This window comes from Macrobrachium rosenbergii, chromosome 7, assembly GCF_040412425.1.
Source record: "Macrobrachium rosenbergii isolate ZJJX-2024 chromosome 7, ASM4041242v1, whole genome shotgun sequence".
In the NCBI taxonomy this organism is placed as follows: Eukaryota; Metazoa; Arthropoda; class Malacostraca; order Decapoda; family Palaemonidae; genus Macrobrachium; species Macrobrachium rosenbergii.
Window position 1 is genome coordinate 34796416 of NC_089747.1, and position 72089 is coordinate 34868504.

General features: G+C 40.9%; 1 protein-coding gene across 2 annotated transcripts; it reads right to left on the bottom strand.

The window, feature by feature from the left end:
- Positions 1-2708: 2708 nt before the first annotated feature.
- On the bottom strand, positions 2709-60361 carry TRAM (translocating chain-associated membrane protein 1). 2 transcript variants are annotated; one of them, XM_067106983.1, is made up of 9 exons: positions 60115-60361; positions 42717-42890; positions 41306-41421; positions 26005-26146; positions 25666-25745; positions 6318-6427; positions 5966-6110; positions 5499-5659; positions 2709-4325 (listed from the first exon to the last, which is right to left on the bottom strand). In XM_067106983.1, exons 1-9 carry the CDS (start codon positions 60241-60243, stop codon positions 4255-4257), a joined length of 1128 nt encoding a protein of 375 aa, XP_066963084.1. In that variant the 5' UTR covers positions 60244-60361; the 3' UTR covers positions 2709-4254. The 2 variants fall into 2 exon arrangements, with proteins under 2 accessions (XP_066963084.1, XP_066963085.1); XM_067106984.1 differs by having other exon boundaries at positions 2709-4343; positions 60115-60332.
- Positions 60362-72089: the final 11728 nt, after the last annotated feature.

Consider the following 72089-nt stretch of genomic DNA (forward strand, 5'->3'; position numbering starts at 1 on the left):
AGTTGTATGGTACTCAAAGGAGGGAGTCCAATGCTGAAGGAGGACACCTGATGATCAGAGACTAGAGTTGGCCACTTGAAGACCGGAGCTTAAAAAAAAAAAAAAGAGGTATGTTCTCAGAAGAGACAGGTGCCGAGCTAAAGAGAGACTGGCATTAGATGCATGAGAGCTGGTGCTGGAAGTTCTCTATGAAGATGAGAGCTGGCGCTTATAGGGCGCTATTGGAAACTCGGGCGCTATTGGAAGCTATGGGGCTATTAGGCGCTTGGGCGCTCACGTTCTGCTTAGCGCCAATACTGCCGTTCCACATGCCTCTGGTTGGGGCTCCACTTAACCTGCAGCGACATGGCGTTATAGCCAGGAGCGTCTGCTACTTAAGTGGCAGCTTAGCAGCGGAGTAGTAGTCTGATGGCTAGCAAAGCATAATTGGAAGTATTGCAGCGAAGGAGTTAACTGAAGGCTAGCAAAACTTCAAAAAGTACACCTCTATGGGCACCTTTCCAATGGTTGTCCATCGACACCTGTGGGCAGCAGGCTCAACCGGGGCAACTACCCGGGGGCAAACTCCTCCAGACTCCCATGGACTTTGCCTCCTCCCTGGTGCATGGGAGTCTGACAGGGACTGGGTAAAGGAGATCCGAGGGGCCAGATAGCTACCCCTTCACTACATATCCAGTAAGACCCCTTTCCAGTGGCTGTCAGTCAATACCTGGGACCAGCAACAGGCTCGACTGACAGGACGACCACAGGCAGTCACCGGTTATAGGTGGCCTCAGTTATTGGCGATCCGGTTTTACGGCGCTTGTCTAGCGATGACGCTAACTGGATTTTCGGCACAGATATGCGCCGATCTCCAGTTATTGGTGCTGACCCCCACTTATTGGCACTGATCCCCGGTTATCAGCACTGGTAACCGGATATCAATGCTGATAAAAGGGATCGGTGCTATTATCGCTGATTTTCAGTTATAGTTACGCTGTCGGGAACGGAACCAAAAAAGTCAGCCGGTAGCAAACGCAATATACGTTACTACACTATTCGGGAAAGGAAAGTTAACCTTTACCGACAATAGTTGAGGCACACAGAGTATCATCATATAGACATGTTTCAAATCCTAACAAATACTAATTGAGGCTTGCAGATAAGTAATTCATTACCGTAAATATTGGTTTGGCAATGAACGCAATGTTTACGTTCATTACGTTAACCAGTAAAGGTGGTAGCGAGATAAACTATGCTACACGAGTTAAACCATTTGATTGCGAATTCACTACTGCAGCAAAATATGATAAACTTGAATCAGATCTTAATAACAAAACAATAAAATACTGATCCTGACAGCTGTAGTCTTGAAGGCTACCTGAAATCAGTGATAATACTTCACCAAAATCTGGTTTCCAATGGGAAAATTTAAGAACAAAGCTGCCATCGAGACACTGTGTTTACTCGAGCATGGCAGAAACAGAGTGAGGTTGTCTGCTAAGTCCCTCCTGGTATTCCCATAGTGGGTGGGACCAGTTACCTGCACTAAACTTAGAAGCATTATGCACAAATTTTTGTGCAAGAGGAAACTATAACTATGTAATTACTTGGCAAGTTACTTAAATAAAAATAGGTTTTTCCTACGTTAAAACCTGTTCTAGAGTACTAAACATATGTTACACATTCAGAAAAGGGGAAATAAAGCAGTCAAGAACCTTTTGTATGCATGCAGACCTATATTTAACTCCAACCTTACTCTAAGTCTAGGTCTACTCATACGCAATCTTTTATTTTTACTGCTTTGCTTTCCCTTATGCTATTGTGCAACTTACAGGAAGTGTTTAATTACAATCATAAAAAGGCTATGTAGTCTTTTGGAACTAGCCAAGATCTTAAAGGTTAATTATTCAAGGAGGAAGTAGATCATGACTTACATTCTGGAACTTCAGAACATTCATAGAAGGCTACACCATACTTAGAAGCATAGGTAATATGACTGGTAGGGGGTTTGTTCTTCCAAGCAAGAACTGCCAGGCCTGCAGCATGAAGGGAGGAAAGGAATCCTTGCCAATCTAATAATAAAGACTGCAGCAGGACAAATACTACTGCCAGAAGAGCTCACCAAGAGATTGCCTAAAGGATGCATTACTCATTGAGTGGTCTTGTAAGTATCTGCTATCCTCTGGGAAGGCTATGAAATATCACTCTTTGAGCTCCCTCTAAACTGTTACCATCTTCATTAAGTCTTAGGTACACAGACCTGGCTTTGCAAGACTGGTAGTATTTGATGAGAAAAACTCCAGCTGAATAAAGAAGGAAGAGATAAAGTAGTGTTGAAGGTAATTCATTAGAATACAAGGCTTGATACTAATATTTGGCCTTTTCCTCTTCAACAAGCTCATCTAAAATAAAGGATACCACTAATTGTAAAAGCAGCCGTAATAAGACAATGACAAGGGCACTCAACTTGATAACTTAAAATTCAGAGGGCAGACTTACACCAGTCTACTTGGCAGCTGCTGGATACTTACCTAAATTTACCCTTGCAAACACCAAAATTGGTTTGTGATGAACTATTCTCTGCAATATGCACTGAAATTGCCCATACAGATTTTTCAAGCTCTTACCAGTATTTCTTCCTTTGGTGTTTATGAATAAGGTAATTTATACTGTATATAAACACACATCAAGGCATGAGTTATGATATTGAAAATGAAAAATATGACTGTGTTTACCACATACTTTAATATCTGAACCTCCTGACACATACATTAATAAGAAATTATGAGGTACTTCAGTGTTGTGGTAAAAAATGGCAGGATAGTTTTAAAAATTCTAGTAATGATCAATTTACACAATACAGTACATGAAATTTAAATAAAGTCATCTTTGTGCCTCAGGACTCACCGTGTCATAATGCAGAAAATGCAAGATACAAAGCAAGAGAATACAGAGGGTTCTCTGAGAAAAGAAGAGTGGTGTGTGTAGTGAGTTAACCCAACTATACTGCATGTAACAAATAACAGTAACTAACAATGTCTTGGCCCTACACACCACAACCATTTATCTGCACTGGAGTATTTAAACTAACAAACTCACAACTAATGCACTATGAATGCTTAATCTGAAGGAATGATGTACTTTGTATCATTGATACAAACATTTAAATTTTAACTTTTATTGACAACAACTCCCAAAATATTTTTCCTTTAGTGCAAACACTCAACACCATAACCATAAACAACTTGAAATAAATGAGCCACTAGAAGTAATCCTGCACCATGATCAACCAAGCTTAAAAACTTAGCTAAGCTTTAAAATGTCTGAAGTAACAAACAGTCTCTCCTTACTTTTGCAGTTTTGTGACTGAACTTGTCTTGCAAATATTTGTATAACATGCTGCTGCACTATTCATTTATAAATGTTGGATTTATCATATACTTTTTTGCAGGAGGAACAAATAATTGGAAGCTATTTTAAATCACTTGGTGACAATTCATAAGGTTCAAAGTTGTTAATATCTGTTTAAAAGTAAATGTATCGCAACTAAACCTACTGTGAAACCTTTACCAGAATCATGGGGATCTACATTGTGCACAAAGTGTAAAAATACAGTATACCTAATTTCTCTTTACCCTATTTCTAAGTCATTTGCTTGCAAAAAAAATCTCATAAATTACATGGCCCATTTTATCACATAATAAGGACCCAAAATATAAGCCATTATATAAATGTCAAGTTACTAAACATCATACATAAGAGTATACTGTTTATAAAAGATCTATCATATGCTATTTACAGTATGAAAAATAACCTAAAAGTGTACCCAAGACGGTCAACTGCATATATTTACAGAATAAGACATTTTATGCTCAATAATATTGAAGCTTGTACAAAAAGCTTATGAAAATTGCACAAATACATCTGAACAGCTTTCATATTGAAGAAATGTACAATCCTACAAAAGAATATTTTACCTCCATGATCTCAACAATTAATCATAAACAGCATTGTAGTAAATTACAAAAGACTTCAAAATCTTTGCCTTCAGATAGGCAACAGCATTTCTTACAACCGTCACTTGTAATCATTTATCGCCTACTGTAAAACTAATAAATATTCAGATTAAAAGAATTATTGTAAAGGTATATGCTTAACAATCATCAACAGGAAACTTTAGACATTTCCTTGATACACATTACTATTCCATTACAGAAAGTGACTGTAACTGCAAATGAGATGCTTGTGCATATGGCCAAATTTCATTTCCTCCTATCGACGTCTTCTTGTCTGCTGGTCCACTTCTGGTAGCTCACTAACATCCTCCTCTGAACTGCGCTTTGCTGAAACATGGACATGTCCTGCTTGCATTAGCCATATACCTCTATTTAATATAAAAATCATTTGTCATAGGTGCACCATTAAAATATCAATGTACAGTAATAACTAAATTATATTAGTTAGACAAGAGCACAGTTAATGTAATATTCTGTAAACTACTTAATCGAGGGACCATACTGAATCATAACTAATATTTTCTAATAAATGTTAAGAGCACATGCAATTTAAACATGCTTATACAATAAACAATTTCAGTATTCTCTTAAATATAGAAATGAAAAACCAATAAAACACCAAACTTACTGTTAGAATAAATTGGATATATATCTTCTCAAGTTATCTATCAATGATAAACAAAACCACAACCTTCCATTACCTTATGAAAATACACACACTATTCAACACTATGAATTATTTTTATGATTCCAGAACCAGGTTGTTCTAATTGCAGAATTCATGAGTTGCATTCTATTTGCATTCAATGATCCAGAAAAAATATTAATTTGGGCATGTTTCAGCATCAGCATTCACTGGATTGGCTTGCTTAAAAAAGTAAATTCCTAAAAAATTATTCAAAATGAATATGCAGGTGTCTTCTTTAAATGTCAACAGACAGAGGAGGGTGTAATAATCTGGCGTACAGAGACTTTCAATAATGTTTGGTGGGAGTTCACTAATCACGAAAAGGCCATGGTAGTCTGACAATGAAGAGACATATCTCTTTCTGTGTTGGTCACCAGAGAAAAAGGAAAAGGATACTGGATAAAAAAATTACAGTACCTTTGGTGAATCTCTACTCTGATAATGGTTCCTCCCCCATTGAATACACTGGATGAAGATTAATACTATAACTTTTGTAACTGCTAGATTATTAGGCTCTTCATAGACATCAAAATGAAAAGTCTGGTGCAAGTTCCAAAACTAAACAAACCAATTAGAATATCACATACAAACACTAGACATTTCACTCTTGTACTACATCTTCCATTTCAACAATGCTGACTTACTAAGTCAGCAAAATAAGCAATAGGTGCAAAATACAAAGCATTAAGGAACAGTGGTGGGCAACTAAGCACTAAGAAAATGACTGATAAATTTAATGAAGACAGCACACACACATTTCTAGCCAGCAAGAGTCAAAATATAAAAGCAACACAAGAGCAGTATTAACTTACAATCATCCTTCTTGTTCTTGGTCTTGACTTTCTTTTCCACTGCTTTTAGTTGCAAGGCAAGAGCTTCAGCTTGACGCTCTCGTAGTTTTCTCAAGTGGAAATGAATGAAATTCCACATCATCCATGCTTGTATCAAGCACACTGCTATTAATGCATTCAACCTGAAATACAATCACCAATACCTAAGTTTCAGCTACTGAATTTTGCAAAATGTTTTGTCACGACAGTTCTAATAGTTAAACACTGTTACATACTTTGAAGCCTTGAATTGGTAAGTAATGAGTTACTTCTCAATATCTTCAATCACCAAAACTACTTTTCTCTTGAAATGTAAGCATGTACTCTTACACAGGAAAACACAACTGACAAAAAGAGACATATGACTGATATAAAATATTTCTAAATGAAAGTCTCTCAACTGTGTAAAAAAATATAGTACTGACAAAATAAAAGATGTTTATACATACCTTACAAGTGGAATATTAAAGTTTCCAGTAGCTATGTCTAAAACCTGATTTTCATTTATGGCCAACCCATAATGGAAAGTAAGAATTGCGACAATGATACTAGCTAGCCTAGACATTACAAACACAACATTCCACACACTGAAACCTGGAAAAGGTATAACATTTAACATTAAATATAAAAATATAATCCTCCTAGGACTACAAAATATCACAGTAACACAAACACTCATTTTCCTACAATAACCATTTAAATTTATAGACATCTTAGCTGTTTCAAATTATTAACTCATTTGACAGCACTATCATATATCTCTGCATAATTAATAAATTTAGATTATAAGAAAAAACCTGCCTGTGCTGGCTGCTGATGCTTTCTCAGCAAAGTAGAGCAATCTACAGATGTGCAAGATAGCTTCTTCAATAAATCTTAAACTGAGTAAAACAAGTCCAACTCGGTTGAAACTGCAAAGAAAACAAAACAATACATTTTAAATAAAATAACAGAGTGTTCTTTGTTGAGCTAATGAAATTATACTACATTACAAGTAAAATAACCTTTGAGAGAATAAATAAATTACTACCGTATTACCGTAGTTTAACTTGACAACACAGTCACTTTCTAATACTAACAAGGTTTGTGAAGGATTTACTCTTAAATTAGCCAAAAAAAAAAGTTGGAACAAAGACAAACAGCTAGGTGGGAAGAGACCAGAGGGAACAGATAAAACAGCATAAAAAAAGGTAGCTTGGGGTGGACGAAATGCTGCAGAGGGGGCCATTCATCACTAAGAATGTTCAGTCCTGCATAATGCAGAGCACAGTGTGGGCAATGTAAAAGCATGATGGTGGGAATGCAAGATAACAAAAGGAAAGTTCATCCCTCCATAAAGTTAAAATGAAAGATTAAGCACAAAATGTAAACTTCCTACTATGTTCAAAAGAAAAAAAAAACAAGTCTGACTTATATTCATGATCTTACTAGCATTACAAGAGACATGGTATCGTGTCTCAAATTAGTAGTCTTGGAGTTTTCCTCACAATTTGCCTTTACATAAAATTTCAGTTTACATTACAGTTGTGTATAAACAATTGTGCATGAACACAAAGCATACCTAAAATATAAATGGAAAAAATCTGCCACTATTTTAATGAAAAGAGAAGCAAAGAAAACAACCTTTCACCTGTAAATATATATTTAATTATATCAACCCCTGAAGCTAAATAAATTAGAGTTCACACTATGCAGTATACATTTCTGATATAAGGTACTGTACTTCTTTACTTAACACCTATCAAGAAGTGCACTCTAAATTTCACATCAACCTGTATGACAACAAAAATACCTCTTGAGATAATGATGGAATTTTCTCAGTCAAAACCAATTAGAATCATTGTCTAATTATGAAATATTCTTCATGCAACAGATTACAGCTTGAAAGTTATCATACTACAAAAAGTACGGTAAACCCCCCATATTCACAGTCTCATAATTCGCGGACTCACCTATTCGCAGATTTCTCTGTGGAACGTATATACACATTGTTTGCAAAAAATTCGCCCATTCGTGGTATTTTTCACTGAGAAATATTCACTAATTACTGTATTTTCATCATCTTCATGACTAAATGCACTTTTAGTGATAAAACTATTAAAATACTCAGGTATAAGCATTTTTGGACGGGTTTTATGCATTCACAGATGTTAGCTATTTGCAGGGGGGGGGTACGCATCCCCCGCGAATACAGGGGTTACTGTAGAGTCCAGACAAAATTTTTACTTCTCAATGGGAAAACAATCACACACTTGCTTATTACATAATTTTGACAATCAAGGTCGGCCGGCTACAATATATGGAGGTATAGGACAAAAACTGCAAAATCCTGAAAAAAATATATGCGCTTTGTATGGCAATGGAGAATGTGCCTATGAAATATTTTGCCAAAATTCCTTTTAGTTTCGTAGTTACAGGGTATTTAGTAAAAGTAACTCAGTGAGCCAAAAACATCGATCCCTACAAGAAAATGTAGTATGTCTTCTGTTATCATACATTTTTATAATGATTACATTTTATATCAAACAAATTGTGAGCAATGGCATCTCTCACAACTCCACGCATCATAACAGAGTCACAGCAGCTACCTTCCTCAGTGTGATCAGAAGAGTCATAAGGGGTGCACGTCACTTTTTCACCTCTGTCATTCGATCACTTTTACGTCTGTTTTTCTTTCTTCTGGCAAAAATTCATCATGCCAAAGAGGAAAAGACAAGCAAAACATCTTTTATCCCTACAAGAGAAGAAGATTAGCTCCAAGAAGAGTTCAAGAACCGATAATATTAGTGGAATTAGCGAAAGAGAGAGTGGAGTACTATTGCAGAGGGAGGGTCGGCTCGCTCGCCTCGGTGCCAGGCTACGCCTGACCTTGAACTCACTCCCTTCTACATCCACTGCTGGTGCTTTCACGTACAAGACTCGTATTGGTATAAGCACGTCATTGCTGGAAAGCGAAGGAAGTAGCAACAATAGCGTAAGATATTGATGAGGAAGATAATGAACTCGTTCTCATAAGTAGAAAAAGATTATAGAGAGATTTGTGCTAAAAGATTGCCTGGGTGCACATGTACAAAAAATTATATAGTGCAATATGAAAACGATGGTTTTGAAACAACAATTAAAATAAAACCTGGCCACAGTGAGTAGCTTGGGCAGCTATGACACCTCTCATAAGAGAATAATACCCTGCAGCAGAAAAAGGCAGGGGGGACCAGGAGCCTAAAGAAGCAAGATTTTTAGCAAATGGATCTTCATTTATGATTAAATTATGATAAATAACATAATTTTGGTTTATTTAATAAATCATTATAACATTCACAATTGTCATGATTTATTAACATTGTCTTTGTAGAAATACAAAGAAAAAACTTTGAACACCCGTATCTCAAAACTATACTTTTGACCTTCAAAATCTATCTCCTCCTCAGTTTTAAAGCTATAGCATTGAAATTTGGTACATAGCTTCGTAAGATGTTCTAAAACAATAAAATCAAGCCCTTTTAAAATTTTTTATCATAATTTTTTTATGTGATTGTTTGCATGATTTTTCGAGGTTTTTTTTTTTTTACCCAAACTAAAAAAATTCATATCTAGCAAAAAAATTACTTTTATAAAAACTCTTCATTTTATTGGAGGTCTACATCAGGTCTATATATGGCAGTAATCTCAGGTCTTAATATTAAGTATCCAGGAAGGAGATAGATTTTGAAAAATGGTTATTTTCGGGATAAATCATGCAGGCGTCACAAAACCAAAGGTCAGAGGCAAAAATCATATGCGGTTTGGAGATGTCCTAAGCCCCCCTATTAAGTGGTATGAATGTTAAAGTCCTGCCCTTAAAAAACGGTAGTAGCCGGCCGACCCCCTTAAAACATGTAAATAAATGTTAATTTCAAAAAGGTGGAGGGTGATGAAATCTGACATCAATAGCATGGCATGAAAACGGAATTACAAGAAATCCTTCAATTATCCAAATTAATAGAGCCCAGGGTCTGTTGGATAATGGCAAAATCCAAATAATTACACCTGTATTTAGGATGAAGGTAACGGTAATGAAACTGTTATTTTACTTACAGATTCCATTTATACTATATTATATTTATATATTATCATCATAATTTATAAAAAAAAAAAAAAAACGATTGTCCCACCATTTGTAATGTTTACGTTCTCAGAATCAGCTAATTCAGCGTACTACCGAAAGAATTTGGAAAATAAGTTTTTAGTTGCTAAAAGAGACAAATGTATTAATGGAATTATTTTTATTTTTGTACATAAATGTAAAACAGGTATACAAAGCTAAACTAAAATCCTTTATGTTAGAGTAAAATCCCTCAAAATCACAAAACAGCAGTTTCCAATTCATTTGTTTATCAATATAAACATACTGTACCTCCGTTCACCCACTCTCTCTTTCTCTCAGTACTGTACATATCCTTTAATGAAATACAAATTACTGTATCATAAGCATAAAAATATGAAACTAAAACTCCAAAAAGTTCATGACGCCATCGAATGAGTACGAGCACATATACGTACTTGTTGCAATTTTTTTTGCTTTACTTGATTTGCCATACCGTTTTTATTACAAGTTTAGTTGATTCTCTAAGTATGATTAACACAACAGCATACAAGAAAATATTTTATCACTGTTGATATTTCATCTCTAATCACTGTAAACATACTATATTTAAAATATTTATTTCATATGTAGGCAAGATGGGCTGTACTAAGTTCACCAAAGGCATGGAATGAGTGCGTGCATATGTACAATGTACCCTATGGACTTGACTGCATTTATAATTTGGTTTCTAAAACTAAAAAAATGAGAAAATGTAGTAAAATATAAACGAGAATACTATAGCATAAAATATAAACAAAACAGTTTGTTTTACTGCATTAAGCTTTAATGCAAACACACCTCAGTTTCTCTCTCTCTCTCTCGTATACCAGTACTGTACATATGCTTTAATGAAATATCAATTATGTACCATACACATAAAAACACAAACCTAAATAAACTTCTTGAAGTTCACGCCACCATCAAACGAGTGTGTGCATACATAGGTGCGTCTTGTCACATTTCTCCCTTTGTCTGATTTACTGTACAGTATTTCAATACAGGTCTAGTACAGGCCTAGTTGACTCTTAAGTATGAATATCACACATTATAATAGTACACAAGAGAATATTTTATCTCGGTTGATTTTTCATCTCTAATCACTGTAAAAATATTTAAAAAACAAATTTCATAGGTGGGCAACACAAATCAAACAGGCTGCTGCCAGTTTACCCATGCCACGGAATTAATGCGTATGTTTGTGTTGCCTTTTTCTTTCTTTTTGCTTTGCTTGATTTAATGTAACGCACATCATTACAAGTTTAGTTGGCTGTAAGTAAGATTAAGACATATTTTAACTGTACACAAGTGAATACTTTATCACTGTTGATATTTCATCTCTAAAAATATTTAAAATGCAAATTTCACACTTAGGCAAGACAAAACCAAGCAGGCCGTAGCAAGTTTACCCATGCCACGGAATTGGTTCGTATGTACATATTGTTATATTTCTTTTATTTTTTATTTTTGCTTTGCTTGACTTACTGTACCATTGTTCAAGTCTAGTTATTCTAAATATGATTATGACACATATCTTAACGGTTCACAAGAGAATATTTTATCACCATTGATATTTCCCTCTCTCTCTCTCTCTCTCTTTCTCATATCCTATGGACATGAAAAAATATAAATGAGAATACTATAGCAGAAAATATAAATAAAAAGTGAAGGAGTGTGTGTTACTCTACTTAGCCTTCATTGTGAACACCTCGGTTCTTGCTCTCTCTCTCTCTCTCTCTCTCTCTCTCTCTCTCTCTCTCTCTCTCTCTCTCTCTCTCTCTCTGTACTGTACATGTACTTTAATAAAATGTGATTACTATATCATAAACATAAAAACATGAAACCAAACAAGTCTATCAAGTCAGGTATTCCCAGCCCTCTTCATCCATCCAACACTGCATCCCCCCGACATAGAAACTACTCCCCAGCTCAATCCCACTTTCCAAAACAACACATCTGAACCTTCCCCTACCCTGCCTTACTGCCCCTCCTCTCCAACGCGCCAGGCCATCTGACCCAACCCCCCAACAATGGAAACTTGCTTGAGGCTTCCCCCACCCCCAAAAAACCTTTCCAGCCAGTCTGAGCTTCAGCGGCGTTACTAATATTTTCTTGGGGCCGCACAGCATTGACAACCATAGGAGGGCAGTTTTTTCATATATTATTAAATTCGGATATACAAGCAGTCTCCAGTTATCGGAGGGGGTTCCGATCCCGACAGTGTGACAATAACCGAAAATTGCTGACAACCGAAAATCGGTGATAATAGTGCTGATCCCTGGTTATCGGTGCTGATAACCGGGGATCAGTGCTGATAACCGGAGATCGGCACTGATAACCAGGAATCGATGTCGAAAATCTGGTTATCGTCGTCTCTAGACAAGCGCCGTAAAAACAGATCGCTGATAACCGGGGATTGCCTGTATCATATATCTGTGGGGCCTTGATCCTTGGTCCAGTGTGTCAAATAATGTAGTTTCGGATAATAGCAATTCGGTTAATTGAGGGATTACTGTATTACCGAGTTAAACAGACAATAAGAGCACAAAGAACCTTTAAAAGTTCTAAAAATCTCTTTTAAACAAAGCTAGTATTTGAATATCTGAAACCATCCACAAATAGTGGATACAAACTCAAGCAGCACATTTTGTACAGAATGCAGCAAATTTTAAAAGTACAGTAGCTTACCGAGATAACAGATTAAGGGGTCCAAGCCTACACCGCTATGAAAGAAACTCTGATATATCATTGTACAGGCAGTCCCCGGTTATCGGCGGGGGTTCCGTTCTGATGGTGTGACGATAATCGAAAATCTGCGATTTTCAGTTATTGGCGCTTCTGTTAGGTATGTATCGGTGCCGATAAGTGGAAAACGGTGATTTTCGGCAGCCAAAATTGCTGATTTTCGTCGCTAGACAAGCGGCATAAAACCGGATCGCCGATAACCGAGCCCACTGATGACCGGAGACTGCCTGTATATGTACATGAATGCATGTTTTTGCTATAAAGTACAAAGTATACCTTAGTTTAACCAGACCACTGAGCTCATTAACAGCTCTCCTAAAATATAGAAATGCAAAATAAATGAAAGAATTTATTTTGCATTTCTATATTTTAAAGATTATAAGCATGAAACACAAAGGAAAAAATTCTTTCAAATGCCATTTCCTGAAACATAGGACCAGTTGAGTAATGAATTGTTTCATTTCATTTTCATTTGTGTCACCATTTTAGTGCACTTGATATTTTAGGTAAACTTTATATATTCATCTAGAAACTGGATGGAAAATCTGTTCATTACTGCTACAACGTGCTCCATGACTTTGTCATCAAAAAACTTTTAAAAAATAACTCTCCAGGATTTCTTTAATCCTGAACACTAAGTTTGACACTTTTGGGTGAACAAAAAATAAAGGGAACTCCACGGGGTTGCCCTTACCCTGAACAAACAGTTTGTGGAATCCATAAGAGAGCAAGAGAGAGTAATTTTTGTGCTGATTATGGAAGGGGTGCGGTTATTTCATTTTATCGTAGTCATCATCATTCTCTGCAACGAGTATATCTCTTCAGGTAAAAGATTTTTTTTTTCCCTTTAGATCGCTTGTTATGGGGAGGTAAATGGGATCAAACAAAAAGAAATCAGTTGTTTATCAGTGAGCGCCAGAAGCGTAGCGGGAGGTGGAGGTCATTGTCCAGCATTTCGGACTGAGTTCAGTAGCTCACCAACCATGAAAGAGGAAAGATGTGTTACTCCATTGAAAGTGATGTACAGTAATGTGGGATGCGGCCCGACTGATATGCCGTCGGGTAACGCTTAACAGGTTAATAATAAGGTTTTCTTTATATATATTTATATATTACTTATACGGGTACTATATTTTATTATATATATATATATATATATATATATATATATATATATATATATATATATATATATATATATATATATACATATATATATATATATATACATATACATACATATATATATATATATATATACATATATATATATATATATATATATATATATATATATATATATATATATATATATATATATATATATATATATATATATATATATATATATATAAAAAAACAGTACCCGTAAAGTAAGATAAAAGCCTTATTATTAACCTGTTAAGCTGTTAATGACGGCATATCAGTCGGCCGCATCCCACATTACTGTACATCACCTTCAATGGAGTAACACATCTTTCCTCTTTCATGGTTGGTGAGCTACTGAATTCAGTCCGAAATGCTGACAATGAACTCCATATATATATACATATATATACATATATATACATATACATATACATATACACACACACACACACACACATATATACACATACACATATACACATATATATATATATATATATATATATATATATATATATATATATATATATATATATATATATATATATATATATATATATATATATATATATATATATATATATATATATATATATGACTTCAATACTATGAGAAAAAAAAACTTGATTAGTTGTCACACTTATGGAGGACATTTATTTAATTTGTATTAAACATTTTATAGATATTTTGCTGTGCTTCAAAGCTTTGGGCAAAAGACTGGGTGTGATATTTCTTTGTTTAAAAATTGAAATAATTTACTTTAAAAATGCATAAATGTTGTAATTTCAGTATTATTATTTAATCTTATTAATATTTGAAAATTAGCACTTATTATTAGGCAAGTCATTTATTTATCATACAAACGTGGTTAGTCCTCACCATCTCCCACGAATTTGTTAGAAAATTCTTGTGCCGTCATTCTCTCTCTCTCTCACGGAGAGAGAGAGAAAAAAAATATTACGCACCCTCTTTGTAGTGTATACAAAGCCCATGAGGTACAAGCTTAGTGACTGGTTAAAATCCCACCCTTCCTGCCAATAGTATGTCGTCAAGGAGGGCGAGAAGGGGAAGTGGGAGTTGTTAGAAGTTGTTATTGGCTACTGTCAGTCCTTCTAGCCAATAGCGTATTGTCATGGAGAGAGGGGGTTGCTACGAGCTCTGTTATTGGCTACTTCTAATCCCCCGAGCCGATATCGTCATAAGCCTACGTCAAAGCAATAAAAAAAATTGTCACACAAGCGATGATGGGATTTTAGTATATTTTCATTTTTATATACAGTAATCGATATTTCTTTGAAGGATATATGAAGTACAGAGAGAGAGAGAGAGAGAGAGAGAGAGAGAGAGAGAGAGAGAGAGAGAGAGAGAGAGAGAGAGAGAGAGAGAGAGAGAGAGAGAATGAAGTGATTACAATGGTAAGCAGTTTTATGATTTCACAGGATTTTAATTTAACTTTTATCGATACTGCTGTGGTTACCTTAATATTAATATCTTAAAATTAGTAAATTTTTTCTTCATAAAAAATGTATTTAGTCATGAAAATAAAATAAAAATCAGTAATTAGCGAATATTGCCCTTTGAAAAAATCCGCGAACGTGAATTTTCTTCCATCGTATGCATCAGACACCATGTCATCCCAAATATTACCGTCAAGAATCATAAGAAAACTTTACTTTTAATCCTTTGGGTGTCTTGAAAACAATGAATCCTGCATTTTTATTATTGAGCTTTTCATAATAAAAAAACCCTCCAAATACTGACCATTCTGCCTTTTGGATGCATATTTCTTCCGATTGTCGCCGGACTGGCGTCGTCCAAAATACTGTTGAAAATCGTAAGAAAACCTTATTTTTAATCCTTTAGGTGTCTTGAAAACATCAAATCCTGCATTTATATTGAGTTTTTAATAATAAAAACCCTCCAAATATTGACCATTCTGCCGTTTTCAATGCATATTTCTTCCGATCGTCGTCGGACTGGTGTCGTCCAAAATACTGTCAAAAAGACAACCTTACTTTTAATCCTTTGGTTGCCTTGAAAACAATTTATCCTGCATTCACATTGAGTTTTTCAACAGAAAAACCACCAAATTTGACCATTCTGCCGGACAGACGTTGTCAGCGTTGTAAACCTGGAACATGCGTTGTAACCCAGGAAATAATTTTTTTTTTATATTTGAAAAGCGCCGTAAACTCGGAATGTCGCAAGACGAGCCCGTCGTAAACCAGAGACTCTGTATACCAATTAACCAAACTGCAAAATTTTTAGGACTGATATTTTATGCACACCTGAATTGGAAAGCCCATATAACTTATATAAAATCAAAACACAAAAGAGCTTTATATCTAATTAAGCTCTTTAGCATTTTTATTTTATCTATCCTAAAAATTTTGCAATTTGGCTAATTGGTATATTATGGTTTCTCATTTTTAATTCTATTTCTTCACCTTTTTTCCAATTTTTATTTTTATTAAACATGACAGCTTGAGTTTTTCTATAGAAAATCTAAAGCCTACAGATGAGGCCCATTCCTCTATTTTTATTACAGTTTTATTAATCATTCATTCTGCTTGCTTTATGTGTGATGCCATATAATATATGGCAAAATCATCCATATAAAGATTATAGGCAGTCCCCAGTTAGCGGTGGGGGGTTCCATACCAAAGGCATGACGGTAAGCGAAAACCACCGATAACCGAAAATCAGTGAATTTCGCACTTATCGGCGCCGAAAATCAGCGACTTTTGGTTACTGGCACCTCTGTTGGGTATGTATCAGCACCAATACATGATTATCGGCTCCGATAAGTGGAAATCGGCACTGAAAATTGCCGATTTCCATCGCTAGACAAGTGCCCAAAAACTGGAACTGACTATACTTTTGATTCCGACCAGTAGCATGTTACCGATGTCATTAATTGCTAATGTAAACAGAGTTACCACTAAGGACTATCCCTTGTGGAACTCCCATTTTCAAATGGAAATGTTTTGGAAAAACATTATCTATTCTCACCTGAAAAGTGCGATCAGTCAAAGTTTTTAATAAATTTAGGAAGACGGCCGTGTATGTTATTATTATGTGCTGTTATGTAATGTTTTTAATACTGCATACCTCCATGGAGTGTCCTATGCCTTTTGAATGTCAAAAAAGACAGCTATTGTAATTTGCTTTCTTTCCAATCCTCTACATATATGGTCTTCCAAATTAGAGAATCTAATGTAGACATATTATGTCATGAACCAAACTGGGTAGGACTCAAATGTTATTTTCACGAATGTGCCAGGTAAGCTGTGCATTTACGATTTTCTCCAACAACTTGCATATACAACTTGTTAAAGAGATAGGTCTATAATTATTCACATTCCAAGGATCTTTTCCAGGTTTGGGTATAGGAATTATAACATTTCACCATTCATCTGGAAACAAGTTTCGGAGCCATAAATAATTATAAAATTTTAATAAGAATGATTTTGCCAAAGGTGTTTGGTAGCAGATCATTTCAAAACAAATATCATCACCGCCAGGAGCAGATTTATTACTGTTCAAGAGAGCATATTCCAACTCTTCCATACTGAATTTCTTAATATAATATACATATATCTTACTTTGTCTAAAAATTAAGTATTATAGATTTTGCTTTATTCTTTACTTTTTTTTAAATGTTTGTGCAAATTTTGGTCACTGCTTATTTTGGCAAAACTTTCCCCAGGTATGTTACTAATTTTGAAGGGATTAAAATTTTTTGCCATTATCTAATTTAGCTTGTCTGGGTGATCTAATATATGTTCTATTCATTTTTCGGGATTTTTTCCCATACTTTGTGATTAACTGATTGATTATGAAATTTAGGTCTTGAAGACCAAGTGCCGGAACCCATCAGGATTATTCACCTCCAAGATATTATTTGATCTTTTATGACTTCCTTTCTAAATTTGGCTGATATTTTAATATATAAAGGTTTTAATAATGTAAGAGTAATTTTTAATATATTTTCCTCTAGGCATGGGTTTGATTTATTTATTTTATTGAATCTTCTTTTTAGAGTAACCAACCTTCTTGCTAGTGTTTTTCTCATACTAATTCAGATAGATCATCTGACCACCAGGGGACTTTTATGTTTTTTATTATGGGGTTTTGAATGAGGAATAGCTTTGTCTGCTGCCTTTTTAATGAAAGATACAGAGAATTAACTTGTCTCCTTATGAATTTTTAAATAATCATAGAGCAGTGTATTTCTGGTATGCAAGTCAAAAATGTCCCAATCTGCTTTTTGCATGTTATAATTAGGGAGTATGGTTTTGGTTTACTATTTAATAAGGATATTATGGGAAAATGGTCACTCGAGTAAGAGTCATGAACAAGTATTCCAATCTAGTTTGTCAACTATATTTGTTGAACAAAAGGGTGTCATCTATTGAGGAAAATGTTCCATGGATTTTGGAACAATATGTATTTACTTCGTTGTCATTCAGACAACACAAATTATTAGTGTTCATTGTGTTTTCTATTTTTCTCCATCTTTATCTGGTGTAATATTGTTATAGTCCCATGCTGGATTATGTGCACTGAAATCTCCTACAATTAATATGGGATTCTTAAATTGTTATTATTTTATGTAATATGTTTTTACTAGGCTGGTTGTGTATGTTATCAAACATATTTTCTATTTTCACTGTTATTGCTGACATCTGTAATTCAGTGTAATCTATATCTACTCTGTCGTACATCATTTCATTATTGACATAGATACTGCTGTTCCTAAATTATTTTCATTTTCCTTTGATGTTGTGGCTACTATGAGGTTCACAGCCAGTGTCCCAGTGCTTTTCCGGAATAAAATTTTATCAACGTACCTGACAAAGATGACACTTTGTCACAGGGTATCTTACATCCCTACCTAATTTTTGTCTGTATTCTGTATTACAAAAGTTGCATAATTCTGGTAATTACAAGAGTAACACCGACTTCTTGTAGACATCGCCAGCAAACTCAGAGGAATGTATTTCGAAGATATGGTGACGTCATTAACTTGCCGCCTCCTCGATGGATAACTGGCTATTCGTGAAAAAATCTCAACCTCTGGTAACAATGAAATACAACCAATACTCCTTGTTTACACTTTGTAGTAGTAGTAGTAGTAGTATATAGGATTTATGCCATGAGGTCAAGTGCTGGAATCCTTGAAGAAAACGGTTTCCACAAGTAACCCCAGAAGCTACTTTCTATCACTTTCTCCATTGAAAAATATAATTAAAAATCAATTAACAAATCATTCAAGTGAGCAAATGGAAGGACCGAGTAAACTTATACTTTTTATTGTGCAAGCAACCTTGGTAATTAAAAGCCTACCAACAATCGAACTACCATGCCAGTAATATTCTGTGGAATATGAAAATAACTTTCATTATAATGTTGCAATTCAGCCATTGTTGTATCTGTCACTAAGAGGACAGGAGCGATCATATGAAATGACATGCCCTTACATGGATCCTTTATTTAACATAATTACATATAAGGAAACTTGACATTATAATCAATGGGTGGATTATGGCATTCCGGGCTAAGCCCAAGCACTGGGACCTATAGACGTCACTCAGTGATGTATCATAACCCACGACATTTTTTTTTCTTGGCAAAGTAAGTTTTAATGTTATTCTGCAAGTTATACTTTACTAAGAAATCAACAACTACTGCTTTATGGAAGTCAACAATGACGAAAACTTGGTAGCCTTGGATGTCCAGGTGTACTCCTTACCCAAAAAAGTGCCTTATGATTCATTCATCTGTTCAAGCTTACGTAGGGTTTGCCACGGGCCTCCTCACTTCTAAACAACTGTGCAAGTCGAATCACAAAAGCTGTCCTGCAACCATGGGGACAATGACTTATCATAGCTGCCATTCTTGAAGCCTTCACAAGGTAGAAATATTCATTCAGAATTTCAGAGACAGCTGTTTGTCGTCATCACCTTGTGGGAGGAGTCAGGACGTCATATGTGTATGTCACATATAAGTTTGAACAAATATATTATTAGTGTGTTACGCCACTGGCTTTAGCTGCTTTATTTTACTCTTATGAATATACTTTTTTCTAATATAAGTAATAAAGAACGCTGCCAAAAATTAAGTAGGGATGCAAAGTATACTATGGCTAAGTAATATCTTTGTCAAATGCACAGAAAAAAGTTATTCCAGAAAAACACTGGAACAAAGGCTCTGAATCTCATAGTAGTAGATATTTACCTATACTGTATTTACAGTATAATCACTGGTTCATATTCACTCATAAGTCATTGCTCATTGGACTTCTCCTAAGTGCATTCTTGTTAATAATCCATTTATGTTCCACTGAATTATGTAACGACTGAATGGTGGAATATGAGAGTGGTCAAATTACTCTAAATTAGTTAAGCTATTTTCATAAATTTGTTGTAAGTTAATTTGTATTTTTGTAAGTGCCGATCCATTTTTTGTTGTAGTTTGAATCTGACTTTCATTAGCTGTTACATTTTTGCTATATTGATTTAATTTTTCCAATTTGATTGTTGTTTAGAATATCTACAACACTGATGTTTTTCTTTGTAATATTCCAAGTGTTCAATACACATGCAACCTTCTTCACGGGGTTTGATGTTTGTTTTTTCCTTATCCCTATACCTCATAAAATTCTTATGGTGCTGGTTAGGCTTTCTTTAGTTATAGCTTTATTTTTGTAGCACATTGTTACAAAGCATTTACTACAACCGCTAGTATCTTCGTGTTCATCAGTTTGTTGCTTTTTCTTAATTTTTCTTGTGGCTCCTATAATTGGTGATGGGTGAATTTCCTTGCTTTCATTGTAGTTATCTATATTTTGGTTTTCAATTTCATCTGAATTTTGTGATTCTGCTCCTACAGGTATTTTTGTTACCTGGAGACAGTGGAATGTTTGATTTAGTGTTCTGTTTCTGAACTTTAGCTTTTGGTGAGATTGGTGTGTTATTTATCTTTTTAGAGCTTTGTTTGGTGGAATTAGGTGGGGTCTTACTTAGTTGCCTCTTCTGACTTGTGTTATCTGTTCTATCACATTCTTGTGATTTTAATTCTTCTTTGTCTTCTCTATGCCATTATTTGTATCTGTTTCAGGTAATGGTAAAGAGGTAAATCTATTGTCCACAGTGATAATGTCATTGTTGTATGAAATCTCCTTAGAATAGTTCTTTTGGTCATCTATATTTTTTGGTGGCATTTCTTTATTTCTATTACCATTCATTTCAGTTCGGGTATTATTGATTCTGAAGTATCTGCATACCTAAATTTCTTAGCTGGGTCATTCAATCCTCTTACTTTTAGTTCTAACTTTGCTTCCCTGATCGACATTCCAGTTCGTTCTTGTAGTAATTTAAGTTCAGTTTTGTAAATATAGAATGCACATATTTCAGATTGTGCATGATGTTCTAGGCCACAATTAATGCATTTTGGTTGGCCACAGTCCCAACGTGTATATGTTCTTGTGAACTGCAACAGGCAAATCTGGGAAAATTTCTGCATTTAATAGCTGTATGGCCATATTTGCAACAGTTCTTGCATTGCATGGTTTTGGGAACATAAGGCTTTAGTTCCCTATTTAATCCCAATATTTTAATTTTCAAAGGTAAGGTTTGGCCACCGAACTTTATCTTTGCTATTTTGACTGATTTATTTTTGTCTTTCCTGCTTGGAACCTCATATATTTCGCAGTCTTCAACATTTTTGCATCTTTTCTGTAATGAATCTAATAACATTGATTTGTTTTGTATTTCTTCTTCTAGGTTTGGCAATATTACTGTGCCTCGTACACTATTAATGATATCTCATGCCTTGTAATGCTTATATTTATATTCTCTATATTTTTTATGTTTTGATAACTTTCCGACTGGATTCTGGTTCCTGTTTCAACCCACCATTCCCTTTTTTTAATGTCTTATGCTCGTCTCTTGTGATGGGCATTGGTTCAGCAAGTGATTTTCCAATTTTACTGAAGATATATCTTGGTCAGCTTGAAATTTCAAAAACCTTGACCAGCTTGATTCTCCAAAGAGGGAATCAAAGTAAACCAAGCTTGAGTCAGGTCTGTATTTTCTTCTATTTACTCTTTTAGGCTCCAAAGGGCCCACTGTTGAAAAGTTTGAACTATTTTTTGTTCCTTTTTTTGTTGGAGACACAAGGCACAGAAACATCTGGCTTAAGGGAGAATGGTTCCAATGTAACAATGCCAGGTCCTTTTTTAACAGGGATATCCTTTTTCTCACATGGATCATCAACACTTCGAGAATTTTCATTCTCCAAGGTGGGTGCAGACATTGTCATCTGTGCCAAAACAGTATTTATCAGAGGGCCGAGGGGTACTCCACTTTTGATTCCTACTATTCATAAAGATTGAATAATAATAGAAAAAAACTGAAAAAAATAAACTTGAAAACTTTAAAAAAATATTAGCCTTTCATGGAGTTTATTCTTCCACCAATGGCACAAGTGAGAGTCGATTCCCAAATGTCCACAGCCCCACCCTACCCCTACAGGGGATGGCACAACACAATTAGAGTGGCCCAAGTGTAAGCCAAACCTGCTTGCTAGGACCGAGAATATTACAAGAATACAATTATCCCCACCCTAATCATATTATGGGCAAACCAGATAGAATGCTGAAAGTCCTATCCCCAGAGCCAGACGGCCCTGGAACCCGTGGTCCAGCCCTAAAGAATAGTTCCGCCCTTGAAATATCAATCTGACATCTCTCAGGTCTGAACATTATCGGGTAGTTGATGATCCTACAACAGTTCCCACTATTTAGCTTCAGATAGAAACCCCATCCCAGCTATATCTTTTCCTGTTTATCAGGTCCAATAAATTTTACGAAAAAACTGGAAAATTCCACAAAATTAGTCCAAAGAAACATATAATAAATGAGACTCTTGGATTCAAACCTGGGAACAAATTCCTGGGGTTCAAGAGCCCCTCACCACATCAAAATGGTCCCACATCGAGGGGGAGGAAAGCCAAAATCCGAACAATTTCAGAATACCTCTAACGTAGACTCTTTGTAGACCTTGAAGAAGATGATTGAAAGTCCCGACGAAGGACCTTCTTCTCAAGAGGTATTTCCAAGACAACAAAAATGCGTGTATTTGAAAAATATCTATCTTTTTACTTCTTCAGCACTGCACACCCCCAACTAAGAGTGAGGTTCCACTGCGAGCTGCAAGTAAGGCAAGGGAACAGACCGGAAAAAAGGTAAGAGTTGACAGGAACTCAAGAGACTGGCACTCACTTATGAATGGCAGCCGCTGAGAAAGAATATCACTCTTGCATTCCCCCTTCTCTTCTTCCCCTTACCACTTTTCCAAAAACAGAGTTGGAGAAGTAGTCTGGGAAATTTCACATGAAAAAATGGAGTTAAACCTCTGCTGTCCCAAAGACGAGACGGCCAACTGAACATGATATCTTAACCACAGTTCCTTATGAGCCCAGGAACCTATAGGGCACACTGCCTCGCAAGGATGGGTGCTGTTAATCAACTGCACCAACCTTGCCCAGCCTCTGCTTCATCCTAAAAAGATTAAAGTAGACACCAGATACAGACCAATCCTCAATGCTAGCACTGACTCAGTGCCAAAATTTTGCCCAAGGACTCGAGGTGGCACTAAATCATGTCCCAATACATGCAACAACAGCTCACAGGAAGCTGTCTGGTGGGCTGGGCTGCTGGCAAAGACTACTCCGAGAAAAAGGCGTTTTGAATATAGCCTCCAATACAGCCTCCTCCTCCGAGTCATCCAATGCTTTTGCCTGTGACCCGAGACAGAAAGAGACTCAAGTTTACTTGTGGCATTGGTTTGGTACTGACTGAGATAAAGGGTTCTCCTTTCGTTGAGTCGGGTGCAGGTAGCAAGCCACTAAACTAGACTGGTCCTAAGTGAATTCCCTGTATAGATACAGGTGAATGACAGATACGGGTGAAAGCCACTGGTTCAAAACACCTATAGTAAGTTATGACCATAGCGTAAGCTAGAGCCTAAGCTCTCTCAGAGGCAGGGGAATAAGCTCTTTCAGAGGCAGGGGAAACCTGAAGAAATATCCCAGTGCTTCCCCTAGGCCATCCAGCTTGCTACCAGGCTTGATGGCATTTGAATCCTGGCAGACAGGACCCTCAGGAATATTCCAAGTGCTGACAATCCCAAGACACCCCTCCTGTAGGAAGAGCCCCATCATAAACTCCCACAGGATTGCTCTCCACCTGGGTGTACTATAACCCGTTCGGTTTGAAGACCAATACGAGTAGATATTTCCTCGTAAAAAACTCGGGATGAGTGTGAAGTTCCTATCCTCACCCCAATGCTACACCTCTGGGAAAAAAGTGAAACAATCCCTTGCACCTTTGCCTTGTTCAGTAGAAGCAAGGCCTCTGCCAAGAGAGCCAAGCCACACAAGGTAGTCAAACCAAGTTGACAACAAGCCCACGGGTCATGCAGAGCGCAGTCACTCATAAAAACATGGGCAAGGGTTATCCTTGATCATGCTGAACCTTCCTAGAGGACAAACTTCTACAGAAAAGAAGGGAAGGAAGGGGGAAATGACCCCTAAGTCTGGATGCCACTTTACTGGACCCCACAAGCCAAGGATCCTGTAACAGTAGTACAGGTACCCTGGCTGGCCTAGATAGCCTGGCTAGCTAGGCCAGACCAGCACCCCTGGGTTTCAGGGTCCCCAGCATAATGGTTGTTTGGGTATTGGCTGGCCCAGGGACCAGCTGGGCCTGGGACAATGGTTGCATTCATGCATTAAACCGCTGGTGCAACAGTACCATAGTATGAGTCAATCAATCCTCTTCCTCAGAAAAGGACCAAATGCTGGAAGCCTACCAAGACTTCCTACTGGGATTCCTACTGGGATAAGCAAACACAGTAGCCCTCTTCTTCCTCCACTCACAAGTATCGAAAGAGGAAGATCAGAGGCAATGGAGAACCCTACAAACCCTGTCACTACCGAACAACCCACTCCGAATATTGAAACCACCAATTGTGTCTAAGCCACACGACCAGGTCATGCCAATCTCTCTCTAATGGCCTCAAAGAGCCAGAGACAGATGGGTCACCATGGCTGTCTGACCATGGGAGAACCAGGAACAGCGGTTCATTGTTTCCTGAAAACTCAATTCAAAACTGAGAATTCGGAGGCAACTAAACAGCATTAACAGGCCATCCAAACCTTTCGCTGTATGAGAACCAAAGCATTTTCCTATCAACCCGGTTGCCTGACTAAGGAAAGATAGGGAGAACACCTGTGAATCATTAAGCACACTGAAAGAAGTTTAATAAGCCTTCTAACATGGGGCAGACTCCTCCCCCCCCCCAACTAAACTGGCATCCAAGTCAAAAGAACAATGTAGCTAATGATGATGAAACGAAGGAGAACATCTCTACCGCCTTCCACCACTGTCAAAACTTGCCTCATCTGCAGCAGTCGAAATCACAAAGACTAAGCCACAGTACAGAAAGAAAGAAGGCTATTTTGCCTATTTCCAGTGAATAAAAAGGAGGGTGTGACAACAAGATTACTTTAAGTCAAACCCTACTGTCACGGACCTCCAAGTGGCTAAATCTAATGTACCTGAAGGGTAAATATATTAGCAAGCATATCAAAGGATGAACAGCTGTTATGTAACTAACAGAAGCCATTACGTCTCCAATGACACAGTATTCATAGCAGCAAGAACACAAACTTCATTCCACGCAAGAAGGCTTACTTGACCGATGGGTTTGAAAATACAATACAAACAGTCAATAACAAAAAAGGAAATGTAATACTTAAGTTTAATAAAAAAAAATTAATTAAAAGAAGTCCAAATAGCATAAGTCAGGCAGAGAGTCACGAAAGACATCTGGACTCGATGGCATCTAGTAGCAGTGGGGTGTAGAATGGCAGGTGGGCAGGGCTTTCCCCTGCATGTTGGTAGTTGACTACCTTGTCAATAAATTTGAATGGCTGTTCCAGCTCGCTTTTACAAGCAAAATGCTATGTAAAAAATGAAGGTTTGTATTTACGTAGAAACAAAATTGAATTACATGAATCACATATTCTAATTTCACTTATAAAAAGCAACCATCAAAACCTACTTACTTCAAAACATAAGCAGCTACACAAAAGATTAAATACAATGTTGCATGTTGTACTCTGCCTGGAATTTCATCCCGTTTGGTCTGAAAGAAACCAGGGATTTCAACATTACACAAAATGAACACTTTAATACTCAAAAGAAAAAGTAATAGTAATACATGATCTGCTCCAAATTTGAACGGTTTTCTTACATGCAAGGTGACTGGCAACAACGTACCTATAAATTCAAGAAACAATATACCGTATAATGGAATGCACACACAAAAAAAAGCTCTAGACAAATTTCTTTCAAACAATGAATTTATTCCATTTAAAAAGGTGCACAGGCCTACCATTCCTTACCTTTTGGAAGTACAGTTCAGGGTAGCAATGCAACCAATAAGACATTTGAATGATGAAGTAAAATTTCAACATAAATGACATCTGGGCATGTCCAGTTGGGTAATCTGACCATAATGCTGTGATATCTGTTATGACATTATCGCTGAAATGATACATAATTTGTTAAGAGTATATCTTTAATCTGTAGTTTTACAAAGTCTTAAAGTACAGTAATGTATAATTAAAAGCCAAAAGCTACATTAATTCTATATGAATCAATAACAATGCTGATTAGTAACCTAATCTTAATTCTCCCACAGACTAACAGATGAATAAATATAAGTTAAATATATCTTAGTTTAACCAGGCCACTGAGCTGATTAACAGCTCTCCTAGGGCTGGCCCGAAGGATTAGACTTATTTTACGTGACTAAGAACCAATCGGTTACCTAGCAACGGGACCTACAGCTTATTGTGCAATCCGAACCACATTGTGACGAGAAATGAATTTCTATCACCAGAAACAAATTCCTCTAATTCTTCATTGGCCGGTCAGAGACTTGAACTCTGAGCCAACAGCGTGCTAGCCAAGAGCTCTAGCCACCCCTCCAATCAAGAACTTAACAACATACCCAAGGAGCATTATCTAATATTAATGAAAGTAAATACAGGCAGTCCCAGGTTTACAACAGGGATTCTGTTCCAGACAGTGCACCGTAACCCGAAAAATGCCGTAAACCTGAACATCATAATAATAAAATGGGAATTAATGGCGCTGCGCTTACAGCACCAACCGGGTTACAGAGCAATAAACCCGGGTACGGCACCATAAAATCAGGTTAACAGAACTGTGAGCCAAGCCCCATCAAGTCGGAATGACATAAACAGAGACAGCTGTAACCAAGGGACTGCCTGTACATTATTATTTGATGAAAATATTATGGAAAACATTGGTCAGTATGAGTAAAATCCCTAAAAATTAACATCTTACACATCACTATTTATACTGTTTATCTTTTTAATGTTCCTAATATCAAAAGACTTAGCCCTTAATGGACGGGCATCATCATATGATGATTTATAACAGGTTTTGAGTGATGGACGGGCTAACTCATATGAGTATTAATATTATACGCCATATGATTTGGATAAATTTAGCGGGAAAGATGTTCACAACACTTCAATGGTCTATTAAATGACTTATGGCAACTGTAGTAGCTCAGCACAGGAGAGAGGGGGATCAGTGTGCCTTGAGCTTGATGGAGGAATGTATTGCCCATCTCCATCCAAAGACATCTTTTTATTTACTTGCTCATAAATATACCCAGGGATTGCTGTTGGTTTTAGTTCTTATCTTTTATGATAGTATATTAGCTATAATTGTAATTTTGCACAGAAAAGTGCAAAGAGATATTAAAAAAAACATGTATACAGTCATACCTCGAACTTACACGAGGTTAGGTTCCAGAGCCCCTCGTGCAAGTTGAACTTTCGCCTAAGTTTGGCATGGTCTTTAAAAATGCTAATAAATATTTACTTCCAGAGTTTAAGTACTAAATATGACACTAATCATGCTCCCAAAGTATTAAGCTAACTTTTAAATGAACTAAAGTTAGTGTAATTTTATTTAAAATTTAGCTTATTACCCTTAAAAAAGAAATACAGTAAATGGTTGCCATAAAAATTGAGTACTGCACAGTTTCATAATAGCGCATTTACAGTAGGTGTGTACGTATACTAATGTCACCCCTAATTCATGGGATGCCGTTTTCTTTTTCACTTAGAGTAAAAGTCATTTTCTTTGCGTCACTAGGTAAAACGTCTTGAGCCACAGTCATAACAGAGGCACAATTGAATAAAATATCGAAAACGTGTACACAATGTTCATAGAAGGTAGTACAGTGCAGGTAAAATTCAATCAGTTTAAAATTATATACTGTACAGGTAATGACGTACAGAGAAATAATAAGTTGTAAAAATATGTGAGAGAGAGAGAGAGAGAGAGAGAGAGAGAGAGAGAGAGAGAGAGAGAGAGAGAGAGAGAGAGAGAGAGAGAGAGAGAGAGAGAGACGTACGCATTAAAAATATTGGACTGTAATAAAAAAACAGTAAGTATGGGTACTCACCAGTGATGAATGTTGATTTGAAGGTGATGATGAATGAGCTGTGCAGTCCGATGAATGACAATGATATGACTGCACAGCGTACTTGAGGAGTTACAGCTCATAAGAGTCCTCCTCTTCAGATAGAGGAAACTCTTCTGCCAGGACTACAGGTACTTTTGCCGGGGATTCTTGAGGTGGGGGTTCTTGCGAAGGTTTGGGTTTTGGGTTGAAGAACCAAGTTATTTTGCTCTGCTGCTGCTGTTTTTTCATTGTCTGGTAGAGGGTTCTGTATGTCTCCATGGCTGAATCTATTGCATTTTTGTTTTCAGAGCAGGTTCAAACTGCGGATCCCACTCTTCTATATAGGCCTATGATACCACCTGCTGTTGTGCCCTCAGGATTATCCCAAGACGATCAATTGAAAGACCCTCATCATCCTCTTGTTCTTGAGCTGATTCTTCTTCCTCTTCACTTGCTGACTTGGTCAGCTCAAGTAAATCATCATGTCAGGGGGTCAGAGTGGGCATCGATGAGAGTGTTGACTACTTCTTCGGTGCAATCAGTAAATCCTTCCCCCCCAACCAATTTTGCCAGTTTCACAGCCTTGTTGACAGCCCCATTGTGAATCTCCTCCGGCAAGAAGCCCTTGTGGTCATGGACTGCATCTGGCCACAGTTTTTTCCAGCATGCATTGAGTGTTTCCTTTTTCATATCTTGGAGAGCAGATTGAATTATTGAAAGGCACGATGCTATGGTGAATGTCTTCCAATATGCTTTCAAGGTGAAGTCCTCCATCGCATCCATTGCATTAACCAGGTGTTGCAGAGTGTTACGTGTGTAGAGGGCCTTAAATGCACGGATCACGCCTTGGTCCATAGGTTGTATGAGAGGTGGTGGTGTTGGCAGGGAAGAATTCGATCTGCACACCATCATGCGACAGATCTGTGGGGTGCCCTCCAGCATTGTCCATGATCAGCAACAACTTAAATTCAAGGCCTAGGTCGGAAAGGTACGTCTTCACTTTAGGGATGAAACACCGGTGGAACCAGTTGGATGCTAAAACTTTGGTTATCCAGGCCTTGGGGTTATGCATCCAGTAGACAGGCAGGGTATTCTTATTTTTATTTTTGAGGGCCCTGGGGTTTGCAGACTTATGAATCACGCCTGGTTTGAGCATGTGACCGGCAGCATTCCCACACATGATGAGTGTGATTCTGTCTTTTTGCGCCTTAAATCCAGGAGCTTTGGCCTCGTCCTTCATCAGGTATGTTCTTGATGGCATTCTCTTCCAGAATAGCCCAGTCTCATCCATGTTGAAGACCTGTATCCCATTTCCTGGATGATTCCTTTGAAGGTTTCCGGATAGCTCTCTGCAGCTTCACACTCCTGATGTTAAAATGCTTTGCAAACTTGTCAAACCACCCCTGCTGGCCTGAAAACTTCCACAGTCTGGTGATGTTGATGTTCCTGGCTGCGGTTCTTTTGTACCCTCCTCAACAATCTTATTATAAAGTTGCAAAGCCTTCTCCCGAGTCACATTTCCCGGCAAGGGGATGTCTTTTTTACGGCAGTCTTCTATCCATAACGAAAGGGCAGATTCCATCTTCACAATGTTTGGATCTCTCTTGGTCGAAACCTGCTTCGCTCTACTGAGGTAGCTCTTGGAGACCATTTTCCGAATTTCCACCTCTTTCTTCTTTATAGAATTTCCACCTCTTTTTTCTTTATAGAATTTCCACCTCTTTCTTCTTTATAGAGTATACAGAGCTCTCATTCATCCCCAACTGCCACCCTATGCTTGAAGCAGTCTGACCAGATTTCAACATATCTAACACTTACTTTTTCTTCTATGGTCATCACCTTCCTCTGCTTCTTAGGAAGACTGCTAGGAGCTTTAGAAGGAGCGGGACGTTTAGGCATCTTGATTATTAAAACTAAAAACACTGAAATACAGTACTTGAGCACAATTTCTCACAACCGCACGAGATACGTACTAAGCGAGTTATAACTGATGCTGACACATTCTAACAGTAGGCAAACTCTGGCCTGCTCTGTGACTGGCTACCTCTTATTCTTGTAGCCAATGGCATGTCTCTATGGCGCCTACGTCATTGCCCAAGCCAGATACGTTTTGTCGATGAGATTGGGGTTTCATAATAGTTAATTTACTGCTTTATTTTGTACAGTAATACAGATGCACTAGCACTTTTCTTTGAAGTTAACAAAGTCATTTTCACAGAACGACACTAATACAACTCTTAGTTATGTCTCTGATATGTTCTAGTATGTTAATGAATTCATTTTCATCAAACGAGCACAGCTGAAAACCTCATCTCCAGGTCATGTGAGGTGAGGCTTGGCAAATGGGCATAATACAGTAACGTACTTCTTTTGCATTGTATTTATGTGCAAATAAATACAAATTTACCATTCTGATTTTACACCTAAAAACACGTAAACTTATAAAACAGTACTTTAAAAATTAAACATATTTTCTGCAGGGGGTATCATCTTTGAAAAGTGCAGTAACTTTGTGATTGGGTATCACATCTTGTAAAAGTACACCAACTGAACGTGCTGTAATTACATGCACATACAGATTGCACCAGCACTTTTCTCTGAGGTTAAAGTAATTTTCAAAGAATGACACTTATACAACTTTTAGTTACATCTTTCATATTACATTAACGAATTCATTTTATCAAACGAGTGCGATTGAACAACCTCATCTCAAGGTCATGTAAAGTCGTCCTAGTGACAAAGCCTTTGCGTGGACATAATACTTGTATGATATTTATGTACAAAAATATAAATATAAATTTTCCATATCGATTTTACAGTTAAAAGCATGAAAACTTATAAATGTACTGTACTTTAAACATTAAACAAGCATTTTCTGCAGGGGTATCATCTTTGAAAAGTGCAGTAACTTTGCAAATGGGTATCACATCTTGTAAAAGTACACTAACTGAATGTTCTGAAATTAACTTTGCATCATATTTATGAATGTACAAAAATAAAAATACTGTAATACATTTTTCATACAGATTTGACACATAAAAGCATGAAATGCATTTTTCATACAGATTTTACACATAAAAGCATGAAAATTTATAAATTACTTCAAAAATTAAACATGACCACTTCTGCAAGGTTTCTCAAGAATTTCGCGTCTGTGAAAAAATCGCGTATGCCAATTAGTTAGGTTCCAGTGAAAAGTTCGTGTGTGTGTGAATTCGCGCAATTCGAATTGTGTAAGATCGAGTTATGACTGTATACATAGCAGTGGTATGATTCTTGGCTATGAGTTGAAAGGCCCAGGGTTCAAATACCGCCACTCACCGATGGCTCAGATTGCAGCATCGCACAAATCCGGTAGCCCGTCAGCCTAACGGTCCGAAAAAACCCGAGATGTTCATTAGGAGAATAAGTACCAGCCCTCAGGCTGGGGAGTTAAACAGTGGGCCAAACGACACACTGGCCACATGTCATGGGCATTGGGACCTGTCCCCCACTGGCTATCGGCCTAAGAAACTGGATCTCAGCACCTGCCCTACGAGCCTAACAGGGGCCCAAGAGGACTTCAAGTAATTACATATCTATAATTCCGACGATCGTGGCGGGCTAAATTTCAACATTCGCGCTGGCACTTCACGTTTTAGTGTGGGTGACTAGTCCCGCCCACTCCACTAACGGGAATACCAGGAACGACTTAGCGGACAATCTCAATTCTATTTGTGCCCCATGTCCATCAGATGGGAGGAGGATGGGCTCCCATTCTGTATCTACTTGGTAAAACTTTATTATAAAAATTACATTTTTATATAAGTAACTTACCAAGTAATTACATGGCTGAATCCCATATTGACATGAGGTGGGATACATGGACAAATTATATTCCAAAACATCAAGTCATGAAATGGATTGAAATGGAAAAGTTGCTAGCATTGAAGACAACGCTTGTCATTCCTCAGTCACGAGAGCCATTGTGGGAGAATAATGCCTCTGGTTGGTGCTCATTTTAACTTGTAGTGGGATGGTGGTAAAGCCAAGGAGTGCCTCTACTTAAGTGGGAGCTTTGTAGCAAAGGAGTACTCCGATTGCTAACACAGCATCAGTGAAGTTATGAAGCTCAAGGAGTTATCCAATGGCTAGCGAAACTTTAAAAGGGTCCTTGCCCTGGGCGCAGTACCAAAGAAAACCACCAGACAAGATCATCACCTACAATGAAGAAAAATCACAACACATCCCCTGAGAGTGGTGGTGGGTGCTCTGGGTATCTTGTACTCTCCCCCAAAAACCCCAGCCTCCTCAAGCTCAACACTTCATTATAAGGTGAAGAGACAGTAGGATAAAATCCTATGCTTCCTTCTGTGACACCATGCCAGTTACTAATACTTCACAAGGAACTGCAAAAATTCTAACAGTTTTAATTAAAATTGTGAGAAGCGAAGATCGATTACACATCCAGTAGGTCAATCGCAGAATGGAAGTAAGAGGCATCCTGTGCTTGAAAGCTAATGAGGTAGAAGCTGTTCTGACGTGCTTAGCTTCCACTTAAAAGTAGGCAAACTGCTCTCCTGAACCTGGGAGCAGTCTCATAAATTTTATAAAATCCTTTTGGGAAGAAAGACAATATAGTGCAGCAGATAATTGCATATTTCATAAGAATCGTTCAGATAGTGAAACAAGCATGAAATTTTGCACAAGTGCTCTTTAAAGTTCCCTCTATCAGAAAAGGGCGCTGGCCACGCAAAAATTTAATATGGCGGCCAAATTCCAAGATGGCGGCCAGTATCGACAGATTTTGGCTAATTTTTCACTAGAATGGCATGTATTTGCTTCTAGCAATATGGTAAAGCTCTTCCATACTATTTCTTGTGAATATTATGTTTCTGTAGCTTCCCAGTATAGTTTACCTTTAAATATGGGGGCTATATGGCTGCCAAGAAAAGGTAGAAACAATAATTATAATGAGAAATAATGCCCGTTCAACAATTATCGTTTTAAGCATGGATCTTGGTTTCTGTGGTTTTAGATCCTAATGAGGCCATCTCTTTCGAATAACTCATCAATTTTGAAGGAAAATTAATAAATGTAAAAGAGTGTATGTCTGCACACAACCAGGGCACACTGGTGACATCACTGCTGTGTAACTCAGCATGGGGTTCAGTGCCAGCTAATCCAGCTTTACTAATCCTGTAGTCTTAGACTAGTAGTTGTAGTATAGTTTAGTTTAGTGTCCCAAATGCTTTCTAACAGCCCCAGACCAGCTATAGTTAGATAGCCGCACCTGAATAGACAGGATGTGCCAGCGCGGGAGAGCCGAGCCAAGGGTATGGGGGCTGTACATGATGGTTCATGTACTTACCCGGATGGTGTACAGATCACACGGGACTTAAATGGCACTGGATGAATGATCGGCTAGGTGTAGGGAGACCAACCTAGTTGAATCCCATACAGGAATGTGTGCTTTGTTTAAGGTGGTAAAGGATAACCCTCGGCCTTAATCAAAAGTGAAATCATGGCAGAATGTGATGCCAATCCAATATTGAGCAGTAGAAAAACAAACTGAGTTTGTGTTGTCTTTGTCAGAAGGACAAAAGAGGTGAGCACTTGACATCACCTCCAAGTCATCATGTCCTAGACCATGATGGGTACACAATGCTGGCAAGGAACATTCCCATGTTCAGTGAAATTAATGAAATGCCACTGATAATGGATCCAGCAAGGCTGGATGAAGGTGATGGCATAGAGGCCACTCTCAGGAAAAATGCAGCAAAATACCATGTGAACTGTCGCTTGTTGTTTAACAACACTAAACTGGACCGTGCAAGAAAGCGACAATCCAATGACCAGACCAGCAACACTGAGACTAGTCGTGCAAAACTGCGCCGAACCAGTCATGACAATGAAGTTTGCATTTTCTGTGAGAAAGTGGCACCTGCATCTGATCTCAGACAGGCTAGTACTAAGGGCCTTGACTTGAAATTGCGTGAATGTGCAGAGATACTTAGTGATGGCAAGCTCCTTGCTAAGTTGACTGGTGGGGATGTCATTGCACAGGAGTTTAAGTATCACCATGCCTGTCTTTGTGCCCTCTACAACAGAAAAAGGTCCTACCTGAGGAGCCTTGAGAAAGACCAAGGTAGCACTGAGTCAGAATCAGATGTGTATCCACTAGTTCTGTCAGAACTGATGACATACATTGTTGAAAACAACCTTTGTTCAGATGATCCAGTCACATTTCGGCTGGCAGATATTTGCCACCTCTACCAACAACGTCTGGAACAATTAGGTGTAGAGTCACCAATGTAAATTCCACGAGACTCAAAGACAAACTTCTGGCAGAAATTCCAGAACTTGAGGCTCATAAATCTGGCAGAGATGTATTACTTGCATTTCAAAAGGATGTGGGAAAAGCACTTGCTCAATCATCTGATCTTTCAGAGGCAGTTATCATTGCTAAAGCAGCAAATATTCTCAGAAAGTCTATACTTGATCATCAGTCACGGTTTGATGGCACATTTTCTGAGGCTTGTGTACGAAATTCTGCAGCCTCCTCTCCTGCTCCAGTTTGTAGGGATGGTTGAGCATGGGGCTGACATCAAGTCACAGTTACGATTTGGAGCATCAAAGTCAGACCAGGCCATTGCACAGCTCATGCAGTTCAACTGCTACTCCCGATACAAAGAGGGAGCAACAACTCATAGACACTCCAAAGACAGAGAAACACCATTCCCAGTCTACATGGGACTCTCAGTCTATGCCAAAACCAGGAAGAGAAACCTGGTTGAAATGCTACATCAGTATGGCCTCAGTATCTCTTATGACAGAGTACTGGAGGTCTCTGCACAGTTAGGAGATGCCACAGTTAGCAAATATGTGGAGGAGGGTGTGGTCTGTCCCCAGTACTGCGAAAAGGGTTGTTCACCACTGCAGTGATGGACAACATCGACCACAACCCATCTGCAACTACTGCCACTACCTCCTTCCATGGAACTAGCATCTCCATATTTCAGCACCCCACCAAGGAGAACACTGGACAGGAAAGACAGCAACTAAAGTTTGCACCTGAGAAAGTGAGGTCGGTGCCTGAATTGCCGGACACATTCACAAACATCTCACCAGCTTCCTTTCAAACAAAGAACCCTGTGCCACCAAACACTGCAATACCAAAGCCACCCACAGATATCTTGGGGCCACAGCTTGCACTGGAGTATCAGTGGCTAGACAAGGTCATAGTCACCCAGGAAATAGATGATGCAGTGAATCTGACGTGGTCAGCTCATCACGCTTCAATGAAGAGAAGCCCAGAATTTGAAGTAACCATAACTTCATTGCTTCCTCTCCTGCGTGATCAGGCTCATTCTGTTGCTACGATCAAACACGTGATGCAGAAAGTGCAGGATGTCACTGATTTTCTGAACCCTGGCCAGATACCCATAATCACAGCTGATCAGCCAATCTATGCCGTGAGCAAAGCAGGTGCAGTGGCAGTGGCCTGATCAGTATGGCTAAGACAAGTATCTGGTAATGTTTGGTGGTCTGCACATTGAGATGGCAGCAATGACATCTCTTGGTACTCTTCTTCATGGCCTCCACTGTGTTCTCCAAACTGAGTCACTACCCCCCTCAGAGTGGAAGAGAGTGACCTGAAGGTCCTGGAGAGGTTTGTCATACTTATGTATGAAAGATCCAGCACTGCTGGCACTGTGGATGAGGCTAGACTTGATATGTTTGCCAGAAAACAAAGGGCATATGAGGCCATTCCACCAACCAGGGAGCTCTCCTCCAACACACCAAGCGTGCATTAGAGCGTACCAGGCTGGTTGTGTGTGGGGCAGGCCACCCAGTGTCAGCCACAGCCAGAGAACCCTGCTGAGTGGGGATGGCAAAAGTCTGGTGAAGCATGGCAAGTCCTCTGGACAACCAACTCGCCCTTAGCCAAGAGTTGCCAACAGCTTACCAAATGTGGATGCAAAGCAGGCTGTCGGGAAAGGTGCAAGTGCTACAAGCTGGGTCTTCCTGCACAGCTCTGTGCACTTGCAAATGTGAAGTCTAGATAAATATTGCCTCTCTTCAGTAGATAATCTAGCTTGAGCATCCAACGTGTCATGCTATGCCTACCTTCTTATCCTCGAATTTTTCAAAGGTGTAGGTTGAGAGACCTATACATAGATTGCTTGTTTAGTCCGTATTTCTCTTCTTTTTCTTTTTATGGTTACAGTCTTAGACACAATGTTGTATGTGACCATACCATTACTATTTCAGTTGAAAATAGCATATTAGTTAAACTGTCTGATCACATGAATATACCATTAAATAAAAACAGTTGGTCTCTATGTTCTGCTAGCGCTGTGGATAGAAAAAAAACTTTTATGGCAACCATTTTGTACGCCATCTTGGTTACAATTCATTTAGTAAGGGTTTTCAATAAAATGTGTGGTATGGAACATTTTATAACCTAAAAGTCGAGGTTTAAAAAAAAAAACTGGCATATTCCATCCAATAGATGCTCCCAAACCAGTGAATTCAACATAGATGGCGCCATTTTGAAAAATAGCCGCCATCTTGGATTTTCAGGTGGCCAGCGCCCTTTTCTAAGAGAGCGTAGTCTTAGGAATGTTTGTGCCAAATTTCATGCTTGTTTCACTATCTGAACGATTTTTACAGCAATCTGCTGCACTAATATGTTTTTGCCAAAACACTAAGGATATATGGAAGGCCCTCTGCTCTTCCAATCCTGCTCAGGCAATACCTGAAAGCTCCAACTGGAAAAGAGCTCACTATTCTCCCAAAAGCCAAATATGAGGGGAGAGTTGGCACCAGACGACCAGTACCGTAGCTGGCGCCAGGTGCTCTAAGATGATGCTCAGATGATCTGGGTGCCTGGAGAGGCATTGCTCGGGAGCTGTCTGACACTCCCAGGTGCTCGGAGCAAGAGCTGGCACCAGGGTGTGGCCAGAGTCAGATGAGTTGAAAGTCCAGCGAGGAAGAGCCTGGGAGCTGAAGGGCGTTCCTGGGTGCTTAGAGCACTGCTCTCAGCTGACAAGAATGACTTATCTTCCCTTAATTCTTAAGATAGAAAGAACAGAACCAGAACTTGAAGAGTCCTCGTTCTTGGCTAGAAGGTTCAAGGGTAAATGAGCTGACTTTATTACCGAGTTAAACGTGGCTCGATACCCCTTAACGATGGAATATGGGAGAGACAAGATCTCCTTAAAGAGGCACTCCACCATTAGGCCACTGATGTCTCGAAATAACGGACAAGGAGTCTGAGAGACCAACCACGGAAAAAACGCTCAGTCTGGCAGACGGGGGCAAGAAGGCTGACGACTGCATTTAGCAATGGTCTCTCTAGTACGTCTTGAAAAACCCCTTCGTTCTGATAAGCTTCCGAAAGTGTGCAGTCCCTCTGGGTAAGAGTGTACCATCCTCGGTGGTATCTCTTGAAGTGAAGTTGACTGAGTAAACACAGACTGGGGAAGTAGTCTTGGAAGGTTCACCATCCGTGGCAGGTTCAGAAGACATCATATCATGGTTCAGAATGGGGGTTAAAAGGAGTCACTGTATTGTGATGAGGTTAAAATTGTTTAGTACTTCATTGACTATGTCAAAGAGCAGGAAGGGGTAGGGTTCCCTGAAGGGTCAACCTTGGAGCATGGAGTCCGCTGCCCATGCTATAGGGTCTGGAGCTGGAGAACACAAGAGAGGAAGACTAAGATTTCTTAATGTGGTAAAACTGGTCCAAAGTCGTCCTGCCCCATAGATTCCACAGAACCCGAAAGACCAGGGGAATCAAGGTCCAATAGGAAGAAAGAACAAGCTTCATCCACCAGAACTTTAGTCGGCTTGAAAAAATCGAGTGACTAAAACACTTGATTGATCATCCACTGTAGTTCTCCTGCTGTTAGGAGGAGAAAGTGAGCAAGTCTCTCTCCTTGCTAAAGTAATAAACTTTAGGACTGTGGTCTGGGCTAAATGGATTACCACAGTATGGAGTGAACTAGGGATGAGAAGTACTGAAGCCCTAAGTATTTCTTTCAGCTCTGACATAGATGTGAAGGCTTCGTTTTCCCGGGGACACGTCCCGGATTCCCAAATGGGCTCCCCGATATAAATCAAGTTCTTGAGAAGACGACTAAGACTAGTCTCGATGGAAGAAGGAACTTCTCTTCCGAAAAGCTAAGCTCAGACATCCACCTCTGAAGGTCTGACTTAAAACTGGGGCTCTGGGAAAAACAATGGGCTTGGGTGTGATCCCTGTCCCAGTTGGTCTAGGGTAAGAGGAGCAAGGACAAGTGCCATAGAGGCTGAAGCTTAGGTACCAAACTAGATCATGTCTCATTCTCTATTCGAAGATAAATGAGGAACTGTGGTCATACAGACCCGCAGACGATCCTGCAGACTCGTAAGCAATCAAGCAACCATGCAGACCATTGTGTGGACTTGCAGAAAGCTGTGTGGACTAAACGCTGACCCCAGTGACTCTTGACAGTTGTCTATCACTTATTGGACTCGATAATGCTTGCGTGGACGATACCTCGTACAGACTGAGACATATGACACGGTACATGGCGGAAATAATAACGGGCATACTTATAAAAGGCTTGAAAAGTCCAGAGAACACAAACAAGGCCTGGAATAACAGTGGCCTTATCCAAAGCCAGTTGTGACAAATTCTTCTGCTGATAGACAAAATACTCTAAACAGAAAATATGTTGTGAGCGGGAGCCAGGCGTTCAGCAGGAAGCTTATTACTGGCTGGATAGTGCTGATCGCTCTGGATCAGGTATCAGAAGTTGGAAACTGGCACCAGGAGTTCGGAAAATGATTCCAGACATTTGGGAATGGGCACTGCTAAAAAGTACTGGTTCGAGAGAGAGTATGGTGCTTACTCTCCTGCTGGGAGCTCAAGAAAGGCCTTTCAACAAGGGAACGTTCAGGAGAGAAGATATCGTCATACCAAAGAAGATGGATCGACGAAGAGGCAGATGGAAGCACAGCAAAACAGCAGGAAGGCTATGAGATGAAGCAAATCTCTTAACCACTTGAAAAGTTAGGATGCTAGTGTCTGCGTCAGAAACTTCAGAAACGGATGAAACTAGAGGAAGAATCACAAAACTGTCTGGATGAAACTAGAGGAAGAATTGCAAAACTGTCTGGATGAAACTAGAGGAAGAATCGCAAAACTCTCAAGGAAGTCTGATAATTTGACTAATGTCTCGCAGGACAATAGAGTCCCAAGCGGACTCATTTCCTAATGTTTCGAATATGCATTTAGTGGACCATCTGAAAGCAGTTGTTATTCCTTTGGCTGACAGATGACTCATAGTAGAACAGGAGCACCAGAGCTGTACCTCTTGAGATTCTAAAGAAAAGAGTAGAAATCTCTACAATTCATCTGAACTGTCCTTGTCCATACAAGACAGGACGAGAGACAAAACAAGGCAAAGTCTCTTGGTCAACACTATGGAGTTTCTATCTTCAGCCCTTGCTCCTGCTGCAAATCAAGACAAACTTTACTTAAAAACTCTTGACAAGATCTTCAATAATGAGGTCTATTCCATCAAAGTACCAGGAGAAGACAATTCAAAAGATAAAATACTGATCCTGCAAGCTTGAAGCTTGAAGGGTACACGGAATCAGTGATAATACTTCACCAAAATCCCGTTAGGTAACCAGCGAATAATGAAAAAATCTGATGTTACACTGAGACCGGCAGGAAACAGAATGGGATTGTCTGCCAAGTCATTCCTAGTATTACCCCGTTAGTGGGGGGGACTAGTCACCTACACTAAAACAATTGAATCGCTGGCACGAATTTTGAAATTTAGCCTGCCGTTTTAGTTGAAATTATGTAAAATGTAACATTACAGTCCCTTCAACTAGTAATTCACCTGTGAACAGACTTCATATAATGTATTTTAATGATTAGCTTTACATATCAAGAAAGTTGTGTAAATATTGCTTGGCAACATTTATTTGTGATCGTTGAATTCTAGCACAAACTGTCCTGCTGCCTTGTCACGGAATGGATGAATCAGGATTCAGGACTAGGACTATGCCTATGCTGACTGAGTGATAGTGACAGTAATCATGATAACAAGAGAATGTAGGTAGGGAGGATACTGCACTTCGAACAATGTCAGCTTTTCATCTCTTTCAATTACTATATGAATACAGTAGGCTACCTTTGACAGGAAAGAATGTAGAAAGTGAGTTTTCCATAATGTTCCCATTCTTTTTAATCTGATGGAGATGAAAGTGTTTTCATAGGTGCATTTTTTTCCTTTGACTGGTGTGTAATGAATACTTCTGATGGAGATGGAGAGATTTTTTATAACATTTTAAATCTTTGATTGGAGTTTAATGAATAGGCCTATCTTTGATGGAGGGGAGATTCCATTAGGCTGGCTTTTCTTTTCTTTATCAGAGTCCACTAAATACCATTGATGGAGTGGGAGGTTTCAATGATGCATGCATTTTTTCCCCTTTGTTCAGTATGTAAACAATACATTTGATTTGGAAGTATTTTATTCACATCCTCCTAATCACTGATTTCATTTTTTGTATGACAGTGGAGTTCACAACTGTGTAACCTAGAAATGGAACTGTTGCAAAACCCATAAATAAACATCTTATCTGCATATTCCACATTACTGGAACAGTAAGGCACTGTCTCCAGTTTCTTGTTCTCAAAATGAATCTGGAATGACACACGTAACCTGGACACGCTCACTTATCTTGGTAGAAAAGCGAGACTGTTCAGAGTAACAAGTGAATTGATCAGCTCCATCCCCCTACCCCCATATCTCTGACTACTCACTCCGACATCCTGTACGTGCCAGCTTACCTGCCCGTTCAACGATAACAGTTATTTTTAAAATTCACCTCACTGACAAATGAAGCCTTAAAATGCATATGTTTATAAAACATTTTCTGCTCAGAATGATTTTTTCTTTCGTTTCCCAAAATATTTGCATAAACTCCTGTTACACCCTGTATACCATGTATCGTTGGGGCTTTGGTCCATGGTCTAGGTGTGTTGGATAATGTTGGGTTCTCAATAATGGCTATTCAGATAACTGAAGGATTACTGTACTTTGTATGTTTGAGATATATATGTGACCTACAGACTGAAGTTATTTAAATTACATTTTCCTCTTCTGATACATAAAGGTAACTAACTAAAAACCTGAGGCAATACCTACTTTATAAGAATGTTGATGGCCCAAGCAGCAGATACAGCAGTAAAAATCAACAGCTGGCCACTTTCGTTGAACTTGCTATGCTTTACTTTTGACAAATGAAGTTTTCTGTTTATTTTCTGAAAAATCAAAGAAAAATCAATATCAACACTAAAATCAATGAACTTAACAGTAATTACACAGAAAATAAGCTTCATCTTGAAATGTTCCTGGAAAAATTTGCTCCACTGACAGAACCTAGGCAACATAAACTTGATACACTCCTAATACCAAGATTCAAACGGATAGTAACAAACTTTCTCTCTCTAAACCAAGATCTGATTACTTAGCCTAGAAGAGAACTCTGGATACACATGTATTAGACTGTATGCATAAATACCCTGAACTCAATTACTGTAATAATGTTAAGGAAAAATATGCACATTTAATGAAACTAGCATTGAAATACAATCACTTGCTTCAAAGAGTCATATGGACTCCCCCCAACAACTTCCAATCTCTAACGGTTACCCATGCCTCAAAATCCAAGAATGTGACCACTATAAAATTAAGTTATAACTCATCCCAGTGTCAACTTTTGAAAAAATCCTGTATGATGCCCGGTTAAAATACAATAAACCTTACACCAAAACCTCAAACTATAGTTGGTATTTTAGCTTATATTTACATGACTAAATACTCTGTAAGCATGTTTTCCGAGTGTAAATTCTAATACAAAATGAAAAACTATATCCTATAACTCTTTTTCATTGTCTTTTACAGCAGTATTAATTATTTTCCCAAACCTATGCTTGAAACGGCTTTAGAACAAAGCCTGTGTACAACATTTACTAAATATAAAAAAATAATGTATTAATGCATATGCATGAGGAATTTTGAAAAGGAGTGAGCACTAAAGGATAAGTTTCATGGCTGGGGTACAGTAAGATCATCCTACTGTAAATGAGATTGGCAGAGCTGTGGCATCCAAAGGCTGGAATAAAGACTATGATCTCAAAGATGGTGAGGACGAGAAGGGTAAAGAACAGTTGGTCAAAGGACAGTATATACAGCAGTAATGCAACAGTATGATGGTCAAGAAATCCTGGAAAGAAAGGACAGATGAAGACCTACACCTGATAAAGAGTTCAGGCAGAAAGAGTGCGTAACAGAACAGAGAAAACTCATTTCATACGTAATGCCATAAAATTGTTCACGATGATGATGATAATTACTGCATATGCATTACAAATCCTTTAGTCATGTTAGAATGCATGTTACTGTAAACTGTTTCTTGAATAGAAACAAAAGCATTTATTTAACACTATTCAGTCATCCTAACTGCAAACAGTTTTATATCAGCTTTTACCGGTATAATGTAGAGTTTAAGCAATTAAAAGTCTAAACAATTAAAATTCAACCACAACATACTTACATCCAAAACATACTCCTGGATGATGGCATGCATAACAATGGAAATAAGACAATAAAAGAACACTGCAGCAAAGTCACGGCTGCCATAAGTGTAAGTCATCGGTGCCTCGGCTGTTTCAATATCTGAAGCATTGTGCTGAACAGCAATAAATACTGATGCTAGTGGAGAAGTAGTCTGCAAAAACAAACAATGTTTTGTTAATTAGTCTGCAACAAAAAGCCAATTTTTGTTAAGATTTTTCCCAGTTCAATTTGGCAACCAGAATAAACACAATTACAGTCAACCCCCGGTATTTGCGGGGGATGTGTACCACTATTGTAACCGGCCCCCGCCCCGCGAATAGCTAAAATCTGTGAATACTTAAAACATCTCTTAAAAATGCCTATAACTGCCTATTTTAATAGTTCAAAACACCAAAAAACCCTCTAAAAATGCTTATACCTGAATATCTTAATACTTTTATCACAAAAAGTTCATTCAGTCACGAAAATGATATGAAAATACAGTAATCTGTGAACATTTCTCTAAGAAAAATACTGTAAATAGGTGAATTTTCCACAAATAATGTGTATATGTTCCACAGAGAAATCCACGAATAGGTGAGGCTGCGAATCTGGAAACTTCTCTGCTTGGAAGAAATGTTACTTCAACTTAAACATTTCTTTAAGCCAATATAAAATAGCAAATTTTAGAAGTAATTTATATTTTTCTCTAACATACAAAGCTGAAGTTCTTTACATAAGGATTCAACTTGCAAACACGAGCTGGAAAGGCCATTAAAACTTACTGACAAGGTAGCTAACTACTCTATAGACAGTTATGGGCAAGCCCTGCCCACCTGTCAGTCCGAACTCCACTTTGCCTTTGTTCCAGGTGCCAGATGAGAAGGGTGGCTGAGGTGGGCCATTCATGTAAAGAACTCAGGTTTATATGTTAGGAAAAATACCTTTTAAAATTTGCTATGGTCCCACACAAATACAAACCTTCATTCTTTACATAAGAGATTTACCCATTGGGGGAAGTAAATCTGGGAACTCTCTGAACTGACTGGTAGGTGTACCGAACATGGGATAACACCTTCCTAGTCCAATAGGGATCCTGCGCCTCCTGCATGCTCCACATATGGGATATGGTACAGCTATGCTCGTAAGTGATACGACATGATTGCATAGGATTTCATTCAAGATTCACCAACTGGCAACCTAACATGCTCCACATTTATCTATTATTTCAAAGCAAAATCATGATTACTGCATACAATAAGGACATAATATGTTTCATAAGAGTGAAATCTGTCATATACTGTACAGTAAACCCCCCAGTATTCGTGGGGGATGTATCACACGCCCTCCCCTCGAAAAGCTAAAATCCGTGAATACTTAAAACCCTTCTAAAAATACTTAGAACTGCCTATTTTGATACTTCAAACACAAAAAAATCTATAAATGCTTATACCTGGTATTATCCTAATTACGATGGGGTTAGGTTCCAAAAAAAAAACCATCGTTTGTTGGAAAAAACGTATCTTGAATATAGCCTAGCCTACACTAGGGTATTCAGGACCATGTATAGATATACGGTAGCCTAGCCTACACTATAAAGTATTCTCTGTACATAAATGGTATAGTAATTATTATCAGCTAATTCTGGAGGTTCATGCAGATTGACTTATGATAATTCAATATAAACAGAAATTGAACAAACAAGAATTAGCTTAGCCTACTCTATGATATACCATATACATATACGGTAGACTAGCCTACATTATACTGTACTCGATATTTCGCATATTAATATCGTATTACTGTACACAAACATCAACATAATGAATATGCATCTTTTCCATGGAGCTTTTAAAATGTTTTGCCTTACTTCACTGTATCCAATAATACTGTATATATTCTTATATTGCTTTTGTATTATAAATTGTGAGCGTTCAATGTTTTGGTTTGGAAATCAATTACGCAGGAAGTTTATTTCGCCGTATTTAACTCAGTTCAGAGAGCCTTTCTTGCTTCTAGTTAGCATAAATGAATCTCTTGATACTTTATTTATATATGGGACAAGGTTATTTTCTGTTACACGAAGTGTTTTTAAGTCGAAATATAAATTAAATACGTCTCATTGTGAAATTAATTTACCTATTTTTTTCGTTAATAGATGACATTGGCCATTTGGGGGCATGTTTGTTTTATGTAAAAAAAAAAAAAATCAAGATTCCGTTCGCCATTTTCACTTGATTTCGTCACAATACAGGCTTTACGTATTTATCTTTTATTGGTGTGAAAGAAGCAGTAATTTGTGTTCTTTCATGCCCAGTAGTCTTGATTAAAATACTTTCTCTCCAATTTTATTTATGGTTGAGTTTCATCCATGTTGCCGAAGCACGATAATTTATAGTGTATTTCTTACAGCAGAAATTCTTTATTTAACCATCACAGTAAACCCCCCGTCTTTGAGGGGGATGCGTACCACATTCCCGCCCCCATAGCTAAAATCCGCAAATACTTAAAACCCTTCTAAAAACATAGAACTACCTATTTTGATAGTTCAAACACAAAAAAACTAATAATGCTTATACAGGTATTATCCTACTTACGATGGGTTAGGTTCCAAAAAACCCATCATTTCTTGGAAAAAACTTACCTCAAATATAGCCTAGCCTACACTAGGGTATTCAGTACCATGCATACATATATGGTAGCCTAGCCTATACTGTACTACAAAGTTACTCTATACATAAACGATATAGTAATTACTAATACAGTATCAGCTAATTCTGGAGGTTCATGCAGATTGACTTATGATAATTCAATATAAAGAGATTTTGAATAACAAACAAGGATTAAGCTTAGCCTACACTACGGTATATCGTATACATATACGGTTGCCTAGCCTACATGATACTGTACTCTATATCCACATAATATCATATACAAACATCAACATAACTAATATGCATCTTTTCCATGGATCTTTTAAAATGTTATGCTTTACTTCACTGTATCCAATAATGTTGTATATATTCTTATACTGCTTTTGTATTATAAATTGCAATCATTGCGATCAATGTTTTGGTTTAGAAATTGATTACGCTGTAAGTTTATTCCATCATATTCAACTACGTTCAGAGTGCTTTTCTTGGTTCTTGTTAGCATAAATGAATCTATAGACACTTTGTTTATTGGGGCAAGGTTATTTTTCATTATACAAAGCGTTTTCAAGTCAAAATATAACAAACACATCTCGTTGTGAAATTAATTTTGCTATTTTTTCCTTAACAGATGACGCTGGCCGTTTGGGGGAATGTTTGTTTTATGTAAAAAAATTCAAGATTCCATTTGCGATTTCACTTGACTTCATCATAATATATATGAGCTTTACGTATGACAGGGAGCCCTCAAGTCGAGCAACCTCTTTGTGAAGAATTGAGTGAAGGGAGCTCTCTCTCCGCCACTCGATGCCAGAGGCTGAGCTTGCTTGCCAATACATCCCATTGCCTGGAATGTATCTGGCTGATAGCTCTACAGATTGCACCACCATTTACTTGAGCACCTGCAAAGTCAACCAAAGCAACAGGAGGGAAACGAGACCCTCTTGCTCGTTGACATATGCCACTACTGTGGTGCTGTTGCCCAACAACACTACAAAGTACCTCAAAAACCAAACCTGAAACTCTTGGAGGGCCAGGAAACTGCCTTCAGTTCCTGGATGTCGATGAGAAGGTACTTATCGTCTTGGCTGCACACCTCGAAGACAACGGTCTTACAGGTGGGCACAAATTCCCCGGTCAGTGCATCTGAGAACAGAACCACGTTGCAAAGAGAATATGCAGGCATATTCAGAGGTTCCTGTTGATCAAGCACCAGCTTAAATCCTCCCTCATCCTTCGAGAGAGGAAAGGATTAAGAACTGGAAGCAGATCTCCTTCATTCTCCATGAAGAGAATTGAAGGCGAAGATGCCCCAGAGGAGACAGCTTCTACAGTGACGACAAGACACCTTAGACGACTAGCTCTAGCCAACCACATGAACACAATCCAGACTGGGTGGCAAGTGGTGGACTGGGAGGCAAGCGGAGTGAGCCGAGCCGGACCAGTCTTGTGAACGTGACCAGGGGCTGAGCAGGGCGAGCAAGCCGACTGCGAAACTGGACAGGGCAGAACTCGTCTGCCGTGAACTAGCACTAATTTCCCGAACTCTAAACTCCTTCTAGGCTGAGGCCCCTCGAGAAGAAGGTTTAAAGCGGAATTCTGTGTCTGCTATATTGCGTGTTCGAACCCTAAGGTTCAAGACATGAGGATGAAACCCGGCCAAGCAACCAAAGTAGCTGGTGGGCAGCATCAAGACACCTGGGTGTCTCAGCAGCGAGACAAGCACTTTCTCTCGCCCTGTGCCTCTAACCAGGAGAGCCCTCGATTCATAGAATTCGAGAGACCTATAAGACTCCCAAAGATCGGGAGCGGCTGCTTTCGGTTCCCTAAGAAATCGAAAAGAGCCCGGCACAGAACCAATCTTAGACGCAGACTTCTAAGACTGGCAACAAGGGTGTGGCCTCTCAAGGCCGTGCTCTTGCAGCCCCCGAAACATGAGACCCTAGAGAAGAATGCGAATCAGTTCTCACACGAGGGTGGAAAGAGCCAAAGAGAGAAACTTAGTCTTCCACAAGAGTCAGTCCCTTAGAAGTGCCACAGGACTCCCGAAGGGAACATCTTCCCTGCTTCTTCTGGTGTTCGAACCGATAAGATTGAGAACCAGGCTGGGAACCCGACTGAGCACCGGTAAGCACTCAGGGAGTATTTGTAGTGCTGGCAGGAAGAGCCAAGACACCTGGGTGCCTCGGCCCTTTCTCTCACACTCCATACCAGATGGGGATACTCGATATTCCACAGAATCTCAAGCACTCAGAGAGGCACAAGACCGAGCGCCCGAACCTCCAGGACTGGTAACAGGAGTGCAAACCGAGGTCTGCGTGCCCGCGGCTCCCGAAACACAAAACCCAGAAGTTGCAAATCAGTTCCCGAACCTGAAGGTCATAAGAGTTAACGAGAGACCCACTGCCTCATTGAAAGGAGGCAGTCCCTAGACGTCCAAAGGACATCAAGGGGGAAGAAGCAGCCTTCCTCTCCTTCGGCCGACGGAGGTCTATCCACTGGAGAGGAAGGGAAGAGGCAGCAGAAGACAAAATCGAAGATACTACCTCCACAGGGCAACTTCCTTCACCTTCACTCCAACATCTTCTACAGGACGGTGGACATGAAACATTGTAACCTCCAGGGCAGTTAGGCAAGATTAGACATGAAACATCGTAACCTCCAAGGCAGTTAGGCAAGATCACAACAGAAGCGGCCCACAACATGATCACCAAGAGAAGCAGCAGGCACAATCAGGACAGCCAATGCAGGAGCTACGGAAGTGGTTCGGAAGGCAGGAGCTACAGCAACGGCTAGGAATGCCACATGAACGTCACCAGCAGCGACAGGAGCGACCAAGACGGCTGCGGCAGGAGACCAGGAGCTGCCCAGAGACAGTCGCCGAGTCAACAGGAGCAATAACACAGGAAACACAGCAGGAGCAGATGGACCACAGATACGCCAGAGGAAGTGCCATGGCATACATGAAGGCCAGCAATGACAGCGATCGATCCACATCGGAGGGAACAAAATCGGAACGGTCCCGACATGGATCTATGCCATTTGAACCAGGTACTGTGGTCGATCCTGAGGCAACACTGAATGAATGTCGGGACTCCTTCAGGCAAAGATATCCTAACTGAGATATCCAGCCAACTACTGCTGTGGTTACCATGCTCACAGTCAAATTGAAAGAAAAAGCAAAGATGATTAGTAGAGGGAGACTCCTCTCACTCCGAGGGGAACTGCCCTACGCAGCGAGAGGAGGTCCCTGAGAAGAGGTCGCCCAACCGCCTGCAACCCCCACCCTCGCGGTCTTCGCCTGACGAGCGAGCGAAGGGGGCGAAGGAGAGAGATCTCTCTCGAAGGAGAGATAAGGAAGAACCTACAGGGAGAGAGAACGAAGGAGGAGAGGCCACCAAGGGCACCATAGAAGCAAACTCACCAATGGCGCCAGCAACTCCAGCCCCCCCCCAACTCTCCAAGTGCAGGCAGCGAAAACACCACTCAGCACAAGTAGAAAGGAAGTAGTTATGCCCTTGTACACAGAGAGCAGGAGCCCACGAAGGGGAACGAACTTGTTACCTCCCAATCAATGAAGGGGAGCGAAGATATTACATCCCATCTAATATATCCAAACGTACAAGGAAACGCCTTTAGTATCTAAATACGCTACTGGAAGAGCAGCATTACCACTCAGTTATGGCCCCTAAATACGCCCTTGGCCATCAAACACGACACAGACACAGGGGAACGACAGCCTATGCAAGGCTATCACAAATCGTGGGTTTGTGTATTAATAAATATCAAACACACGTAATATGTACACAAAAATACAGAAAGATCCCACCGGGATAATAAAGAGCTTAATGACAGTCATGCAAAGAGATCTGAAAACATGTCTGTGACGTGTGGCGGCCGAAAGCAAACTGGAATGTTTACATCCAGATAGGCAGGTATTCTGCTTACCTGATGGTAGTTACTGCCTAACCACCTTTTCAAGAGTTTAACAACGTGGTCCAGCCTTGCTGTAAGTATTTTCCTGATGTAAAGGACTGATGGTTTGTATGTCGTGGTCAGAACAAATACATGTTACATATGCACAAAACCCTCTCTCTATCTCAGAGAGAGAGAGAGAGAGAGAGAGAGAGAGAGAGAGAGAGAGAGAGAGAGAAAATACAACTCACCTTTCTGACTTGTATGCACAAAGCATCTTAGCTACAAGCTTTTCATGGGGTATTTCCAACCCTCCTGTCAATAGCATGTTGTCATAGAGAGAGAGAGAGAGAGAGAGAGAGAGAGAGAGAGAGAGAGAGAGAGAGAGAGAGAGAGAGAGAGAGAGAGGGGGAGAGTTGCTCTGTGACTGACTACTCCAACTCCCCAGCCAATAGCATGTTGTCATGGAGCCTACATCAGAGTATTAAAAGTTGTAACACGCACATATATGTATGCATGTGCTCATTCCTGAGTTTGCTTCATATTTTTATGTTAATGATACAGTGATTCATATTTCATTAAAGGATATATAAAGTACATAAAGAGAGAGAGAGAGAGAGAGAGAGAGAGAGAGAGAGAGAGAGAGAGAGAGAGAGAGAGAGAGAGAGAGAGAGAGAGAGAGAGAGAGAGAAACTGATCTTGTGTTTACATGTACAGGTATTATCCTACTTACGATGGGGTTAGGTTCCAGAAAACCCATAGTATGTTGAAAAAATTGAATCTCGAATATAGCCTAGCCAACACTAGAGTATTCAGTACCAATACATATGGTATATGGTAGCCAAGCCTACACTTCAAAGTATACTGTATACATATATGGTATAGTAATTATTAATATCAGTTAGCTCTGGAGGTTCATGCAGATTGACTTAGGATAATTCACAACAAAGAGAAATTGAATAACAAATAATTATTAGGTTAGCCTACACTATGGTACATCGAACATATACGTAGCCTAGCCTACATTATACTGTTCTCTGAGCACAGTAAACCCTCACATTCACGGGGATGCACTCCACTCTCTTCGAATAGTTAAAACCTGCAAATACTTAGAACCTTTTAAAAACATTTAGAACTGCCTATTTTGATAGTTCAAACACATAAAAAACTAAAAATGCTTATACAGGTATTATTCTACTTATGATGGAGTTGGGTTCCAAAAAACCGATTATTTGTTGGAAAAACGTATCTTGAATAGAGCCTAGCCTACACTAGGTAGGAGAAACAATCCCTGTATACATAAATGGTAGCCTAGCCTACACTATAAAGTATACAGTAATACCCGAACTTGTGCGATTCGAGTTGCATGAAATCACAGACACACAAATTTTTCATTGGAACCTAACTAATGGTCATACATGAGTTTTTCACAGACATGCGATTTCTGAACACTGAGAAACCCTGCAAAAGTGTTTGCTTAATTTTTATGTAATTTATAAGTTCTCAAGCTTTTATGTGTGAATTAAATAAATTAAATATTATTAAAGTAATAATTTTCTTCGCTCTCTCTCTCTCTCTTAGTGAGATGAATTTTATGGTACATGTATACAGGTATGTTTATTTGTATGATAAACCTTTACGTAATAATAAGTACTAATTTTCAAATATTAATAATAATAATAATAATAATAATAATAATAATAAAATTGTAATACAAAATTGTATTATCTTGAACAAACAAATTCTTCCCTCATCTTTTGTAAGAAGGTGAAGGCAAAAGTTGTCAGACATGTCATTTAACATGACAAGAATGGGAGTGTTGCTAATCAGTGGTCAAATTTTTCTTGTAATTTCTCTCTCTCTCTGTGTCTGTCTAATTCATAAAAATTTCACTCTCTTAAGTAAGGACAACTGTTATCTCTCTGTTCGATGTTAGCCCACCTAATGATTACAGCACTGTTTCTCTGTATGTCTTTAACTGTACAGTAGAAATTTTGAACTGATCTAATTTAACCTGTACCGTTTACAAACTGTAAGTGCGCTGCTCTAAAACATAGAGACATAGAGCATTTCAGAACAAAGAGAAAGTGACAGAATAAAGAAGTATGTAAATACGAGGTTGAGAAGACTTCTAAAAATAGATTGGTGGAATGGGGAGAGTCACACACTATATTCTTAAGTCAACCATCTATTTTTCTCCGTAATAATTCACAAATAATATAACTTGACATTTCAAGTAAGGACAATCTTTTTCTCTCTCTCTCTCTCATTATTCTCTCAGTCTCCAAGAACTGCAACTGATAAAATAATTTCACTCTCTTAAGTAAGGACAACCCTTGAACCAGGCAATTTTTACTGTTCGTGTTAGAATTATTTCTTTTTCTTCTTCTTTTCTTCTTTTCTCTCTCTCTCTGCTCATAGTTTGTCTGCACACATTTTTACAACTTATTAATTCTCTGTACGCCTTTACCTGTACTGCAGATATTTCATATTGATCTAATTTGACCCGTATCATCTACTTAAGTGTAAATGCGCTTAGTGTTGCAAATATGTTTCTAAAACATAGAGACATAATAACTAAGAATTGTATGTCAAAATATAGCACTGTTTGTTCATGAAAAAGCATTTCAGAACAAAGAGAAAGAGACGAGAATAAAGAAGTTGTTAAAAAGAGGTTGAGACGATTCTAAAAATAGATCGGCTGGAAGGAGAGAGAGAGAGAGAGAGAGAGAGAGAGAGAGAGAGAGAGAGAGAGAGAGAGAGAGAGAGAGAAATTCTCTTACAACTCTCAACTTTTATGTAAACCATTTATTTCTCTTTTTTAAGGGTAATGTATTCATTTAACTTTTAAATGAAATTACAGTAACTTTAATTTCATTTAAAAGTTAACTTAATAATTTGGGAGCATGATTAGGTCATATTTAGTGTTTAAACTTTAGAAATAAGCATTTATTAGCATTTTTAGAGACCATGCCAAACTTATGCTAAAATTCACCTCGCGTGAGGGGTTCTGGAACCTAACCTCACAGAAGTTCGAGTATGACTGTACTCTACACATACAAGGTACAGTAATTACTAATATCAGCTAATTCTGGAGGTTCATGAGAGGATTTATGACAATTCAATACAAAGAGAAATTGAATAACAAACAAGAATTAGCTTAGCTTACACTATGGTATATCATACACATACTGTATATGTAGCGAGCCTACATTATACTATACAGTACAGTAGATATTTTAAATTGATCTAATTTTACCTGTACCATTTACAAAGTGTAAATGGATAGTAGTGGCAAATACGTTCTAAAACAGAGACATAATAACTAAGGGTTGTATTAGTCAAAATAAAAAAACTATTTGTTCATGAAAAAGCATTCCAGAACTAAGAGAAAGAGATGCAGAATAAAGAAGTTATTGAACCACACAAAAACTTCTTTCAGTTTTTTGAAGATGGAAGAAATCCATAAGATTCTCGTGTATAACTTGTAAATATTTGCCAGTAAACAAGTTATACACAAGAATCTTGTGGGTTTCTCTTTCCATCCAAAGAAGTTATTAAAAAGAGGTTGAGAAGATGCGAAAATTCACCTTGCACGAGGGGTTCTGGAACCTAATCTCGCCTAAGTTCAGGGTATGACTGTAGCTCTGACTGGGGAGATACCCCATCCATGACACCAACCACAGAAGATGGACCACTTTCGCTGGTATACTGCTGCGGAGGATCGCCGGAGGTACCCGCCATCTCCGTTGTTGCGCAACGCCGAAAAGCCTCTTGCTTGCAGGAGATGGTGGATAACCTCCAGCCATGAAGACAGGGGACTGCACTGCCTGGTGATACCGCTCTCACGGGGGGTTGACTCAGCAGGTTGGGCCAGGGGAATCTCTGGCGCCTCGGAAAGGAGGGCTAGCAGGTCCGGATACCAAACGGCATGTGGTCATTTGGGTGCCACCAGAATCATTCTGAGACTCGGAGTGACCATTGGCTAGTTGATCACTCTGTGAATCAGACAGAACAGAGGAAAGGTGTAGATGTTGAGGTTGTCCCACGGGTGCTGGAATGTGTCCTCTGCAATGGCCCATGGGTCCGAAACGACTGAACAGAATACCTGGAGTTTTCTATTGTGCTGGATGGCAAACAGATTGATGACTGGATGCCCCCACAGGTCGAACAGCCTTTCTGCGACTTCTGAGTGAAGGGACCATTCGGTTCTGATCACCTGATTCTGGCGGCTGAGCTTGTCTGCCACAACATTCCTCTTGCCTGGAATGTACCTAGCTGACAGCTCCACCGAGTGAGCTACTGCCCACTTTGGCACCTGCATCGCCAACTGGTGGAGCCGGAGGGATACCAGACCCCTGCTTGTTCACGTATGCCACTAACGTGGGTATTGTCGCTATCAGTACCATGGAATGTCCCATCACTCGATCCAGGAACTCTTGGAGAGCCAGGAAGGCTGCCTTGAGTTCCAGGATGTTGATGTGAAGGTGCTTGTCGCCTCGGTGCCACACTCCCAAAGTCAGCAACTCCTCCAGGGTGTGCCCCATCCTCGGTCGATGCACCCGAGAACAGCAGCATGTCCAGAGGGGGAGTACGTAGGGGATACTATCAAGAGGTTCCTGTCGTCCATCCACAGTGAAGGTCCTCTCACCTCCTCGGGAGAGGGATGAGAAAGGACGGGGGTCTCGGACTGGGACCAATATTCCCTTTAGCCTCCATTGTAGAGACCGCAGGTGAAGACGGCCATGAGATACCAGCTTCTCCAGTAACAACAGGTGACCGACACGACTTGCCGCTTCCGAGCTGGTTTTGTGCTGCCTTCCTGAACCTGCTGATACAGAAGTCCGAGGGAAAGACTTTACTGCTACCGTGTCTATCAGCATGCCCAGGTACTTTATCCTCTGCTTGGGGGTGAGATCTGACTTCTCGAGGTTTACCACGATCCCAAGATCACGGCAAAGCCTGAGGAGCCGATCCCTGTCCTACAGCAACTGCAAGGGGGAGCTCGCCAGGACCAGCCAGTCGCCGAGATGCCTCAGTAGACGATCCCGCGCGAATGGGCCCAAGCTGACACATGAGAGAAGACTCGTGTTGAACACCTGGGGAGCAGTCGAGAGCCCAAACAGACTGCCCTGAATTGGAAGACCGTGTCCCTGAGGATAAAGCGGAGGAACCTGCGTGAGGACGGATGAATGGGTATTTAGAAATACGCATCTTCACATCCACCGTGACGCATGAAGTTGTTCTCCCTGATGGAGGTGAGCACGGATCGCTGCGTCTCCATCGTGAACCTCAGCAAACGAATCAGTTCAAGGGAGAGAGGTCTACAACCAGTATCCAACCCCGCTGCTTTCTCTACAAGAAAGACACGGCTGTAAAAGCCTGAGACCAATCTCTACACGACTCCACAGCACCTTTGCTCAGCATGACTTGCACTTCTTGCTCTAGTGCGGAGTCATTCATTGATCCTGGACGAGGTGCAGAGACGGACCAGAGAGTTGGTGAGGGGTGACCAAGACTCGAAGGGTAGTAGAAATCCCTCCCGAAGGACATCCACTATCCAAGTCTCGGCCCAGATTGCTGCCACGTTGCCCAATGGCACGACAGGCACCCCCACCTTCGGCAGCAATCGGGGAGAAATGCCTCCTAGTGTTTCCCTTCTTCCCTTAACCCCTTTACCGGATTGGAAAGTGGGCTGAAAGGGGTAGGAAGACCCACCTTTCCAGAGGAAGAAGAAGGCTGGGTGTTCCCACGGGATCCCTTCAAAGACTGGGACTTAGGGGCCGAGGAAGTGCTAGCCTGACCTGAGGGCATGGCCGCAGTGGGAACGCGAAGACCCAGAGGTCTTGGTCACTGCCTGGTGAACAAGGTGGTCACTGTCATCAGCCCGACGCTTGTCCACCGCAGAGTCCACCAACTCTCTAGGAAGAGAGACGTAAACCCCAGCAAAGGTCCGTCCCCGCAGGGTCATTGCTGACCTGGCCCTACAGACCTGGCGGCGAGAAAGAACAGTGTCTCTCCACTTCAGACCAGGTTGGCCCACCGGTTTGCCATCTGGTGGGCAAGGTAGGAGATGGCTCTACCTGACAGACTGGCAGTCTCCTGAAAGCAGAGTCTTCCCTTGAAACGATAGTGCCTGAGGAAGCAGCCACTTTGGATACTGTGAATGACCAAAGCTCCAACCAGGAGACTGCCTGGAAAGCTGCCATGGCGTGTGGCTTCCAGTACTAAGGCCTCTTGCTGAGAGAAGGAGATACTCTCTGCACTAAGTTGCCACAACGAGACCTGGGCCTATAGATAAACCAGGTCCGGGGTCAACCTGCTTAGGCGGCAATGTCTCCGATGGCGATAAAAGCGTTTCTGACGAGGCAGACTAGGGGAAGCAGCTTGTCCAAGTGGTTCGATCGTCAGGGGAATTGTCCTGCCCAGACACAAGACCATTCACTGCTCAAGAACCCCTGCAAGTGTGGGTCACGGCAGCCCCACTGAAACCTTGGGTCCTTCTGGGTCCCCAGATTTCAAGGCGCCAAGGATGATCCACAGAAGAGGCCCTGTTGACAAATCAGTGCAATTACCTCAGCAAAAGTCCTCTGCATCTCGAGGGTGTCTGCATCCTGGGGAAGAGGACCTCAAGTCCTTCCAGGGTGTGGTCGTCCCCCGGTTCCACTCTCCCTGCAGGAGGGAGAACCTCGGCAGACCCATGATCCTTCCTGAAAACGGGGCGCATTTACCTGGCCGACCCAAGGACCGAGCCAGGCATACACCCGAGGTACAACACTGGGGAGACAACTCACCGGAGTTCTTCTTGTCCATCTCATGCACCCTGGGAGAGCCCAGGAGGTAGGGGACAGGCGAGGAGGATCAGGTGCCCCCACTGGTCTTGCTGGCAGAACCAACAGGAGCAGCGGGCCGAGCGGTCATCAAACCGCGATGGTGACGGCAACCTGTGTCGAGGAGAATGCTTTGCCATGGGAAGAGTTCTCCAGAGGAGAACGGATAAGTTCATGTGAGTCGAGTTGCATACTCAGCTCTCCCGAGCCAGGCTGGCCTCCACTAATGCAGCCAGGGACTGGGGGAAGTCGAGCACGCAGCTGGCTGACGAGAACTTGTGCTGTCCTCTAGAGGTGTCCCAGTCCTCTTGAGGTCGAAGCCTCTCGGAAAACTGAGCAGGGACCTCTTCTGTGCCTCACCAGGTGTCTAGACCCGAGGGACTGGTGCACCTTCCGAACTGTTCTTGGCACCTGAGAAGTGCTAGCAAGAATTGGAGCACCTGCATGCCCGGACTCTTTCTCCTGTCCTGTGACCTAGTTGGTATGGAGAGAGGTTTCTCCAGTACCAGGAAGACCCAGGTGCAGCCAGGTAGAAGTGAGGTCAGATACCTGCACCGAGAGACACTTCCACCGCCAAGCCTGAGGAAAAGTCGGGTAAAAACGGAAGTTTTTCTATTTGCAGTGGGGGAAAAGATTCACCGAGCGCAGGATAGCCCCAGAGAGGATGTCCTGATCGTCCGCCTTCGCCGGCCTCTCCACACTTTTTTTAAACGAATGAGGAAGAGAGGGGGAGTCCTCACCCGAGGGAGAGGCAGCAAGAAGGGGAAGCTTGCCAGGAGGGAGCAACGATCCCAACGGGTCAGCCACCAAGGGAGTCATTGGGGGCGTATAACCCTCAGATGATGCCTTGGCAGGCTTCCTTAGGTACTGTCGCCTCCCCTCAAACTTTGCCCACTGCTCGGCAGACCAGGAACAACACTCAGAGCAAGGTGGATCGCGTGAACACATACATACTCTGCCGGGTGGCAGAGGGCGTGTGGGTCCATATCCACGCTAGAACGAAAAGTATTACACTTTTTCCTCCCACCCCAGGACACACAAGCCAGGGAAAGGAGGGCTTGCTGGTTGTATCCACATTCATGATGATGAAAACAAGCAAAACAGGAAAAATCCCACTAGGAAAAACAGCTCAAAGGCAGTCAGGCAGAGAGCGAAATCATGTCTGCAGTACACGATGGGCCGAAAGCAAATTGAATGTTTACATCCAGGCAGGCGGTATCCCCACCTTCTGGACGGTAGTTAACTGCTTAACCACCTTGTTCAAAGTTCAACGGCCGTTTCCAGCTACACTGGAAGTAATTCTAATGTAAAGGACCGACGGTTTGTATATCGGTCGGAACAAATAATTTTTGTATGGAGTTATTTATCAAGAGATGGTTGCAAACTTGCTCCACAAACATTTTCTTTAGATTTAGCTTTCCCCAAAAAATGCTGGGTCAAGAATTATGAATAATGCCCACTTCAGGTTTTTTTCTGTTTTTTTGCTATTTTCTTACCATTTTTCTAAAACTTAGCATTTTTCAGTACCGTAGTCATCTTTAAGAAAAAGTAATCTCAGATATGGAAAAAATAGGGTCTTTTCTTATAGCAAAAAAATATGAAGGCAATTGGAGTATTGTGTTTTCATGAAGTTTTACACATTTATGGGGGAAATTCCAATTGGACATTGATGCATTTTGAGGGTTGAAGTAACATACATATATGCTAGGCCTATACTAATATATAAAACAAAACAATGAGTGTTTCTTTGCTTTAAACCATTATATTATGCATTTTGGACTTGAAAATATTATTTTGCTATGTTTTAATATGTGCTATGAATGTTCCTCATTCTCTTCATTAGGAAATCAGAATTTAGAGTGTTAGTGGATGGTCCTTATACCCTACAATTTGAGGGACCACAATGGGAAAGCAGGGTTTTTTTGGTGAGAATGGAATGGAATATAGAATTTAGGCCAAGGCCAAGCACTGGGACCTATGAGGTCATTCAGTGCTGAAAGGGAAAGTGGGTAGAAAGAGTTTGAAAGGCAACAGGAGGAAAACCCGCAGTTGCACCATGAATCAATAGTTAGAGAGGGTGGAAAGTAAGATGGACGAAAGAATATGAAAGGAGGTACAGTGAAAGCAACAAAAAGGGGTTGCAGCTAAAGGTCGAAGGCACGCTGCAGAGAACCTTAATAATGCTACAATGCAACCATGCACTGTTTGACGGCACTACCCCTACAGGGATTTTTGGGTGGGGAAAATACAAAACTAATGATATACAACAATATTAATCTAAATGGCAGGTTTCACTGAGAATTGGGGAAGTTTATAGAATGTTTTCAAGCTAATAATATGCACTAGGACCTCAAACCCTAGGTTAGGTTAAGTGTGGTTCTTTAAGCTCATATGCTAAGAAACGAACATTGGAATTGTTCAATGTACATGTTATGATGGTAGAACTAAGGATTAGCTATGGGCGGGTATTATTTTGGAAATTGACTTTTTATATAGTACTTGGTTACTTACCAAGAATTTACCATTGCTTTTGTCGTCGACTGAATTAACCTCACAACTGGTTATATTTTTGCCATTACAAGATGCACAGTGTTACAGGAGAAACTCCTGGTGAAAAGTGGAGTTTCCTTCACTGGGGTCTCGGGGCCAAGGCACTGGCTAAGTAACATGGCCTAGGCTACTAGGTTAGGTTTGGCTATGGTAGGTTAGGTTGGTTATGGCTTTTCTAGGTTAATATGGTTCCATTTAGAATAGATTTTGTAATTTAAGTTTTAGGTCCATGCCTGTTTTTACCTTTGAAACTGGTTTTTTCTACAGTTTTACGGGCTTCAGATAATGGCGTGCATTTGCTTGTTGTCGCCAAATGGAATGTCCTTCGCCGTGTTTAGTACTGGCCGGGGGTACCCAAACGTTAACAAGTTATTGCACGATAGCCTATACCTGTGCTCTGTCTTGTGAAGATGGCAGATGGAAACCCCTTGTTGATGGACTTCAGGGTTAATTACAGGTTAATTACACTGTGCAACAAAAATTGAAGCCAAACGTTCCATAATTAGCAACTGAAAACACTGTAGAAAAAGTCTAGTTAGAAGGTTAAATGCCACATGGAGCTGCTACTTAGATCTACCTAGACTCCTTTAGCCAATCCCTTCTTGGTAATTCTAAGTATTAACTCCGTGCCTGTTTTTACCTTGGAAACCGGTTTTTCTACACTTTTAGGGCTTCTGATACTGGCAGTGCACTTGTTTGTTGTCGGCCAAATGGAATGTCCTTCGCCGTGTTTAGTACTGGCCTGGGGGCTGATACACATATGTTAACAAGTTATTGCTCTTGCCGGACGGATATGAACTGTTCGGAAACAGACGAGCCGTGCTGTCTCGTGAAGATCGTGGTATGGAAACCCCTTGTTGGATGGACTTCTGGGGTTAATTACAGGTTAATTACTTTCGTGTGACAAAAATTGAAGGAAAATCCATAATTAGCAACCAAAAACTGTAGAAAAGTCAAGTTAGAAGGCCGCTGCCGCTGGAGCTACTACTTAGTTCTACCCCCTTCTTAAACATATGCCTCCCAAATCTCTCACATATTCGCGAAACTGTTCCATACAGTCCGCACGGAGCTAATATTTATAAATACCGTTATGACATGTGAACAAAATACATTGATGGTTTGAAGTAAAACTGTACATAGCCTAGTATACTTGACGCTGAACATCAACCATCAGCCATCCCATTGGGAAAATCTAGGCCTGGCTCTGACCCTCAGTAGGCTAACTTGGGTCTTGGATAGGCTAATTAATAATAAACCAACTAGATATGTTGCAAGCCAAAGGAACATCTGAACACATAAGAACATAATTAGCTTTCTCGTTCATTACAAGAATAAAATCTTTGAATACTACAGTACAAATACCAACAGCTGGGAAGATGACAGGTATCGGGAAGAAATACCTTTCACTTTGCAAAGTACCAACGTAAAACCTGGGTGAACTAAACATTACCTGAAACATTAATCCCAAGACAAACACCATAGCCACACACGACACAATATCGGCATGATTCTGGATAACGAACTCATGGCTGAGAATCGGAGGATTCTTATTACTTTTCCGACCGCCCTTGAGTGCCATGGTCGCCGTGCTCTGCCGTTCACCGACGCCGATCAAAGTAAACACGCTTTCGCTTCCGAACAACTGTCAAGTGTCCGGTAGGTACACGACACACATTCTTTCACTCAGGATTAATTCCTTTAATTTTCTAAAATCTAAGCTTATTTATGTTTAACATCAAATTAATGTAAAATAGGTATTTTTAATAAAATAAAATATAATTTTTTGTATTTTTATTGGTTTATAAATGCCTGCTGTGCCATGAAATTATTTGTATTGGTATTATCCAAAGTAAAAATAATTCAGTAAGCTCTCCAGAATTACGTGGCCACTGAGCTGTCAAAACTAAAGTACGAATCGGCACCGGATGTTTTTAAATAGACTGAGGCATCCTGATAATGAAACAACAATAGGTAGTCTTAAAACTTTGACATAATATTGTCCATGACTGTAACATCACTTATTAAAGTGAGGGAAAATATATACCATAATACATAGGTTCAGTAGGAAAATGAGCGGTACCTTAAAACGTGAAGCGCTGGGGATTCTTGACGGTTTGCCCTTTGCTGCTAATCCTGATAATAGCTCTTCACATCCAGTTTCGACCAGAAACCCTTATCAGGAGAAAAAGGATAACTATACTATATTCCAGTGCTCTTGGGGTCGCACAGTTCTTACTATCAGACAAGATTGTTTATTAAACGTCTTGTCAGACGCTTTGCATACCGTGAGCCGAACAGCTGACAGGGGTCAGGTGCATCGTTGTATGGCACTATTGTGAGAGAAAATTAAACCCCATCAAAGTTCTACTGATGTAGAAAATATTGCTGTGTAACCATTTACAAATTTTTAAACTTCATACACACCAGTGCCGTTGTCAGTAAAGAATGTAGGCCTACACTGCACAGAGGGCAAAGAGGTCTAGGTAATGGAGGAGGTGTTAGGCGAAAAAAGCCATACTATGAAGCATGTGTGAGATAATCCTAACAGCTTTTTTTCCCTGGTCATTATGAAAATTTAGCATACAACAATGAAGCCTATTCATTGATCAAACCATAGTATGCTGCCTTGTATGGATTTTTTTTATAACGCTCAGCTCTTCGATGAATATAAAATCATTTGTAAAGAAACCAATAGGAAAATAATGCCTTTTTTCGCTATATCGTGAATCCAGCCTTATCATCGTCAAAAATCTCTATATTGTAATAATCGAAAGAATTTCAAATTAATCCGCTTCTGTGACTGTCAAAATTGCCATTTATTCCCTTGAATAAAATTTCCTAGTTTTTCTTGAATTCTTATTTTGATGTATTTCCCAGTTTCTATGAAAAAATACGTTGATATTATTGTTTTTGCTCCACAGAAGTTTTTTATTATATTAACTATAGCAGTGAGTTGGTATAAATTAGTACATTGATATTTAAAGTAATAAAACACCTTTTTCACAAATTTGTCCATCTCTATGATTACAGTGCTGTCAAACTTCTTCCTGTGGAGAATATATGTGTTATTTTCTTTATTGTAAGGGCACATGTCAATGGTTTAAGCACCTTCTGACGAAACCCTTTTTTTTTGTATGTTGGGTTACGATTAAAGTGCTTAGTGTTTGTTTTTAGTTGATGTTTGTTACGTAACCCTGTAATTTTCTAGATGTGACACTGTGCTATGTAATGTACTCTTCCCGAGTTTTCTTCTAGGGTGTGAACGTGAAGCCCTGCCTGTCCGCAGCAAACCCAGAAAGGCAAGTAATAGAAGAAGTTCTCGTAAAATCCAGCCCCATCACCTCGTGAACTGTCGTCGCCATTGCAGTAACTTCTTCATAAGGATATTCTGAAATCCCCCTTTTTTTGGCCATTTGTTGTCCTCTATCGAAGTAACGTAACGTTTTGTCAATTTTTGCAGTAATGTGTTAATGTTTTCTTGCTTATTAATGTAACTTGATGATTGTTGTGTTCTTTAAATATTAATTATATGTGTTAAACTTTTTAAATGCGTATTTGTGAACCCGTGTGGCATCACCCAAAAAGAATTGGTGCTGGAAATATAGTTGATTGTTTCTCAACTGCACTTTGTTGAAAGAATGCAATGTTTCTTGACTTCATGGTATATTTCAGTAAGTTAGTAAACTCCTCAGCACTGTAACTTTGTCTCATTCAAAGCTAGGGCAGGAGGGCTTAAGGTTGAATGAAATCGTACCTGAAAGTGGGCCTAAAACTTTAAAGTTTCACCACAGTGACCAAAGGATAAATTAATTTATATTGTAAAGTCCCCGCTCAATGCGTGCTCTGTGGAGAACATCCCGTTTTCTGTGGTGCTCCTTCCATGACCTAAGGTCGAGCGGAATATATTTATCATCACAATTGTAAACTGTGTATGTGTTGTCTTTCCAAGCAATCATGTATTATGTACAAGTAACAAGTTATTTATTTCATATGTCAGACATTGTTTATCACTATGTTCTCTGTATGAACCTGTCCTGTTTTAAGGAACTAGTTTGACCTCAGGTCACCTGTAAATCTTTGTAACAGCGGTCTCTGCGAACTGCACAGACGTCTGCATCCCGCTTTATAAGCAGGTAATTTCATCAATAAACCAGCAATAGGCCTACTTGCCCCTGCTCATTATTTCGCACTCTCTTACAGTGGTGACCCCGGAGTGGTTCCCGGAAGACATTAACGGACCCAAATGGCGACCAAGTCTTGGCCCGATGAACCCAAACCCACGCCCCTAATGGACTAACTATGGTGCTCTGACAAAGCATTCAGGTGTTAACCGACCGCTGGCAGGTCACCAACGCTATTAGCGACTCACACAGCACGCCCCAGCGTGTATTGGTGAGTGTTCCCACACACCCAAGTGAGAGCGCTGAAAAGAGCATGGATGGAGACATTCCCAACCACGCACGCACTCCACACCGGTACCGCCGCCTAACGTGATGACCCCCTTGATCGGACCAACCAATGACGGACCAACCAAAGACGGCCCTTAACATAAGGCTGCCGCCATTCACCAGGGAGAATGCAGCATCTTGGTTCTACAGGGTCAAGGGGAAATTCAGAATAGCAGGCCTGACTGACAAGGTGTTGAAGGCGGACATCACCATTAACGCCATCCCAGAGGAGATTTATAAGAAGATCGCCTCATGGTTGATGACGACGCTGGTCCCCACCACCTTCCAAGAACTGAAATCCACTCTCATCAAGACCTGCTCCTGCTGGTCCCTGAGAGAGCTGCCCACACCTCGACTCAACCCCGGCAGGAGGGAAACCTCCTGAAAGTGTGGCACGCCCTCCAGGACCTCCTCCTCCTCCCTGAGACTGACAGCAGTGGCAAGCACAAGAAAATCAGTCTGTCGAGGAGATCTTCCCATGCAGCTACTGCCAGAGGTCCGTGGGCAGATCACAAACGCACACACCCTGCCAGTTGAGGACCTAATCAGGTTGCGCAGCAGCGACAGACTTCTACGAAGGCAGCCAAGCCGGCGCCCATGCCAGCACACTCCACCAACTGCCTCCTGCCGGAGGACCCCACCACGGAGCCCGCCAACTCCATTGAGCAGAAAAGGTCGTCCCACCAGAACAGGAAGAGCCTGGTCTATGCTACTTCCACCAGAGATTCGGGAGAGCCACCCAGAGGTGCAAAGCCCTGCCCTTTCTTCCCTTCAAAAACGGAGGAGGCGGCAGCCAACCCCAAAGACCGGCATGGCAGCAACAACAAAAATGCCCAGGGGCCCCTTACCATTAGGGTTCTACATCACGATGCGATCTCCAGCAGGATGATGTTGGTCTACACTGGAGCCATGCGCTCGGTGTTTCCACCTTCAGGAGAGGACCTTAGTGACATCCGCCGGACCTCGACTACCTGCCTGACGGCCGCAAACAGGTCCCCATCCTCTCCTGTGGCACCAAGCTCCTGTTGATCTCCATCCTGGCTGGAGGTACAGCTGGGAATTCATCATCGCGGATGTCAGGACTCCACTCCTGGGCGCGGACTTCCTTGCCCACTTCAGTCTGGCAGTCGACGTCAGCCGCAAACACCGGCTAGACACCCAGTCCTGCCAGTCCTGCCCTTGTCGCCAGGCCCCAGGAGCCCGCCATCTATTCCATTGTGCCCCATCAGTATGGATCCCTCCTGAAGGAGTTCCTGGAGGTCTTCAAACCTGAGCTCCGCTAGATGCCCGGGACTCCTGCCAAACACGGGATATACCACTATACCAAGACGAAGGGGTCCCCGACGCATGCGAAGTTCCGACGGCTTCCCCCACAGTGCCTTCAGGAGGCCAAAAAGGCCTTCACAGAGATGGAAAGGATGGGCATATGCAAAAAGGCTCTCAGTCCGTGAGCTTCCCCTCTTCACATGATGCAGAAAGCAGGCGGCACCTGGAGGCCCTGTGGTGACTACAGGTGGCTGAACCTGGCAACAGAGCCAGACCACTACCCCCTGCCGAACATGCAGGACCTGACAGCCTCTTTCCACAGGGCCAGGATATTCTTCAAAATGGACCTACTAAATTCTTATTTTCAGATCCCAGTAGCTCCAGAGGACATCCCCAAGACCACCATCGTCACACCCTTCGGTCGTACATCTTTGCTTTCACCTTTGGCCTAGGGAATGTGGGTGAGACCTTCCAGAGGTTGATGGACAGCATCCTGGGGACCTGGACTTCTGCGTCTGCTACGTTGACGATATCCTAATCTTTTTCAGATCTCGGAGGAACACCTGCGACACATCCGGAAGGTCCTGCACTGCCTGCAGGAGAGTGGCCTTGTCGTCAGGTTTGACAAATGCACCTTGGCGTCGAGAAGGTGGAGTTCCTGGGCCACCAGATATCCCCAGAGGGCGTCCGCCCGATGTTGTCCGGCTGTCAAGAAGTTCCCCACCCCTACCTCCATCAGGGCAGTACAAGAATTCCTCGTGATGGTCAGCTACTACAGAAGATTCATCCCAGGGATTGCTCACACCATGGGCCCCCTGACGGAGGTCCTGAAGGGACGTCCAATGACCTTAGTGTGGGGCCCTGACCAGCAGAAGCCTTTCCTCCTGATGAAGGCCTCCTCGCCAAAGCAACATCTTTGGCCCACCAGGACCCCAACCTCCACTCCAGCTGATGGCGGACGCCAGCAACGTAAGCCCATGGAGCAGTTCTTTAACAGGTCATCAGGGGACCCCTCAGCCCATTGCCTTCTTCAGTAGGAGGCTAAACCCCGCCAAGTCCCGCTACAGCACCTTCGACCCAGAACTCCTCGCAGCATACCAGGCAGTACGGCACTTCAAGTTTCTCCTGGAGGGGACACCCTTCACAATATGGACCGACCACCAGCCAATGGTCCACACCTTCACGAAGCTAGGCAATGCATGGTCCTCTAGGCAGCAGCGGCACTTCGCAGTCATCACGGAGTTCACCTGCACCATCAAATGCCTCCCTGGCAGGAAGAACCCGGTAGCCGGCCCCCTCTCAAGGATTGAGATCAACTCAATACAGCTCGGGATCGATTACGAGGACCTCGCCCGTGAACAAGCTGTTGACCCTGAGACCCTAGCCTACCGTACAGCCGTCACGTCACTGAAGTGGAAGGACGTGCCATTCGGCTCAGGAGGATCAAAATTACTGAGGATATCAGTACCGGAAGCCCCCCGCCCCCTGTTGCCCACCTCCAGACGTCAGCTGGTTTTCAACATCATCCACAGCCTATCCCACCCTCCAGAAGGACAACAGCCGGACTGCTGACAGAGAAGTTTGTCTGGCACGGCATATGGAAAGATGCGATGGGCTGGACTAGACAATGTATGCAGTGTCAGACAAGTAAAGTGGGGTGGTACACTGAATCGGGAGGGCGAATTCCCCAGCCAAAGAGAAGTTGACGAGTAGGACCTCTTTCCCCATCAGGAGGAGCCAGATACCTACTGACAGTCGTTGACCGCTTCCACCAGGTGGCCACTCCCAAATTGGGAGGGCTGCCAAGTAAGCAACGCCCACCGGACGCCCCCGAACAAGACTCTCTGAGAGGCTCTGATCTCCAGCTGGGGCAGGAATCTCTGCCGCAGCCAAATTCAAGTCATCCGCGAGGTATTGTACCTCCGGACCACTTGTCAGGCATGCTTGACCCTCAACTGCTGCCAGTGCCACTTGCGAGCACTGAGCAGTGCCACGCTCCGTCCGGCAAGGACGTTAAGCCATCATTTGAAAAGGACCCTGTGCCGGGTCTAAATCATGAGGTGGATCCTCCTCCTCCGGGAGATTCAGGATTCCTCACACCATTAATCATCGCGACAGGAGAGCCTCTGGCACCCGACACTTCTTCTTCACCAAATCTGTCCCCAGAGGATGAATCCCTGGAGGATCAAACTGTTACACCTTCTCTAGGAGACCAGGAATTGGCCTCCTCGGACACAGAGGTCGAGATCACTCTCCTCCAGTTGTCACAGCAGCCGGAGTAGGGAGCCCTCCTGTAGCTTCTGAAGTTACCCCTGACTTCATGCCCGTTAGCCCTTCTGGCTTTTCCCCAGAGTCGGTGCCCTCATCACCTCCGAGGTCTGACACAGATAGGCCTTGGAGGAACCCGAAGAAGAAGAAGAAGAGGCAGAAGAGAGCCCAGTAGTTGCCGAGCCGTGAGCTCATCCTGGCACTAGTGCCCTCTCGGCACAGTGCCCTACCATCTTAGAGTGATCATGGCCCCTTGCCCAGAGGAGGTAGCCAGTGTGATCTCTTACTCATACATAGCCTAGACCAGATTAAGTACTGTACATCAGACTAGTAACCTTGTCCCTTCCCCTTACCATCGACCACAGTAATCACGTGAGTAGTGTAACTAAAATCAGAAAATCTATCCCATTGTGAAAAGAGCCACTATGCTTATGACAAGCGTGGCCTAAGACCTCAGTGAGGCAAACATTCATCATATGAGGGAAACCTCATGTATTAACTAGTAATTACTAATTGTACTGAACACAGACCTTATAATTTAGTTAGGACATTATCTCTTACGTTGGTGCTACGGTCGGGTTATGATAGGGTTAGGCTAGGGAATACTATAGAATGTACCACTAGGCTAGGTCTAAAACATCACGATTGTAGGAGGTAGCATGTAATAACTGTAAGCACCTTCAAGTACAGTTAGAATTCTGTAATATAATGATCAAAGCTCATATCCTATCTAGAGTTAGGTAGATCCATGGCTAGTTAGGCTGACGCTTTGTAGCATATCATTCTCTGCCGGAGTCTGATTATATCACAGCAATGGTAGGAATTTTGTTAGTTTAATAATTTCCTGAAGGGGGTATGGATGGGCTCAGAGTAGTCATGCCTTGAAGAAATTGTGTTAGTGATTCATTACCATGAGCCTGGTCTGGAGGACTTTTATAGACACTTGTATTGAGTCATTCTAAAGGGATATTTGTCCAAAGCCTTATATCACAAAACGTGTATCCTTTGAAGAGTTGAGAACTCTGCTTGTTGAATTTCAAGCTCAGTAAGTCCGCGACCATGACTTATCTCTCCACTCTGATCGAGATTGTGAGCTTTGACTCCCTCCATGTTACTTTATGGGCAATATTTGTATTTCCCCTCCTCTTGCTAATTCAGCAACTATTATTGAATTTCATGAGTTCAAGTGATCTTTGAGAACAATATTTTTGGAATTATCATCAGTGCTAAGAAATTTGAGGAACTCTTGGAAAAGAGACTATTTGGTGTCCTTGAGAGAGAAAGACATTTTAATTCTAGTGATTATCTCTCTGCAAATGTGAAAGTTGGGGACATAGTGATGGTAGACTTAGAGAAGATCATCTGGGAAAGGCTATAGATCCCTCCTCTCATTGGAGTAAGGTTACCCAGCTGTTTCCATCGTCTGATGGTGTGATTAGGTCTGTAGAGTGAGTGAATAATAAACTATACATCAGGATCAATCACAAAGCTCGTACTTCTGGAATTACCGAGAGGGAATTTGATAGTGTCGTAACTCAGGAGCCAGATGAGTGTGCCTCTGAGTGGTACTAGTTCCTCGACGCGTGCAACGGCAATCGCTGTGATCAAGAGAGAAAGGATTTAATTTCTATGGATGTACTCTAAAATGTATATTTGATTTAAATTTTTGATGTGTTAAGATGGTGCATGCATAGCGTTATTCAATTGAATTCGCTCCTGGGTGCAGTTGTGATTACTTCTAATTATGATTCTTTCTTGGGGGAGAATGTCAAAAATTGCCATTTATTCCCCTTGAATAAAATTTCCTAGTTTTCTTGAATACTTATTTTTGATGTATTTCCCAGTTTCTATGAAAAATTACGTTGATGTGATTGTTTTGCTCCACAGAAGAAGTTTTTTATTATATTAACTATAGCAATGAGTTTGTATAAATTAGTACATTAATATTTAAAGTAGTAAAAACACCTTTTCGCAAAAAATTTTATCCATCTCTATAAAATTAAATGACGTCTGATTGCAGTGTTGTCAAACTTCTTCCTGTGGAGAATATATGTGTTATTTTCTTGTTGTAAGGGCACATGCCAGTAGTTTAAGCTTGCCTTCTGGACGAAACCCCTTTTTTTTTGTATGTTGGGTTACGATTAAATTACTTTAATGTTTGTGTTTTAGTTGATGCTTTGTTACGTAACCCTGTAGTTTTGTAGATGTGACAACTGTGCCATCCAATATACTCCTCAGAGTTTTCTTCAGGGTGGGAACATGAGCTCGGCCTGTTTCGCAGCATACTCCCAGAAGGCAAGTTAGAAAGTACTCGTAAAATCCAGCCCCATCACCTCGTGAACGTCGTCACCATTTATTATTCTTCATAAAATATTCTGAAATCCCTTTTTTGACCATTTATGTTTTCCTCATCAGCAGCGAAGTAACATAACGTTTGTCAATTTGCAGTAATATGTTAATGTTTTCTTGCTTCTTAATGTAACTTGGATGATTGTTGTGTCCTTTAAATATTAAATATGTGTTAAACTTTTTAATGCGTATTTGTGAACCGTGTGTACATCTACACCCAAAAAAATTGGTGCAGGAAATATAGTTGATTGTTTCTCAACTGCACTTTGTTGGGGGAAAAGAATATAATGTTTCTTATTCTCATAATTTTGTTCGATAAGTTAGTAAACTCCTCGAAGCCTGTAACTGGTCTCATTCAAAGCTGGGGCAGGAGGCTTAGTTGAATGAAATCATTACCGAATGTGGGCCTAAAACTTTAAAGTTTCACCACACTGCCCATAAGGACTCAGACTCCTTCAGGGAATGCTTCCTAGTGCCTAGTGCTGACCTTTACGGCTTTACTCAACCACAGTACCTCATTAAGTGCCACTCACTGGTGCCAATAATTTAAAGAGAAGTGGGATGCTTTCAGTTACAAGAGGAAGTTTACCCCTGGCCAGAGGCCTCAGCCCAAGTCTGCCAGGTTCTAAGCTGACATCCACACCGTCAGCTGGACCTCTCCCAACTCCTGTGTGCGGATGCCTCCTCCTCCTTACCCGGCCCCTCTCCTGCCTACAACCCTTTCTATGAACCAGGGTGGGGCCAACACTCAGACCTACCACTCTGGACAGAACTTTCCCCAGAGAGGTGGTCACCGAGGCAGTAAAGGCCGAGGTGCCGGCAACAAACTTCGAGGACATCACCAAGGTAAACGCAGAGGCAGAGGAGCTGGACAAGGCAAACAATGAGACCCTTCTGGTAGGGGGTCGCCCTGGTCTGCCTCAGCTTGTCAGTGAACCTTAAAAGCGACTGAGCATTCAGTGTAGTGTCAGGTCTTGGATGAAATGGAAGTCTCCACCTCCTCCCCCCAAGGGGTTCTTCCAGGACTCGACACCTTTCCTGGAAGAGTATGTTCAGGACCTCTTGGCCAAACGAGTCATCCGCCCAGCCAAGTCCCTGCGATTTCAAGGCCGTCTCTTCTGTGTTCCCAAGAAAGGCTCAGACAAGAAGAGGGTCATTCTGGATCTGTCGAAGCTCAACTACTTCATTCAGTGCGACAGGTTCCAGATGCTAAGTATTTCGCAAATATGAACCCTACTACCCCTTGGAGCATACACTATCTCCATAGATCTTACCGATGCTTACTGGCATCTGCCCATTCGTGCGCTTCACTACCTTGGTTTCAGACTCAGAGGCAAGGCTTGTATTCAGAGCTATGCCGCCGGGCTCAATATAGCTCCGCGGATCTTTACCAAACTAGCCGGATACCATCATGCAGGTCCCTATGGTCGGGGAATTCGGTGGCAGCCTATCTGGACGACTGGATGATGGGTCCAGCCAGGAAGGTGATCTCCAGATGGCCAGGACATGGCCTTTCTCAGTCTGGGATTTCAAATGAACTTCAAGAAATCTCGTCTGACTCCGTCCCTATCCTTTCAGTGGCTTGGCCTAGACTGGAACTTGGTAGACCACCGTCTGTCTCTCCCCCCGTCCAAGCGTTGGGAAATAACAAAGACAGTCCGTCAGTTCTTGAAACAGAAGGTGACTACCAGACGAATGCAAGAGAGAGTGCTAGGCTCCCTCCAGTTCACCTAAATCATGGACCCCTTGCTCAAAGCCAGACCCAAAGACATCAATCAAGTCTGGCGTCACAGAGCCACCAAACGCTTAAGAGATCGGCGCGCAGTCACACCCGACTTGTTGTGCAAACAATTGAGATCCTGGACCTCATCCCGAAGCCTCTCAAGTCGATCCCTCTAGTTTTCATCCCTCCCCGTCGGTGGTCATCCCTGCAGACGCATCCTTAGCCAGGTTAGAGGGGGCCTCCCACCCAACAAGTGCAGAAATTTGTCGACAAAGTTTCAGAGCTTCCATATCAACATCTTGGAGGCGATGGCCATTTTCTATCCCTAAAGCGTGAAACCCAGAGAAGCTCATCCGTCTGTTTGGTGCTGGACAGCAATGTCATAAGTAGACTGCATCAACCGCGGGGGCTCCAGATCATGTAATCAATCATGTCATGATAGCCATCTTCTCTCCACTGTGTTGCAGGAAGTGGCATCTCTCTGCAACTCATCTAGCAGGGGTCAAGAACGTGATAGCAGACTCTCTGTCGAGAGCAGCACCCCTCGAATCGGAATGGGCTCTACACAATGCGTCATTCTCTTTCATGCTGGACAAAGTCCCAGATCTCCAGGTGGATCTGTTTGCAACAACAAACAACCACAAGCTTCCCCGATACGTCTCCCTGGTCCTAGACCCTTGGGCTGTGGGGATGGACGTGATGACTCTTGACTGGAATCAGCTGGGACAGGTTACCGGTTTCCTCAAGTCAGCCTTCTTCTCAAAGGTACTTCACAGCTCTGGTCCTTCGAGCGTAGCTGCATCATAGCCCGAAGTGGCTGAAGAGCAACTGGTTTCCTCTGACACTGGAACTCCCGGCTATAATGCGAGATCACTCCAGCTCCAATTCTCACTCAGGAAGTCCAGAAAGAAAATTGTCCTCGCTTCATCCTGGTTAACGAAACAATCTTCATTTGATGATTTTCTTGAATTAGCAGTCCACAGGTAACCGGCATCCAGAAGCTAGCATAGACTTCTGAGTCCTACAAGGCGAGGAGGCACTAAGAATCAATATAATTCTTCCTGGAAGAAGTTTTCGTCCTTCGTCCGCCGACAAAATCCATCTGCCCTCCCTTCAGTTTTCTTCTGCCATCTCCCTTCTTCGTCTGCATGACCAAGGTTCAGCACCTGGTACCATCAACACCTGTAAGTCAGCCCTCAAAAGGCCGATATTCTACGGCTTCAATATTGATTTTAATGATGGCCTTCTATCTAAGGTCTCGAAGGCCTGCGCTCACCTTAATCCTGCTAAACCACCCAAGCCGATCACTTGGTCTTTGACCAGGTTCTCCAACAACCAGATATCTCATCGATGCAGTAGACCTGAGTTGTT

Bases quoted from the DNA above. Each gene is read 5' to 3' on its own strand.
- TRAM (XM_067106983.1), bottom strand. From the start codon at position 60,243: ATGGCACTCAAGGGCGGTCGGAAAAGTAATAAGAATCCTCCGATTCTC. The intron at 42,891-60,114 runs GTAATGTTTAGT...TTGTTTTTGCAG, and splicing joins TCTTGGGATTAATGTTTCAG to ACTACTTCTCCACTAGCATC. The intron at 6,428-25,665 runs GTAAGTAGGTTT...TTTTCTTTGCAG, and splicing joins GTAGCTGCTTATGTTTTGAA to TTTCAACCGAGTTGGACTTG.